Genomic DNA, 72089 nt, shown 5'->3' with positions numbered 1-72089 from the left:
ATCCAAATTAATATCACCATTGAGTAGCAGATGGGCATCCAACATGTACCTCCAGAAGTGATGTCCTCAGAGGAATACTGCATTTCTTCTGTTCCAACCTGGAATGTGTATATTGATTTTAATCATCAGGAAGCGTCAACCATCCTGAAATGAGGAACATTGTATTAAAAGGAAGGAAGTGATACTGAATTCTTGAAAAATGCCAATGTTATAAAAATATAATAAAAGCTGTGAAAATTCTTCCCAATTGAAGTAGGTTAAAGAAATAACAATTAGATGCAATACCTAATCCTAAATGAGATCCTTAAACAGAAAAAATGAGTAAAAAACATTATTGAAGCACGTAACAAAATTGAAATATGGGCATTAGATTAGATAAAATTATTGTGTCAATGTTAATTTTATTAAAACTGATAACAGTATCAAAGAGAGAGGATGATGATAAATATTGAAGCAAATGACATAACACATTAACAATAGGTAAATCTGGTTAAGGGATATATTGGCATTATATATACACTATTTATTTCTATTGTTGTAATTTTTTTCCGAATAAAATGTTTTAAAAATTAAAAATCAAAATTAAATCTGTAACAGTTGTCCTTACAACTTAATTAAAATTAATGAAGGGACTCCATATTCCAAAAATTTGTTAAATATTCTTTTATTTAATCCTAAGAATGGCATTTTCCAAATAACTGAGTAGGCTTAGGAAAATCTGTTCTTGGTTCTATTTTTCTAAAAATTTTATTAAATCGGCCTGGTGCAGTGGTTCATGCCTGTAATCCCAGCACTTTGGGAGGCTGAGGCGGGCAGATCACCTGAGGTCAGGAGTTTGAGACCAGTCTGGCCAACATGGCAAAACCCCGTCTCTACTAAAAATAGAAAAACTAGCTGGGTGTGGTAGCGTGCACCTGTAATCCCAGCTACTCAGGGTACTGAGGTAGGAGAATCACGTGAACCTGGGAGGCGGAAGTTGCAGTGAGCCATGCCACTGCACTCGAGCCTGGACAGAGCAAGACTCCATCTCACAAAAAAAAAAATATTAGATCTCTTGTTTAAGTAAATATAAAGAACACTGATCAAAATTCTTTGCATAAAAAATGTACCAAAAACACATACTCACACACACAAGGGCTTGCATGTATAGAAAAACTTATATAAGTTTATTCAAGTAATAAGTAGTTAAAAACAAATAAAATTTAGTGACTTTTTCATGGCATAATTCTAGAAGGGATGTATAACTCATTTTATAATTATCCTGATATTCTATAATGCTCAAACTAAAGACTTTAAGATACAATTTAACTTATATATACATAAAATCCTATATTTTGGTTGAATAACCAGTTTCATGTTTAGGATAGGAGAACCAAATTTGAAATTAGGCCTTATAAAAAATCTTAAAAGTCAAGTTGGCTACAAGCTTATTAGGTACTAATGTTTATTAAACGAACATATCTGTCACAAAATGCTATGAGAAAGTCTTAGATGGCATTTATAAAGTGTAGCCACTAGATCAAGAAAAGTAAAAATTTCCACTGTCATACACCAGAGTTGTTGATTTAGGGGAGCCACATATTAGAAAAGACAATGACAAGCTCTGGAGTAACTACAGAATTAAAGGTCTAGGATCTAGAGCAATCTTTTTCTTTTTTTCTTTTTTTTCTTTTTTTTTCTTTTTTTTTTTTGCAATTATCAAGCATCTACAATGTGCATTGTCTAAGAATATTTACAGTGAGGTGAACCCGTAGCTCATGCCTTCAAGGAATACTGCAGTTTTCTGGCATACTCCTCAACCACACTGCCCCCCTCCAGGCTCTGCCCCCTCAAGTCCTAACAGCAGGCTCCATCTCACTCCAGGTTCTGCTCTTACCCTCTTTATACTTAGGCAAAGCTCAAAGAGTCTAGATGAGGATCAAGTCAACCCACCTGGTGCTGTGGCTATAACTACTCCCCAGGAATTAGGCTACCTCTAGGTACAGTGATTAAGGCCCTAGAGTTCTTGCCTGTATGCAATTTCTCTAAGGCTTATGTCTGGCTGTGAATATTTCTGTATTTTGAGAGAATGATTGCTATTCCTAAATTCTAACTCTGCCACTGGGCTGTTGTTACAAATCCCCTTGATAATGACCATCTGCTTGGCTCACTGTTATTACCAGCACAGATTTAGTGTCCTGGAAATCCACCTACCTATCAGGATACCTCTTAGACTTCCTTGGCACTGGCAGTTTCTCTAGACCATTGCCTACCTAAAACTACACTCTTGAGTTTGTCCCTGGAAGCCCAGGTACATGTATAAGCCTCTAAGTCTCAGTGCCTTCTGTATCAGATCTTTTCTTTGATTTAAAAAAAATGCATCATTATACTAATAATTGCAGGACACTAAGAGAGAAGGAGAAACGGCAAATTTTGATAATGGTTCTAAGGGGTAAAAACTAAGTACTGCACAATTCTAAAGTGGCTTTCAACTGATTAAGGATTCAAAAAGTCATTTTAAAAGGAAGTGATACTTGATCTTGGTTTTCCATAGCCCACAAACACAATAAAGCAACTACACAATTGAGTCTACAAAACAACCAGCTAACAACATGATGACAGGATCAAAAACTCACATACCAATACTAACCCTGAATGTAAATCCTCTACTTAAAAGAAATAGAGGGGAAAGCTGAATAAAAAGACAAGATCCAACTGTCTGCTATCATTAAGAGACCTATCTCACATGTAATGATACTCACAGGCTCAAAGTAAAAAGATGAAGAAAGATCTACCACGCAAGCAGGCAACAAAAGAGAGCAGGAGTCACAATTCTTATAGTAGATAAAACAGACTTTAAACCAATAACAATCAAGTAGGACACAGAAAGACATTATATAATGATAAAGATTTCAATTCAACATGAAGACTTAACTATCCTAAATATATACATATCGAACACTGGAGCACCCAGATTCATAAAAACAAGTTTGTCTTGACCTATGAAAACACTTAAGACAGTCACACAATAATAATGAGAGACTTCAACACCCCACTGACAGTGTTAGACAGATTATTGAGGCAGAAAATTAACAAAGAAATTCTGGACTAAAATTCAACACTAGACCAACTGGACCTAATAGACATCTACACCCAACAACCACAGGATATACATTCTTCTCATCTGCACACAGAATATAGTCTAAGGTTGACCACATTCTCAATTATAAAGCAAGTCTCAATAAATTCAAAACAACTGAAATCACCCAAAGCACATTCTTGGACCACAGTGAATAAAAGTAGAAGTCAATGCCAAGAAGATCTCTCAAAACTACACAAATACTTGGAAATTAAACAACTTGCTTCTGAGGAACTCTTTGATGAACAATGAAATTGAGGCAGAAATTAAAAAAAACTTTGCAATTAATAAAAATAGAGACACAACTTACCAAAGTCTTTGGGATGCAGCTAAAACAGTGTTAAGAGGAAAGTTTATAGTACTAAACACATTCATCAAGAAATTAGAAAGATCTCAAATCAACAATCTCACATTATACCTAGAGGAACTAGAGAAAAAGAACAAATCAACTCCAAAGCTAACAGAACAAAAGAAATAACTAAAATTAGGAAAGACTGAATGAAACTGAGATGCAAAAATCCATTCACAAGATCCATGAGCCAAGCACAGTGGCTCACACCTATAATCCCAGCACTTTGGGAGGCCAAGGTGGGTGGATCAGTTGAGGTCAGGGGTTCAAGACCAGCCTCGCCAACATGGCAAAACCCTGTCTCTACTAAAAAGACAAATAAAATCAGCTAGGCATAGTAGTGTGTGCCTGTAATCTCAGCTACTCAGAAGGCTGAGGCAGGAGAATTGCTTGAACCTGGGAGGCAGAGGTTGCAGTGAGCCGAGATTACACCACTGCAGTTTAGCCTGGGCAACAGAGTGAGACCCCATCTCAAAAAAAAAAGAAAGAAAAGAAAAAATATTCATGAAACCAAGAGCCAAGAGTTGGTTTCTTGAAAGAATAAACGAGATTGATAGACTGCTAGCTAGATTAACAAAATAAAAAAAAAGATCCAAATGAACACAATCAGAAATGACAAAGATGACATTGCAACTGATCCCACAGAAATACAGAAGATCCTCAGAGACTGTTATGAACACCTCTATGCATAAAAATTAGGATATATAGAGGAAATGGATAAATTCCTGTCAACACACACCCTCCCAGTATTGAACCAAGAAGAAAGTGAAAACCTGAACAGACCAATAATAAATTCCAAAATTTAAGCAGTAATAAAAAACCTACCAACGGGGGAGGAGCCAAGATGGCCGAATAGGAACAGCTCCAGTCTACAGCTTCCAGCGTGAGCGACGCAGAAGACGGTGATTTCTGCATTTCCATCTGAGGTACCGGGTTCATCTCTCTAGGGAGTGCCAGACAGTGGGCGCAGGTCAGTGGGTGCACGCACCGTGCGCGAGCCGAAGCAGGGCGAGGCATTGCCTCACTCAGGAAGCTCAAGGGGTCAGGGAGTTCCCTTTCCGAGTCAAAGAAAGGGGTGACGGACGGCACCTGGAAAATCAGGTCACTCCCACCCGAACACTGCGCTTTTCCGACGGGCTTAAAAAACGGCGCACCACCAGATTATACCCCGCACCTGGCTTGGAGGGTCCTACGCCCACGGAGTCTCGCTGATTGCTAGCACAGCAGTCTGAGATCAAACTGCAAGGCGGCAGCGAGGCTGGGGGAGGGGCGCCCGCCATTGCCCAGGCTTGATTAGGTAAACAAAGCAGCCGGGAAGCTCCAACTGGGCAGAGCCCATCACAGCTCAAGGAGGCCTGCCTGCCTCTGTAGGCTCCACCTCTGGGGGCAGGGCACAGACAAACAAAAAGACAGTGGTAACCTCTGCAGACTTAAATGTCCCTGTCTGACAGCTTTGAAGAGAGCAGTGGTTCTCCCAGCACACAGCTGGAGATCTGAGAACGGGCAGACTGCCTCCTCAAGTGGGTCCCTGACCCCTGACCCCTGAGCAGCCTAACTGGGAGGCACCCCCCAGCAGGGGCACACTGACACCTCACATGTCAGGGTATCCCAACAGACCTGCAGCTGAGGGTCCTGTCTGTTAGAAGGAAAACTAACAAACAGAAAGGACATCCACACCAAAAACCCACCTGTACATCACCATCATCAAAGACCAAAAGTAGATAAAACCACAAAGATGGGGAAAAAACAGAACAGAAAAACTGGAAACGCTAAAAAGCAGAGTGCCTCTCCTCCTCCAAAGGAACGCAGTTCCTCACCAGCAACGGAACAAAGCTGGATGGAGAATGACTTTGACGAGCTGAGAGAACAAGGCTTCAGAAGATCAAATTACTCTGAGCTACGGGAGGACATTCAAATGAAAGGCAAAGAAGTTGAAAACTTTGAAAAAAAATTAGAAGAATGTATAAATAGAATAACCAATACAGACAAGTGCTTAAAGGAGCTGATGGAGCTGAAAACCAAGGCTCAAGAACTACGTGAAGAATGCAGAAGCCTCAGGAGCCGATGCGATCAACTGGAAGAAAGGGTATCAGTGATGGAAGATGAAATGAATGAAATGAAGCGAGAAGGGAAGTTTAGAGAAAAAAGAATAAAAAGAAATGAGCAAAGCCTCTAAGAAATATGGGACTATGTGAAAAGACCAAATCTACGTCTGATTGGTATACCTGAAAGTGATGGGGAGAATGGAACCAAGTTGGAAAACACTCTTCAGGATATTATCCAGGGGAACTTCCCCAATCTAGCAAGGCAGGCCAACGTTCAGATTCAGGAAATACAGAGAATGCCACAAAGATACTCCTCGAGAAGAGCAACTCCAAGTCACATAATTGTCAGATTCGCCAAAGTTGAAATGAAGGAAAAAATGTTAAGGGCAGCCAGACAGAAAGGTCGGGTTACCCTCAAAGGGAAGCCCATCAGACTAACAGCTGATCTCTCGGCAGAAACCCTACAAGCCAGAAGAGAGTGGGGGCCAATATTCAACATTCATAAAGAAAAGAATTTTCAACCCAGAATTTCATATCCAGCCAAACTAAGCTTCATAAGCGAAGGAGAAATAAAATACTTTACAGACAAGCAAATGCTGAGAGATTTTGTCACCACCAGACCTGCCCTAAAAGAGCTCCTGAAGGAAGCGCTAAACATGGAAAGGAACAACCAGTACCAGCGGCTGCAAAATCATGCCAAAATGTAAAGACCATCGACACTAGGAAGAAACTGCATCAACTAACGAGCAAAATAACCAGCTAACATCATAATGACAGGATCAAATTCACACATAACAATATTAACTTTAAATGTAAATGGACTAAATGCTCCAATGAAAAGACACAGACTGGCAAATTGGATAAAGAGTCAAGACCCATCAGTGTGCTGTATTCAGGAAACCCATCTCACATGCAGAGACACACATAGGCTCAAAATAAAAGGATGGAGGAAGATCTACCAAGCAAATGGAAAACAAAAAAAGGCACGGGTTGCAATCCTAGTCTCTGATAAAACAGACTTTAAACCAACAAAGATCAAAAGAGACAAAGAAGGCCATTACATAATGGTAAAGGGATCAATTCAACAAGAAGAGCTAACTATCCTAAATATATATGCACCCAATACAGGAGCACCAAGATTCATAAAGCAAGTCCTGAGTGACATACAAAGAGATTTAGACTCCCACACATTAATAATGGGAGACTTTAACACCCCACTGTCAACATTAGACAGATCAACAAGATAGAAAGTCAACAAGGATACCCAGGAATTGAACTCAGCTCTGCACCCAGCAGACCTAATAGACATCTACAGAACTCTCCACCCCAAATCAACAGAATATACATTTTTTTCAGCACCACACCACACCTATTCCAAAATTGACCACATAGTTGGAAGTAAAGCTCTCCTCAGCAAATGTAAAAGAACAGAAATTATAACAAACTATCTCTCAGACCACAGTGAAATCAGGATTAAGAATCTCACTCAAAACCGCTCAACTACATGGAAACTGAACAACCTGCTCCTGAATGTCTACTGGGGACATAACGAAATGAAGGCAGAAATAAAGATGTTCTTTGAAACCAATGAGAACAAAGACACAACATACCAGAATCTCTGGGACGCATTCAAAGCAGTGTGTAGAGGGAAATTTGTAGCACTAAATGCCCACAAGAGAAAGCAGGAAAGATCCAAAATTGACACCCTACCATCACAATTAAAAGAACTAGAAAAGCAAGAGCAAACACATTCAAAAGCTAGCAGAAGGCAAGAAATAACTAAGATCAGAGCAGAACTGAAGGAAATAGACACACAAAAAACCCTTCAAAAAATTAATGTATCCAGGAGCTTGTTTTTTGAAAGGATCAACAAAATTGATAGACCACTAGCAAGACTAATAAAGAAAAAAAGCGAGAAGAATCTAATAGATGCAATAAAAAATGATAAAGGGGATATCACCACTGATCCCACAGAAATACAAACTACCATCAGAGAATACTACAAACACCTCTATGCAAATAAACTAGAAAATCTAGAAGAAATGGATAAATTCCTCGACACATACACTCTCCCAAGACTAAACCAGGAAGAAGTTGAATCTCTGAATAGATCAATAACAGGAGCTGAAATTGTGGCAATAATCAATAGCTTACCAACCAAAAAGAGTCCAGGAGCAGATGGATTCACAGCTGAATTCTACCAGAGGTACAAGGAGGAACTGGTACCATTCCTTCTGAAACTATTCCAATCAATAGAAAAAGAGGGAATCCTCCCTAACTCATTTTATGAGGCCAGCATCATTCTGATACCAAAGCCAGGCAGAGACACAACAAAAAAAGAGAATTTTAGACCAATATCCTTGATGAACATTGATGCAAAAATCCTCAATAAAATACTGGCAAAACGAATCCAGCAGCACATCAAAAAGCTTATCCACCATGATCAAGTGGGCTTCATCCCTGGGATGCAAGGCTGGTTCAATATACACAAATCAATAAACGTAATCCAGCATATAAACAGAGCCAGAGACAAAAACCACATGATTATCTCAATAGATGCAGAAAAAGCCTTTGACAAAATTCAACAAGCCTTCATGCTAAAAACTCTCAATAAATTAGGTATTGATGGGACGTATTTCAAAATAATAAGAGCTATCTATGACAAACCCACAGCCAATATCATACTGAATGGGCAAAAACTGGAAGCATTCCCTTTGAAAACTGGCACAAGACAGGGATGCCCTCTCTCACCACTCCTATTCAACATAGTGTTGGAAGTTCTGGCCAGGGCAATTAGGCAGGAGAAGGAGATAAAGGGTATTCAATTGGGAAAAGAGGAAGTCAAATTGTCCCTGTTTGCAGATGACACGATTGTATATCTAGAAAACCCCATTGTCTCAGCCCAAAATCTCCTTAAGCTGATAAGCAACTTCAGCAAAGTCTCAGGATACAAAATCAATGTACAAAAATCACAAGCATTCTTATACACCAACAACGAACAAACAGAGAGTCAAATCATGAGTGAACTCCCATTCACAATTGCTTCAAAGAGAATAAAATACCTAGGAATCCAACTTACAAGGGATGTGAAGGACCTCTTCAAGGAGAACTACAAACCACTGCTCAAGGAAATAAAAGAGGATACGAACAAATGGAAGAACATTCCTTGCTCATGGGTAGGAAGAATCAATATCGTGAAAATGGCCATACTACCCAAGGTAATTTATAGATTCGATGCCATCCCCATCAAGCTACCAATGCTTTTCTTCACAGAATTGGAAAAAAATTACTTTAAAGTTCATATGGAACCAAAAAAGAGCCCGCATCGCCAAGTCAATCCTAAGCCAAAAGAACAAAGCTGGAGGCATCACCCTACCTGACTTCAAACTATACTACAAGGCTACAGTAACCAAAACAGCATGGTACTGGTACCAAAACAGAGATATAGATCAATGGAACAGAACAGAGCCCTCAGAAATAATGCCGCATATCTACAACTATCTGATCTTTGACAAACCTGAGAAAAACAAGCAATGGGGAAAGGATTCCCTATTTAATAAATGGTGCTGGGAAAACTGGCTAGCCATATGTAGAAAGCTGAAACTGGATCCCTTCCTTACACCTTATACAAAAATCAATTCAAGATGGATTAAAGACTTAAACGTTAGACCTAAAACCATAAAAACCCTAGAAGAAAACCTAGGCATTACCATTCAGGACATAGGCATGGGCAAGGACTTCATGTCTAAAACACCAAAAGCAATGGCAACAAAAGCCAAAGTTGACAAATGGGATCTAATTAAACGAAAGAGCTTCTGCACAGCAAAAGAAACTACCATCAGAGTGAACAGGCAACCTACAAAATGGGAGAAAATATTCACAACCTACTCATCTGACAAAGGGCTAATATCCAGAATCTACAATGAACTCAAACAAATTTACAACAAAAAAACAAACAACCCCATCAAAAAGTGGGCAAAGGACATGAACAGACACTTCTCAAAAGAAGTCATTTATGCAACCAAAAAACACATGAAAAAATGCTCATCATCACTGGCCATCAGAGAAATGCACATCAAAACCACAATGAGATACCATCTCACACCAGTTAGAATGGCAATCATTAAAAAGTCAGGAAACAACAGGTGCTGGAGAGGATGTGGAGAAATAGGAACACTTTTACACTGTTGGTGGGACTGTAAACTAGTTCAACCATTGTGGAAGTCAGTGTGGCAATTCCTCAGGGATCTAGAACTGGAAATACCATTTGACCCAGCCATCCCATTACTGGGTATATACCCAAAGGACTATAAATCATGCTGCTATAAAGACACACGCACACGTATGTTTATTGCGGCATTATTCACAATAGCAAAGACTTGGAACCAACCCAAATGTCCAACAATGATAGACTGGATTAAGAAAATGTGGCACATATACACCATGGAATACTATGCAGCCATAAAAAATGATGAGTTCATGTCCTTTGTAGGGACATGGATGAAACTGGAAACCATCATTCTCAGTAAACTATCGCAAGAACAAAAAACCAAACACCACATATTCTCACTCATAGGTGGGAATTGAACAATGAGATCACATGGACACAGGAAGGGGAATATCACACTCTGGGGACTGTTATGGGGTGGGGGGAGGGGGAGGGATAGCATTGGGAGATATACCTAATGCTAGATGACGAGTTAGTGGGTGCAGTGCACTAGCATGGCACATGTATACATATGTAACTAACCTGCACAATGTGCACATGTACCCTAAAACTTAAAAAAAAAAAAAAACCTACCAACCAAAAAAAAGAGCCCTGGACCAAATGAATTCACAGCTGAATTCTGCCAGACATATAATTCTTTTTGGAAACTATTTCAAAATATCAAGGAAGGGGCTCCTCCTCCCTGACTCGTCCTACAGAGCTAGCATTAGCCTGATACCAAAATCTGCCAGGGACACACAGAAAAGAAGAAAAAATCAGGCCAATATGCCTGATGAACACAGACAAAAATATCAACAAAATACAAGTGAACTGAATCTAGCAGCACATCAAAAAGTTAATTTGCCACAATTAAGTAGGCTTTATTCTTGAGATTCAAGGTTGGTTCAACACACACAAATCAATAAGCATGATTCACTCCATAAACAGAATTAAAAACAAAAACCATATGATCATCTCAATAGATGCAGAAAAAGTTTTCAATAAATCCAACATCCTGTCATGAATAAAAAAAAAAATACCATCAACACTCTAGGCATCAAAGGAACATACCTCAAAATAATAAGAGCAATCTATGACAAACCCACAGCCAACATCATACTAAACGAGCAAAAGTTGGAACCATTCCCCTTGAGAACTGGATCAAGGCAAGGATGCCCACTTTCACCACTTCTATTCAACATAATATTGGAAGTGCTTGCCAGAGCAATCAGGCGAGAGAAAGATATAAAAGGCATCCAAATAGAAAAAGAAGTCAAACTCTCTTTGTGGATGATAGGATTCTATACATAGAAAACCCTAACGGCTCTGCCAAAAGTCTCCTAGAACTGATAAGCAACTTCAGTAAAGTTTCAGGATACAATATCAAATACAAAAATGAGTCACATTTCTATACACCAATAATATGCTAGCTGAGAGCCAAATCAAGAACATCAATCCCATCTACAATAGCCACAAAAAAAGAAGTACTTAGGACTACAACTAACCAAGGGGATAAAAGATCTCTATAAGGAGAGCTACAAAACACTTCTCAAAGAAATCATAGGCAACACAAATAAATGGAAAAACATTCCATGCTCATGGATTAGAAGAACCAATATCATTAAATTGGACAGTATTTTTAATTCTGTGAAAAATGACATTAGAAGTTTGATAGACATAGAAATGTGGAAAAGCAACATTATTACAGAATAGAAACTTACAAACAGAAAAATATTCACTATTCATCAAGTAATGATTATTTATGAAATAATTATTAAATATTAAATATAATTACTTAATGAGAATGAAAAAGTCACAAATGCACTTTACAAAGCTGAGAAGTACCACAAATACCACAAAATCCAGAAAAATAACATAATATTTATATTAATTTATTATCTGACATACCTGTAAAATACAGTTTTCCTGCTAAAAACTCTTTAATTACTTATTTATATAATTGATTTTGTAATATTTTTCTAGAGAGAATAGAAAGATATTTTAATCTTGACATATGGTTGATCAAAACGTGTTTTTCATTATTTTTAGTATAAAACGTTTCCTTTGATTTCACAACTCATTACACTTAATATCACATAAATTTTTAGGACAGTTGTAAAATTGGAGAAATACCTGTCCAAGTTACTTTCTCATAAAAGATCTATTCACTGCCTGTAGCACTGCTACACGTTTGTCCTAAAAACACAGAAAATCTTATAAATTCTATGTTGTGTAAGTCCATCAAAAAAGGAAAAACGTATATGTTGTAACAATTTTACATACCATATTATGAAGTATATATCTGATAACAGAGAGCTTCTGTTTTAACCAAGTGTCATTAAAAACAAAATCATTTACTACAACTGAATAGGAACGATTGAAAGAACTTTCCACAGACCAACTTCTGGCTCTGGGATCCATAGGACATTGTTATATCAAAGTACAGCCTCAGACCCTGCCATTATGTTTTAATGCTGGTAAGTAGGCCCAGAGAAAAGCAGAAAGATTCCAGGAACTTATTCCTGCACTAAGCGAGCTTGAAATAACTATACATAAATGACTACAAACCACATAATTATCCCACTGAATTCAAACTAAATATATTCCCAACTCAGCTCCATCCTTAGCTCAATTCCAAAAATGTCTACAGCTATTCCCAACATGGGGAAGAAAGCAAAGGTTAAGACAGAGTAGTAAAGTACAGTAAAGTATCTTGTTTTTGTAAAATTGTTTTACAAAATCTCATTTTTTAAAAACAATCATATAACCATGTAAACACATTATTAAAGCCCACCCAGGGCCTTAAAGGGGCCCATGCCAGAGAGGACCTTGAAGCTAGAGCTTCATTAGCTTCACAGTAAATATACCCTGGCATCATGGCATCTCCAGGCAGAGGAAATTGGCAGTTTCATCCTGAACTTTTGGAGTCTACTGCCCCGTCTAGTAAACTATCAGCTTTATCTAATAGCTTGTCACACTAATAGAAGTGTAAATGTAAAACAAGGAGGACTCATAGTCCCATTATATTCTTAAGACCAATTCTGAGAATCAAACTTTAGAAAGCCATTTGTTAAAACAGGAGGATGTCCGGGGCACAGTAACTAGGAAGGTGTGAAGAGGCAAAACAAGAATAGTTATTAGAACTTGGATATTTAACATGTCAAAGAGAGGACTTAGTGAGCAAATAAGACCTTTTGCAAAATGTGAAAGAGACTGCCATGCAAATGAGAAATTAGATTTGTTCTGGATTCATTGGGGCAGGAGAAGAAGCAGGATGTGGTTTGAAAGCTTAATACAAAATATATATATATTATATCATTAATAATGTGTATTTGATTATATGTTGAAATGGTCATATTTTGCATAGTTTGGGTTAAATAGCATATGAATTTCATGGTTTTTTACGGTTTTAATTTGGCTTCTAGAAATTTTAAAAATACATATATAGCTTGCATTTATGGCTTGCATTACATTGCTATTGGACAGCACTAGTGTAAGGTTTCAGCCTCACTAAGATAACTCCTAAGTCCTCAAAGCCATTGCAATTTTACCAAAAGCTGAGGCAGCAAAGCTATTTTATATTTAGGCAGCTTTTACTTGAAATTCTCTTCTCTTAATTTTAATGCTTTTACTGTACCTGTTTCATTGGTGTCGCTTGGTTTTTTCTTCAATAAGGAAAATGAGCTTCTATAGTGTTCAAAGAATAGCCCCATAAAGATCCATTACTGTCTCTTTACTCAATAGCAGTAGATGGGTCATAATGGTATGTCTGACATTAGCAGGTTTATACAGTGATTTTTTTTTTCTTATCAGCTACTTAATAAAATGAATTTCTATCACAGCATCTTTAAAATGTTAATACTCTTACAGCTGTCTTCAAAGACCTATTTTGAACTAAATATGTTATCAATCAAAATACTCATTAATATTCGATGCAAGCTTACATGAAGAGAGAGATTAAATCGTTGAGGCATCTGGGCCTCTTATTCCACTAATGTGACCTCATTATATCGTAATTTGTTATTATAGAAATTTAATTTTCTGATGCCATAGAATTACGAAGGGTCTTCACATTTCCTAGGTTTTCATCCACCCTAATTGCAAACTTTTTGATCATTTACTGGTTGGGTTCTTTGATATTTTCTGGTCTTGGCTTTATATTTCTGGCAGACTACAATGTGTAACCTAAGAAAGAAGTACTCCCTGATGCTGGAGATGATTTTAATCTCTAAAGGAGCTTGGAGACGGAGTTCTTTAATAAGATGAGGAAATATTTTGAATTGGCATTTCCCTTAGCCACCATTAATATATATGTGGATCTTGACTTTGACATCTTCACACTCTCTATCACTTAATGGAATTCCCTTCCATAGATCTGTGAGGAAGTCAGAAACACAGAGAAGATTGCTTAGATTTCTCTGCCTACCTCACAGACAGTTGTGAGGATCAAAGAAAGTAACATGTCTGGCCAAAGTAGTATCAAATAAATCTTCATTCCCTCCCTTTCTTCCCTCCCCACTGCCTTAATCTAGTCATTTAACCCAACATGGTACTTTACTTTTTTCTGCCATTTCAGTAGAGACCAAGAAAAGCCAAAAGGAGAGACAGGACATTCTGAGTGCTAGGAATCAGAAACCTGGTATGTAATAACATTAGTCTATTTTTCAAATGAAGACAATTACCAAAATATCTCAATTTAGAAGAAAACTCAGAATTGCATCTGAAAAACTTGCCACATTTAACTTATATACCTCTATCCAACACTGCTCTCAATTACAGCTAAATGGTCAGTCCTCTCATCTCTGGTATTTTTCCTCCTGGTTAATTTCTCTTTCAAAAATAATTGCCAATCCAGTTGACATGGCAAGGCCAAATTCCAAACAAATCCCGGAATCACAGAGGCAGGAGCACTCCTATTGACAGTGTGGTGGACCATTAATCAAGTGGTGTATTTAGTAGTGATCACACAGGGAAAAACTCAGAAAGAACATGAGCTGCCTGTGAGGTCAACAGCCCCCTAGCCTCCAGTTACTGTAACATTTCTCTTTTATAACAGATGTTGGCTGTTATAAAAGAGAAGGAACCAGTGATTCCATTTTCTGACTCCCTGGTTAGATCTGCCATCTCTTCTCTTTCTCTCCTCCTTGTGCCACCCACATTGGCCTTCTCGTTCAGCTTCTGCAGTCAGCTACCCACCCCAGCAGGGTCTTTGCACATTCTGTTCCCCAAGGTTGGAATGCTCTTCCTCCAGATTCCCACAGGGCTTACTCCCTCACACTCTTCAAGCTGTTGCTCAATGATGACCTTTTCAGTAAGCTTTTCCCGTGACCCAGATGGAAACTAAAACTCCCTGCGCAGTCCTCCCCATCCATTTCCCTGCTTCTCTTCCTGGATGATACCATTCGTCATCTGACAAGCTCCATACTTCACTTGTTTGTTTGTTACTGTCAGTCTCTCTGGCTTGAATGTGAGGTTTCCGAAGTAGGGACTTTGAGCAGCACTTTTGCTGTCATGTCTCAAGCACCCTCCAAAGTGTGCAGGGTAATGATTAAGTGAATGAAGACAGCATATATTAATGAGGTTTTAGCATTTCGTTGAAGTAATTCAAATAAGAGTTAGCCACACAAAGAACATTTTAAAGTCCATGAAGTACATAGTTTGGGTGATTTGATTTATATGTACATGCCTATTTGTAAATATGAACACACTGCGGTCTAAATTTGTTGGAGTGGTTGTTGTGCACATTCCTTAGTCCCAGAAAAAACAAATGGCTCTGAATTCACATTGCCTTCAGCACCACTCTGTGAGTAACAGATGACAGACTACTTTCCCGTTGTTTTATGTGAAAGAAAGAAAAAGAAATACATAGAAACAAAAGCCATCTTAGAGTGAAAAGAAATTCCTGAGCTGGCTTGGCATAGCCGCCATCCACGGCAGCAGGACCACAGGAAAGGGGAGGAATTTCAGACTGCGGTGTGATGAACAGCTGCCAGTCCCACCCCAGTGACAACACCCAGCTCCGGCCCCGCAAAACTTCAGTTTTTGAAGATTCTATAACCAGCAGAGGAGGGTACTATATAAAGAAAATTAAATCCCTCAAAGCAAAATCATGACACTTTTTCTCAGTACCCTCTGGTTTGTCTTTTATTATTATTTGAGATCAAGCCTCAGTGCAAAAAGCAAAAAAGTAGACAATTCTTTGCAGATAACTTGCTGTTCAATAATCTGATAATTATTCATTTCAGCTTAAAGCATGCTTGTAAATATCATTTCAAATGAAGCACTGACTTGATTTTTAATCAATGAAACTGACATTTGTTGAAAAGCCTTTTTGAATAATTACCTTGCATTCTTTATTACTAAAGCGGATTTAACAGAAAATCAAAACAAACGATATTAATTACATCGTATCCTCATTATATATTAATAGGTTCAGAAACCAAACATTGAGTGTCTTATAGAGCTGGTGTAATATTTATATGAAGCTTTGTGATGGAAGCCAGCTTAATTCTAATGCATTCATTTTAGTGCTTTGACCTTCTGCTCTCTGAAACCATGAGTTTGTCTCAGGTAGGAGCACAGGTATCTGGCATTAATGTTTTGGGATCACATCTGAGAACCCTGAATATCACAAGAAGTTGACTTTCTTATCTCAAGGGACATGCGTTGGCTAACTGATTAGTCACCACCTACCTTTAATTCACAGTTGTAACAAAAACCATTCCCTTTCTCTTGATGAATTTACGGCATTAAGCAAAGGAATTCCACCATGTGACTGTGAACTGAGATTTGCTATTGTCTATATGTCTGCTAATAATTGGGCAGGTATAATCAGGAGCATGAAAATTATGACAGCATCATAGGAAAAGGGACCCCTTTGGGTCTTCATCTCCTGGCCTGACCATCCCTTTTTGTTTTTTTTTGTTGTTGTTGTTGTTTTGAGATGGTGTCTCGCTCTGTCGCCCAGCTGGAGTGCAATGGTACCATCTCGGCTCACTGCAACCTCCGCCTCCCAGGTGCAAGCAATTCTCCTGCCTCAGCCTTCCTAGTAGCTGAGATTACAGGCATCTGCCACCACGCCCAGCTAATTTTTGTATGTTTAGTAGAGACGGGATTTCACCATATTGGCCAGGCTAGTCTCGAACTCTTGACCTCAGGTGATCCATCTGCCTTGGCCTCCCCAAGTGCTCATGTTACAGGCATGTGTTACTCCTTAGCTCTGGCACCTTAGCTGTAATGAGAAACCAGCAGGTGGCTTCCTAGCTGCAGTACATTTCTAAGTTGCACAACACCTCTGAGCATCAATTTTCTCATCTACAAATTGGAAATAAAAACCATAGTTAGTTGTTGTAAAGATTAAATAATACAGGGTTGTTAGAAAGATTAAATGAAATAATTTATATAAAGTGCTAAGCAGAGTTCCTACTACGTACTAGGTGCTAAATAAATACCAGTTATTAATAGAATTATTATGATAAAAGGCCCTTTCCATGGCGATGTAAATGCAATATAGGGACCCCATTGTGAAAGTCTAATCAGAGTTACCTGTTTAACCTCTTCCTACAGTCCACAATATCCTGCTTACCTCTGGCTTACTGCAAAACACCAGCAGAAGCAGAATGGACAAGTACAGAAAATTGATTAAGTCTGGACATAGAAGGTCTCCATACTGAAATACAGAAGAAAAACAAGGCAATGAGAATTTATCAAGGTAGTTAGAATCCAGGAAGTATGGGCATCCTTGAAGATGGCATTTGCAACATCTAAATCATCCAGTCTGCAGAAGTTGAATGTCCATGTGCCAAGATCTGTTCTGGGCACCGAAGACTCAGCAGTGAACAAAGAGTCAAGTTCCTCTTAACAAGCTTTTGTCCTAGTTGGGAGAGAAAAATTAGGTGGAGTTGAAGAAAGTACAGAACTGATGCCGTGCCCTCCCTCCCAGGATGCCTCAGAGCCTTCCCTGACTCCTCAGTGACCCAGTTGTGCATATCAGTCAGCATCAAAGTGGCATTTATTTGATTTTCTTATATAAATTCCCAATCTCTTCCTCCTCCAATCCCACTGACACTACCCTCAGCCAGGTCTTCACCCTCACTTGCTTTGGTTACTAGACTAGCTCCTTAACTGGTCTACCTGCCACTGGTCTCAACAACCACTGAAATGCCCCTTTCTACTTCATCTGAAAAACTTGTACTCAACCTTCAAAACCCCAATTCACCTGCTCCATGAAGTCACGCTTAGAAACCTCCTCGCCTCACATTCCAACACTGGTAAAACTAATTATACTCACTTCATAATTTATTTGTGTTTCGCTTTATTGTTTTTAGTGTTTTATTTTATTTTGTTTTGTTTCAGAAGTGAGGTCATCTCAATATATTGCCCAGGCTGAACACTCAAATTTCTGAATTCAAGCCATCCTCCCACCTAGCCTCCCACATAGCTGAGACTACAGGCACACACCAGCATGTCAGGCCACATAATTTATTAATTTGGTTAAGCTTCCAGAATATCACTGCTACACTGTGACAGAATCCACTTATTCATTTGATAAATTGTTATTAAAATTTGTACCCTGGACAAGGTGCTGTGGTAGGCACTGGAGATGAAAGAGTGAATGAGACAGACTAAGCCCCAGTCTCAGGGACCCAGCAATTCTACCTCCTCGTCTTGAAGATGGAGGTCATGTCTTGTAACCTGAGTGCTCCTGGCACGTGGCCTGTGTTTGGGGTTTATTGAATGTCAGCTACATCACCATAATTTGATCCAGAGAGAAGAGGAAAAGCTGACTTTGGCCAGGCCCAGCCCACCAGGTTCAGTAACAGTATTAGGCAAATTGTTTGTCTACATCACCCAGTGCATTTCTCTAAAATGGAGAGGAGATAAATATACATCCTTAGTGTTTACCCCTTTATCCCACTGTTTTTAATTATGTATGGGAAAAAACATCCAGTTCCCTTCATGGCAAGGGAACTTTTTTTTAATCTTCATTTTAATCTTTGTTTTAAGGTAAAATCAGTCATTTTCTATCACCCACAAATATTTTCTTTAACTGTTATGCAAAAAAAAAAAACTTAGTAATTTGAATAAAACAATTCCTAAATTTTCCCCTCAGGAGAATTGTTATCATCAGAGCAGATTGAATAAGCATACAGATTGAGAGAAGATGCCAAGATCACAGGACTCTACAAGGTTTAAAATTGTTGCTCCTTCAACATAATGGCTTCCAGATAATCAGCATGGCCATCAGATACGAGAAAGAATGGGTGGTGCTGGTAGGGGAGGAGCTACTTTGAGGGATATTATTATTAATGAAATGATTATTATTACTAAAATAAGGTGTAATAAGGCTATCTGAGTCAGCTTGGGCTGCCCTAACAAAATACTGTAGATGGGGTGGTTTAAACAACAGAAATGTATTTCACATGGTTCTAGAGGTTGGAAGCCCAAGATCAAGGCTGCAGCAGATCCAGTGTCTGGTGAGGGCCCTCTTCCTGGTATGCAGATGGCTGTCTTTCTCCTTGCATCTTTCCTGGTGGAGAGAGATAATTGTTCATGCCTCTTCTGATAAGGGTACTAATCCCATTCATGAGAGCTCCATCCTCATAATCTAATTACCTACTAAAGGCCCCACCTCTTAATACCACCAATTGGAGTTTTAGGCTTCAACAAATGAATTTCGGTGGGACACAAACAGTCAGTCCACAGCAAGAATTATTAAATAAGCATAAGAAAGTATAAAAGAACCATATAAAGTAAGAGGGTCAGCCTAAATAAAACTTCAAAGCAGTAGAATTATAACGTCTTACATTTCCACATGTGTCATTTTCTGCCAGGCCATCAGCTAAATGAGTACCTGAACAGCTATATGCCTTACCAGAACTGTGCTTTTGGCATGATGGAAATATTGAGGGAACTTATCAGAACTAGGTCTTTATTTTGCCTCTTCTATTTATTTTAGGATTAACTCATTCATTTCGTGCGTTTTTTCAACATTGTTAATATACATCATGTGCCAGCCATTGTATCCTAGGCTTTGAGGATACAGAATAAAAAAAAGTCATCCCTCCCTGTTAGGAGCTCATAGTTTGGAGTGAAGACAGACAAGCAAACCCTCATAATCCAGGGTCACATAAGCTGTGCCAGAGTTAAGTGTTGAAGACTAGGATCTCTCAAGACAAGCACAGAGTTTGATGAGGGGAACAGGAAAGGATTCCTGGAAGAGGTGTGAGCAGCACTAAGGGAAATCCAGAGAGGAAGTATCAAGACAGCGAAGGTACAGAGTCCTAAGAAAACCTAAAGCACTTCAAGGGTGACACATTGTTGATACGGGTGTCAAGGGGGAAGAAGTGTTAGATGGAAGTAAGGGCTGCAGTGCCTGCATCACAGGGTTCCCCTTTACCAGGAGCCTTTGGAGAAGGTCAGTCTTGATGTCAGGTAATCATAGGCCTCTCCTGGGCCATTCTGGGAACATGACCAAGCCTGCACACCCTCCTTGGTCAACAGTGCGGAGCGGTATTGGTATGCTCTACTCAGTTATGTCTTAGAACAAAGCAAGCATTCAATAAATTTCAGCTGAATGAAATTTTAAGATAAACATTTGGGATATTGGCCCTGGTTTCATCTACTTTTTCAGCATTATGTTTTTATCTGATGTTAGTGTTTTTATCTCTAAAAATCTTTGAAGGAAAGTGGATTATAAATAAGTTAGGTAAGTGCATTTTTTAAAATACATCTTGCTTTATCTTCACGACTCCGTTGGTAAGTAAAAAACAATACTAAAGTGCCATTTTAAAAATAAGAAAATTAAAGACTTGTCATTCTGGCCAAGAAAGAGTAGCAAAGACTGGTTTTACCTGAAAGGCTTCCTGGCCAGAACAACAAAAATACTGGAGGAAATGTATGAAACAACAGTTTTGAAGACACTGGATATCGAGTCATAAAGGCTAGGAATCCCTGAAGGGCAGAAAGCAAATAAAAAACCCATCACTGTTCAAGATTCTTCCTCGAGAGAGGCTTCCAGGTATGGAGAAGAGAAAGGGAGTCAGGCAGAACCCAGTGTCTCTCTGAGGTAAACAGATGAAGGTGAGAGTCAAGGGAATAAGTTTGAAGTTTGAAGAACAGAGTACTGGAGAGGAGAGAGTTATACAGAGAGAGAACTCTAGTGATCTGCAGAGAGGCTCCCCTGAGTATTCAGCAAAGCACTGATCAGCTCATGTATGTGAGGAAAGTATGCTAGGCCAGAGATAGAACCATCTGAGAGGATTAGAGGGAAAATTACCCAGAGCTTACACAGGGTCAAGAATGGTGCCTTCCCACCCACCCTACCCCCACTTCCCCCAGTCAGACTGGAAATCCTCATGATTCACAGGGCATTAGATAAAGTACCCTGAAGGGTCTTGCCTCACAAACAGGGTGAAATTAATGCTAGATTAATTGCAGCTCTAGACTCGCCTAACAAACCTTAAAAGCAATACTTGAAAGGATCCCACCCAGTTTTAAATAACTTAAAGGCATCCCAGAACAAAGCTCAAGAAGATCTGTGGGACGAAAAACCTACTCAGGACCCAATAAGATAAAATTCACACCCTGTCAAAAATTATCAGGCATGAAAAAAAGCTAGAAAATACAATTGATAATGAGGAGAAAAATCAACAAATCAAAGAGACCAAGAACTGACATATGTTAGAGAATTAGTAGACAAGGACATGAAATCAGTTATTATAACTCTATTCCATATGTTCCAAAAGCTAGAGGAATAAAGGCATGGAAGAGGTACAAAAAAAACCCCATATCCAACACCTGGAGGTGAAAACTACAATGTCTGAGATGAAAAATATACTTGATGAGATTAAGAGCAGATTTGAACGAATATGAGTAGAGCACCAGTGAGGTCTGGAACACCTTCAGATGGCCCACTGGAGGGGTGGGATAGGCCTAATGAAATTGGAGTTCTCAAAGGAGAGGAAAGAGAGTAGGGGACAGAGGAAATACTTAGTTGCAATGAAACCAGCAAGAAACAGGGAGAAAACACCAAGGGATATCTTAAATTACTAACAACAATGAAACAAAAACTCGGCATATCCCTAACATCCTCTTCATTATATAAAAAGTGGGTCCATTCACAATGGTCAGACTTTATTTATATTTAAAGAGGTTATAGAAATGGATTGGCAAGTTATGGACTGGGAGTGAAAGAAGGAGGAGAAAAAACTATCCAGGCATGAAGGCAGAGATGCAACCATGGAATCTTTAATAAAATTTTCTAACACTTCATGCACCTGACCAGTGTCACAAAGACCGTGCTTCCGAGGGCAGTGAGGACGCCCAACGTCACAGAGCATGGAGCCAGCACTTTCGTTCAGGTCACTGTCTTACCTACTTTCTTTAGTCTGCCTTCTTCCTCTCAGGCCTTAATTTTTGACTTCTTGGAATTATTGCCTTGGTCAGTGTTTTTCTTCTTATTCTTTTTCAGTCACTGGATTTTCTCTTGCTCTGGAAAAAAAAATGCCGTGGGGGAGGGTGGGATATGTGTCATTTCCAAAGCTTATAAGACAAAGACAATTATCAATTATATTTCCTTTTGCTCATTTTGTATTTGTAAAGTAGAAATTCCAGCTACTGTTTCATCACTTATCACTCATACACTGGAAAATGCTCATTTATTCATTATTTACATGATGAGTATCCTTGTTCATTTGTTTTTTCTTAAGGAATCTTTTCATTTCTTAGCTTGATTTTGCATCTGTGATTTCTTACATTTCCATCTTAAATAAAAATAAAAAGAACTATGGGCAGAAATCTAGAATGATATTTATTATCAAGTTAAGTATACTTTTAGGAGTTTCCCTGCCTGCCCTCCCTCTCCACTCCACATACACCTAAATATTGTTTTCACTGAAGTTGAAATTCTTAAAATATAATCAAGATTTTACTTAACTAAAAATTATTCTATACCCTATTATACACAAACATCAAGCAAGACCTACCGGAGGATATAAAAACAAGTAACATTGACACTTCCCATGGAGAGTCCACAATCTAGAAGCAGATTTAGGCAAGAAAAAACTAAACAAAATTCAAGCCAAACCATTCTAAGTACTTCCTTATTAATGGGTATTTTTCTGAATAGTTTGTTCAGATACCAAAACAAAACAAAACAAAAACACTTCAGGTTACAAAATTCTTGTTCTTTGTTCAAAATCAATTCAACATTAGTTGAGGCAGTATTCAGGCCTGGACTCATGAAATCCAACATGAATGTATGATTTTAAATAGTGCTCTTAAAGTTTTAGTCTTAACTAGTATTATTGTATGTAAACATACACCAAAAATACATAAAAATTATTAGGGCTATATTAAGCTTATGAAACTTAGAAACATGCTACAAGTGAGTGGGCCAAGAAAAATGAGCATCTTATAGTCTAGAAGTTTTGACATCTGGAAACAAACCTTGCTTTAAGCAATACAGGCACTACTTGTATATCTGCTTATCTTCTTCTACTTACAAAATAATTGCTAGAAATGGTTGTGTCTAACAAATATTATTATACTTGTTCATAATACATTATTCATAGTGATGTATAGTCTTGACATAATTGTAACTATGAAAGGCAGACCATGCAGTGAAATATACAATAGTTTGCCTTACAACTCTTTCTTGACCTCCTCACTTTCCCAAAAATTGCAAAGGGGAAGTAAATAGCTATAGTGCTGCACTAACTGAATATAGAAAAAGAGAAAGATGCCAAGGAGAACTATTAAATTTATTTTATAATTATTTTTTCTTTCCAATTCTCTGGACCAGCCACAGCCAGATCCATCATGCAGAAATCAGAAACTGTGGTTCAGATGACCGAGCAATCAGGGTGGCAGGGCTGCCCGTCCATTTGTCAGACTCAGCCAGACAAGGACAGAGCCTAAAGGAGCTAAGTGGAAGAGTGAGCACGCATTATGTTCTCTGGCCTTGGCAATGGAGGTAGAATGTCAATGGGCAAATGGATGTCTGGGAGCAATGGGAAAAGAGAAGCACCTGAGTCTGGGAAAGGAGCCATGAACAGTGGGCTAAGTGAAAAGTGCCTGGGGACATTTGTGTGTTATTTCTGGAAGAAAAAATAAAAAGCTACTTGCAGCAAAATTGCTTTATTTCCATTTCTGAACTGTTTTATAGGTGATTTCCATAGAAAGACTTTTCCCCTCTAAACAATCCAGCATACATACTCTGAGGATTTTCTCTTTTCTATCCTAACAGCAGTGTTCATATCCTAACACTCTTGCAGTTAAAAGTGCTCTACTCTGCTTCATCATCTACGCCTCCTGTCTTTCCTTTGTTATAAATGGTCTGCCTAGCAAGACAAAAGATTCTTTCTAGAAATAGCAAAGAGATGAAAGTGGAGGAATGAGGGAAGGAAGGAGTTTGGGAGGGGAGGAAAGAGGAGAAGGAGAATGAAGGGATACAGGAGGAGGATAAAGCAGGAAGGCGTGGCCTATGGCATCTTTGTTGGTCTATTGTTGCCTTTCTTTCTCTGGGCTGGCCTTGCTGATAGCTGCAGCCTAGGTAGGTGACTGCTGCTGCTGCTGCTGCTGCTGCTGCTTCAGGTGCTCTTCACCATTGTGATGCATTAATGAAGTGGCGCTGCCCCGTCAGACCTCATCAGCAGTCCTGTGCAGGCAGAATGAAATCACTCCTATTGACCCCCTGGCATATTTATAGGCTCTCTCTTTCTGCTGAGACTGGTAGTTTTCACCTTCCCTTCCCTGTGTTGTGTTTATTCAGCAGCACGCTAAATCACACCCGGGCACAAGTGGAGCATTCATCAGGAACCACGAGTCCCTCTTTCAGTCTGCCAAACCTATCCAATTACTGGGGCTGGAAGAGCCTGCACAAACCCTTCTGCCAGGCAAGTTCTCTTGTTTGCACCCTCTAAAAATAATACCTTCTGAGCTCCGCACGCTTCCCCATCCAATCTTCACATTGACTTTGAACTGGCAGAGCACTCATTTATCCTTCATTGGCTTTGTCTCCGAGATCCCCCTTTTCTTCTTAAACAATGAGAAAGAGATGCTGCATTTCTTTCTGGAGGGGATGGGAGAGGATGGGGGTAGATCCACTTCCCATTCTTTTCTCTATTTTCTTGGCTACCTCTTCAGATGTGCAAGTTGTACAGTCAGGTTCTTCTGAAGGACAGCTGCACTCTGGTCCCATGCTGCCCTCTGTCTTTCTGTTTCTTGCTAAAGACGTTACAGATTTCTTTAACAAGTAAGCTGGGAGAAACTGTTAAAATTACTGGAAAAATTGTGTCACTTCGATTGAAAGTCATAAGAGCTAGATCAAGGCATTCCTTTAAAAGTTGACAGATGATAGTAAATTGTTTGAACGTATGTCTCTCTTAACATATATATATTAATTTGTTAGGAGTTTTGGTTTTTTACCAATATTTTTACATTTTCTACTTTTCTTAATGTATCCTAGTTTTTAGATTAGAAAAAAAGCAAAGATTAATAGTATTAGAGCTAAATCTGTAGCTTGCAATGCTTTCTGAAGCTATTACAATGGAATATTTATGATTTAGGATTTTTAAAAAATTATTAGAGAGTTGTATAACAGCAACAAAACCTACCTGGGACTCAGAAAACCCGGATTCTTGTCCCAGCATCTTTCCCTGTAACTAGAATTGTGACCTTGTACGTCATTAATCACTCTGGGCTTTAGCTCCCTTATCTATGGTTCTGTCTAGAGCTAACACATCCATACTTACAAGCATAGGACCGAACAAAGGAAGCCAGACCAAATGATCATTTGATTAATAACCAAGCTATTTATGAGACCTGGGACAAAGGTTTATTACTTCCCTTATCCCCAGAGACTAATGCATAATAGCTGGTAAAGCCACAGGAGTAACACACAAAGCATGCGGAAGACACCTAGATCAAGCATCAATCAACCTTACAGGGTGTGCTGGTACATACTTAACGAGTTCTAAAAAAAAAAAAATTAAACTTATTTGTAGCCTTTGCCAATTTCTGTGCTGTAAATATCCTCCACCGTGGTAAATTTCAGCTACCATCTTGATTTCACTGATGGAAGAGCTAGAAAAAAATGCTAAATAAATTCTTAAGAGCTCATACAAGGGCACACCCCACCTCCTTCCAGAGATCAATTGGGCTTTGAGTGGGAAATGATAGAATTTCATTGACAGCCAGAGATATAAGATGAAGACAATAAAGAAAAGGAGCTTATCTTAATAGAGTTGTTTCGAATACGTCTCAAAAATGTCATAGCAATATCCCTAAAAACATTGAAAAAGGAGTGGGAAGTATTTTGATGCCTCCAATCTGTCTGGATATGTAATCCAAAGACAACTTAGAAGAAAAGTTATTTAAAATTTCAACGTAAATTTAAAATGTAAACTTTGCATTCTATTTTGGGGATATCTGGGATGATTTTAATACAAAAATCATATAAAAATAATAAAATCATATAAACATTTTTTGCAAATTGGAAAAAAAAGCTTTCATATACTCCTAGCATACCAACATGTAATTTCAATAAAAGACTCTAAACTCAAACCACAACTTGAAGGATTTAGAATGGTTTTTCCCATAAAGGAAAGAAGAGTGGAAGGAAAGGAGAGAAGGAAGGGAGGAAAGAAGAGAGATGGGAAGGGAGGGAGGCAGGCAAAACAAACTATATAAAAACAGTATCACATGGAAGGAGAGATGATTAGAAAGGTAGATGCCATAATTGGGAAATTCTTGTTATCACTAAGCTCACCATCACCCTCCATGGCAAAAGGGTTCCAAATTTCTGAGCTCACTGGCTCACTCATGAACAGTTTTTCATTTAAGTTATTGCCTATTTAGGCAAAATTTGAAGAACAACAGAGGAGGTATTATAAAAGCCACCAAAATGACTGTGTTAACAGGAGTAAGTTGAGAGACCACAATGATAGTGGGAATCAAAAACAGACATAATGAATTATGAGGAGATAAGAGCTTTAGTTTAGAAGAAATTAATACCCTAATGGCATGAATATGCTTAGAGAGGGAAAATGAGCACTAAGCTAGAGGCCTTGCTGCCTCAATTGGAAAGGGAATATTTTAAATAATTTGGACGAATGGATCAAAATTTTTCTGAATTGATGTTGGACCATTCACTTTAATCTCATAAATATTCATGTCACATCTGTGAGTACAAAATCCCAAGTGGAACAGAAATTGATGTAAGAAAAGGGGCAGGCACAGGAAGTGTGGTCAAAAATAAAGATAAGATCATCACCCTAAAGAAGCTAAGGATATAACAAGGGTTGATAAGCTGCTATCTAAAGTACAAGGACGAATGACAGCTATGATAAAAGGTAAAAATACAGTGCTTGAGTAATAAAATCCAGTGGAGAATTAGGAAATGCACTGTGACCTGATTCTATTTCTATTCATAAATTCCTTTTTTTTTTTTTGTAAGTAGTGTATTTTGCTTACGCAGGAGAAAGGTAGGCATTTTTATTTCAACTAGATACATTCAGCTTCACCACATTTTTTCTTTTCTCAAGTATCATTTAGCCATGAAAAAAGAACTTTCTGTCTTACCAGCTAAGTCAAAAGGAGTTTACAAATTGCCTACCCTTCTGAAGACCTTGCATACCAATTCTTAGCGATGAGCTCACAGAGTTGTGTGGTCCGAAAACAGTTTCATATACTTCCCAATGCTGAAGTGAAGACTTGGCTTTCAGGTTCCTGACATGAGTCTACAAATATATATGTTGAAAACATATTTTTTTCCACTGAGGGACATAATCCAGAAATTTACCTTAAAAAAACTGTTAATGTCCTATTGAAATTTTCTGTAATTTTAAATTTTAATAATGCAACTCCAGTGCTTATTACTCAAAAATAGAGGAGCATATGGATGCTGCCAAAAAGCAAAAATAAAAAATAGTCACCACCTGGTCCACAAGTTGGTTTACCTTTATGTCACTCAATGCCTTACACCTCATAGAAATCTAATAAATTTGATTAGTTAGTCAGGTGTATAGCTAAACATCCAAATATGTTAAAATTTCAGGCAATGAAATTTTTAGCTTTCTTATAACATTTTCTTGGCTCCACAGCTAAGGGCCCCATTCCAACCCACCTCAAGATGTAAAGCCAAGGATAGACAGTTTATCACCCCTCTCAAAACTTCCCCTAAGGTGAGGTTGTGATGGTTAACAAGTAAAATTCTGTAATACACTGAAACCATCCTTAAGCACTATATAAGTATGACCTTTTATTATAGCCCTGTTCCAATCTGCAACTCCATAGCTTTCTTTTCCCCTAGTTGTATGTTTCCTCAAAAATGGACATTGCTCTAGTTAGGCTACTAATGAAAGATTTATTTACATTTGCAGGCCTTGCAAAATTCTAAAGAACAAAGTCCAACCATCCAAGCAATATTTTAAAGAATGAGATCTGTGTTAACACTTAAAGACATTTTCCACGTTGACCTCATGAACCCCAAAAGAAGGATGAAAGAAGTCTGGAATTAATGAATTTAGGGAACCTGTAAAACTCCAAAAATGTTTAATGCAAAAATGTGATATTTTTGGTAGGAAATTTCCATTGCTTTCAACAGATTTGGGAAGGGACCCAAAAGATGACTAAAAGCATCTGCATTTTAACCAAAATATCATTGATCTTACAATTCAAATGGAGCTTAATTTGGGTATTTTCTAATTTTTTTTTCCTGAAACTTACCCCTAGTCTTTATGTGGTTGCCAATACTTTATGTTGTATGGAAATTATTATATTTATACATCTTAAATTTTAACTTTTAGTTAAAACATACAAACTATTATCAAACCCTATGCTAAATTTCAATTTTATTTATACTATTTTGGACTTAATACTTACTGCCATTTAGAATTTTTGTGATTCCCCTCTATACTTCAAATTTTTCTTTCTTTCTTTCTTTTTTTTTTTTGAGACATAGTCTCACTCTGTCACCCAGGCTGGAGTGCAGTGGCATGATCTCAGCTCACTGCAACCTCCACCTCCAGAGTTCAAGCAATTCTCTGCCTCAGTCTCATGAATAGCTGGGATTACAGGCACCCGCCACCATGCCCAGCTAATTTTTGCATTATGACGTAACACATCAAATGCATGACCTGCTGACACAGTGGAAATGCAAAGCTGATTTTCTTCCCTTCGCCTTCCCTTTTATGCTCTCTATCCCATAAGAAATATTATTATGTTGAAAATAGCACTAAGTCAAAATCAATGTAATCACCTCTGGTTTTATTCACTATATTCAGAAGCATAATTTCCACGGAGGAAGAATAACTGGTAAAAGTAAATAAATAGTCAGCTTTTGATGTTTCTCTTAAATGCAGTAATTTGTTCTATAATGAATTCGTGTTCATAAAAAAATTTAAACCCTACATAGAGATACAGTTAGAAATTGTTAGTGTCATATTACTGAAAATGACCATATTCTCAGACAATTATTTTATTTGTGTGCCCTAAGTGAAAATTTTTACACTTTTATTTGAAAAGCTTTTTACATAAATTCATTTCTTTCTCATTGATGCTCTTTTTTTAGAAATACATTTTTTTACAAAAACACTTTCAAAAATATTTCTAACATTGCAGTGTTGGATAATACACATGGAAAAGAATGCTAGTGATGCAAAGGCTTCATTTGTTGTTTTAAATTCAACTCTTACCTCCTCAGAAACAAACTTTTAAAGTTGCCTCATGGCTTATATCTAAAAAGAAAAACTCATTATTTAAAAATTAGAAACTATCAACAGCAGTCTCTTCAATAAGACAAGGAATAAAACCTGGTTTCTAATGACTGCAATGATACAGATTTTGAGTTAGCCCAAAGGTAAAGTTCGGATCTCTGGTTTCGGATTACACAGACATTAGATTTATTGATGTTATGAAATAGTTGCCTGTGTCATTTACATTTGGGGACCTAGTAATAGCATTTTATTGCTACCTAAGACAAGACCTGCACGTGCATGTTTTTCCAATCTCACAATGAATGAGGATCTGAGTTAAAGCACCTGGGGAGCAAACGAAAGGATAATAAAGCATCTTATGGGGGTCCTCAAGGGACTAATAACTCCAGGTGGTCTTAGAAATCATGGAGAATATCCCATCAGGAGCTCTTGGGAGGAAGCCAGGGATATGCAGCTGGTACAGCGTTCAAGTCCTCTTCACAAGCTGCCTCAATACACACCCTTGTCACTCCTCGGGGCAGCCCTGCAGTGAGCAATAATTACATCACATTGTATAGATTATCTCTCTCCAAGTAATTTCTCAAATGTTCCCGTTAAGTTATATTTTGAAAGTCACTGACAACCAGCTAGGGAAAGACAATGAGAAGTGCAACTGGTAAGCACAGGGACTAAAATTAATCAGAGGCCATTGAGAACCCCTCACCCATCCCGCCCCATCCTTCTCTTTCCTTTCTCTGGCCTTCAGGGACAAAAGGCTTTGGAGGCTTTTAGAAACTGGAGAACGCAGAAGAACCAAGCAGGAGTTCTCCTCAACTCCTATGTTCACACACTGAATTCTGGTTTTGCCCCTTAACAACTGTGTGTCCATTAGATTGTGTTTCTTTAGGTCTCAGTTTAACCTCCAAGGAAACAAGGAAAAGACCCACTTTACAGACTCATAACTGTTGATATGACTCAATGAAATAAAGCACAGAAGGTGCCTGGGCCAAATGCCTGCACATGGTATGCAACCAAGAAATTATCGTGTGAATAGTTAGAAGTAATTGAGTAGCTTATCCCTGCCAGGCACTGTGTCAACTTTTTCAACCATCGTACAGGGAGCATCACGGGGCTTGTAGTTGTGTCCAAAATTCAGCCTTCAGAATCCAAAACATTAAAATGCCTGCCAGTTCCGCCTTACACTTACTCTTTGACTAGACAATTGTTGAGCACTTTTTATCTGTCAAGCTGCACATTTGAGACTGGAGATACAAAAACTTAACAAAATTACCTTCATATTTCACAATTGAATGAGAGACATATGTATATTAACTTTAAACACTAACTGCAAAAAGCAATCATGAATAGAGAAAAGATTATTAAAGATGAACCTTATAAAAATTTTCTCAAATGTGAATGTTTTTGTTTTTAAATGAATTTACTCCCATGTTTACTATTCTATTCTTTAACACATAATTCTGTTAAGGGGCTGCATTTTGCCACCTCTACAAATGGTGTTTACATTGGAACAAAGTGAAAAATGACAGACCCAAGCAGTATCAATCAGTCCTAGATGCTGTGATGCATCATTTCCAGCATTTCATAAGTTTGATAAGGTCCCTCAATTTTTATGGTAGGCTAAGGATATGGAACTGTTAATAGGGCAACAACAAGAAGAAAAACATTCCCCCCACCCCCGTTGCCACCGAACCCTGCCAATACTAGCTTTTGAAGACAGTCACTGCTGAAGCCTCACAGTACTGACTCAGGTACCTGTGAAAACAGAAGTAGAAAAAACAAAAATTGAAGGTGGTGTAGCTTTAGAAAAATGTAGGAGAGGATTGGGAGAGAGAAACTGCTCCAGCCTTATCCCAGGCCGAGGTAAGTCACTACCTCCATGCCTGCAGAAGGTTGCCTGGGCTTCCACTACAGCTTCCCCCAGCTCTGCACAAAGGGAAGCTAAGGGCTTAGTCCAGAAGTTCAGCTCAAGCTCAACTCTGAATATGCATCTCAGCATGAGTTACATATCTAATGAGGTACATATCTAATAAGTAGCCAGCATTTAAAATCAGAAACAGCTTCGTTAAATGCTTATGATTGTGTGATATAAATGTTTACTCAGCACACAGCATCGAATTTATCCTCAGAGCAAGGCAATGACCTGCCAGGAATGACACGATTTAAACTGTTTCTTAGGCCCAAGTAGTGTTTGCAAACGCTTTAGAGACTTCCTTATAAATGTAAGGTGGAAAGCCAAGCTAAGCCTTTGTTTATAGCATCTGAAATCTTAGAAAATATTCTAGCCTGGGAATTATGAATTAGCAAGATTTCATTATTTTTCCTGAAGGAAATGGGAGGCACTGGCCCTGCCGAAAACCCAAACAAGTCCTTAGAACTATGGCATTAAAAAGCCTCTCAGTATTTACAGGGCTATATGTGGGGAAAGGTCAAGGCCTTAAAGAAGCACATCATTTAAAAGAAAAAAGCAGAGAGAACATCAGCATTTTCCTCTGAAAAGTCTACACTTTTCCCCTGGAAAAGGAGCAATTATCTGAGCCACACAAGATGTAGCAATGTTCTACTTGCCCTTCTAGATACAGAAAATACATGTATTTCAATGTGAGATCTATCTTCAGTAACCTTTCCCTGCCCTGTTTAGCACCTTCGGCCATCTCTTGGAACCCCCTGAGTCTCTAGTACTATTTTCATGCCTTAAAATCAGACCTTTTCCCTCACCCCCTTCCCGTCCACACTTTCTTTTGTCCAGTTTGCTATTTCAAATGAGTTCATAATAAAGAGGAGAAATCCCTGGACTTGAGATCAGAGGTCCTGACTTTGAGTGGTTTGAATTCATGGAAGGAGTCTAAGCATCAGTATTTTTAAAAACTTCCCAAGCATTCTGATGTGAAGTTAGAATTGAGAAGTAACTTGCTGTTAACTGATGATATTAATACTCAACTAGAACGCCTCCTAGTAACCAAGTGGATAAACTCCTGTTTTTCATTAATATAAATTTATTGCGATACCCAATATAAAAAAGAATTGTCTAAGGATGAATGTTTGGGCTCTCTGGCAAGCTAGTGAGAAAGCAATCTTGTGTGTCAGTGAGTCTTCTCAAATCTCCAACTCTGCCTACCCAGAAACTGGTCCTAACTCAGACAATACTTGTTCTTCCTTTTGCTGCCAGTAAGGGATACTAAGGGACAGCACAAGATAATCAAAATGCCACAGGGTTCGTTCATTTAATTGTACTCATGGTTGAACTCAAGCATGATCTCATAAGTGTAGACCTTTTCCAATTTCCTAGGAAACAGAGTCTGGTAAACTGTATTTTTCCCTGAAAGAAGGACATTTTTGTTTTTCAGAGGTGAAAAATATAACCCAACATGCAAAACAATATGCTTAAATAAAAAGGTAAACCTACTCATATCTCCTATGTAAAGCCCAAAGAACTGTTTGAGGGGAGATCAGGAAACATGTAAGTTTGCTGATATCATATCTTATCAATAAAAATCAATCCAGGCAAATATATTACCAAACCACTTCTGGAAAGCAGCTGTCTTCTCCCCAAATTAAGAGTAAGCTTCCAGCCAGTCATTTGGATAACATTCATTACAAAAGCATACTCTCACCTTCACTTCCAGATGAACCTTCTTGCTGTGATTCATAAACATGGATGTACTTCTAAATAGACTGGGACTTCCTTTTGGTATGTTAACAATATTTACTAAATAATATTTTAGGGTGGCTCCTGGGAATTCATATTATTGAAAAATTTCTTGTATAAAGATGGATTATTCAATAAATAGGGTTGGGATAACTAGAAGTTCTGATCCAAAAAAATAAGTTGGATCTGTCCCTCACACATTAAAACAGGATAAAGTTTAAATGGATCACAAACTAAAAATAAATAAGTAAAACGATAAATGAACAAGAAAGAAACTATGATAAAAAAATTTTTGTCACCTCTGAATAAAAACAGCTAGAACACATGACAGAAAAGATAAATTCAGCAATGTAAAAACTATATATTAAAAATAATAACTAATTATATATTTATATATGTTACAAATACATAAATGTATAAGTATATCGTGTATTTGTGTGTGTGTGCGCGTGTGTGTATATATATATATATAAAATAAGTAAAGTCAAAAGTTAAACACCAAACTGGAAAAAAGCATAACTTATATGACACTTAAAATGCTGATTTTCTGGCTGGGCATGGTGGCTCACGCCTGTAAGCCCAGCACTTTGGGAGGCCGAGGCAGGCAGATCACAAGATCAGGAGTTCGAGACCAGCCTGGCCAATATGGTGAAACCTCATTTCTACTAAAAATACAAAAATTAGCCAGGCATGGTGGCAGGCACCTGTAGTCCCAGGTACTCTGGAGGCTGAGCAGGAGAATCACTTGAACCCTGGAGGTGGAAGTTCCAGTGAGCCAAGATCATGCCACTACACTCCAGCCTGGGCGACAAAGCGAGACTCTGCCTCAAACAAAAACAAAAACAAAAAACTGATTTTCTTAATGTAAAGGATTCCAACAAATCAATATGGAGAATTCTTGGAGAGAAAGAGAAAGACATGTTGGAGAGGGTAGGCAGGACAATTTAACATTACCCATGTCACTCCTTACCCAACTCCAGGCAGCACAGCATGGAGAGAGGTACCATCCACTTACGGAAGAGAGAGGAAAGTAAAGTGTAGGACTTTGCACCAGCCTCAAATACTGTCTCACCATAGTAAAACTCAGTACTACGAGATCCCCACAGCCCCTGACTCCAAGCTGGTACACATGGACTGAGTCTCTAGACTTGCTCTGGCACCAGAGGGGAACCCATAGTACCTACAAAATAAACTTAAGTTCCAGCTCGCATCAATGCCAGCCAACTTCAGTGACCTTGGGCTCCAAATAACTAACCCACGGTGACAGGCAGAACTCGGCAGCTGGGGGCTTGGCTTCCAGACCAGTGCTATGCCAGCTTCAGTGGCCAGGGAATTCCAGTCGAGCAATGCAACCAGCCATAATGGTCCTGGACTTAGGATACCCTCTAAAGCTGAAATTGCTCCAGCAGGCACAGGCTCAGTCACCGCAACAAATGACCTGCCTAGAATTTCTGGACAGGTTTACTGTTGAAGGATATTCCCAAGCAAAGCCAGACTGCGAAGACTGGAGTAAGTACCTACTTCTTCAATGTGCATTCATTAACCTACAACAAGGATCAAGAACATTCAAGGAAGCATGACATCATCAATTGGGCAAAATAAGATGTCATCATAAAGAGGTGGAGATATATGAACTATCTAACAAAGAATTCAAAATAGCTGTTTTAAGGAAGCTCAAAGAACTTCAGTAATATAGAGAAACAATTCAGAAATTCATCAGATACTGAAACAATTTTAAAAATCAAATTATCGAGTTAAAATAATATAATGAATAAAATTAAAAATGAAATAGCATCAACTGCAGAGTTGATCAAGCAAAAGAATATGTAAACTCAGAGGGGCTATGTGAAAATATATGGTCAAAAGAGAAAAGAGTGAAAAGAAATGAAGAAAGCTTACAGGATTTATGGGGCAGCATCAAAAGTCATTGGTGTTTGAGAAGGAGGAGAGAAAGATAAAATGGTAGGAAGCTTAATTGAAGAAATAATAGCAGAAAACTTTCCAGATCCAGAAAAAGACATTGATATCAATGTACAGGAAGGTCAAAGGTCACCAATCAGATTCAATCCAAATAACATTACCCTATGACATATTATTCATCAAACTATCAAAGATCAAAGACAAAAAGATGATCCTGAAAGTAGCAAGAGAAAAAAAAACACATATAAGGAAGTTCTTATAAGGCTACAGAGGATTTCTCAGCAGAGACCTTACAGGGCAAGAGAAAGTGGGATATTTTAGAGTGCCAAAGGAACAAATTGCCAACCAAAAATACTGTATCTAGCAGAGCTGTTCTTCAGAGATAAAGACTTTCCCAGCCAGACAAAAACTGAAGAAGTTCATCACCACTAGACATGTCTTACAAGAAATGATACAGGAAGTACTTCAAGCTGAAGAAAGGGCACCAATGAGTAACATGAAAGCATCTGAAAGTAGAAAACTCACTGATGAAAGTAAATGCAGTCAGTCTTATGTATTTGTGGGTTCCCCCTTCACAAATTCAACCAACTGTTGATCAAAATATAGTGTTCATGTAATACAGAATCCACCAATACAGAGGGACAATGTTTTGCATCCGTGGGTTCTGCATCCCACGTGACTCCAGGACTTGAGCATCCCTGGATTTTGTTATCCATGGGGGGCTTATGGAACCAATTTACCGCAGATACTAAAGGTTGACTGTATGCAGTCAAATTCAGAATACTTTAATAATGTAATGGTGTTATGTAAATCATTTGTATCTTTAGTACAAAAGTTAAAAGACAAAACTATTAAAAACAATAATTATTGATAATTTGCTAAGGGATATGGAATATAAAAAGATGTAAATTGTGATATTAAAAATACAAAATGTGAGGAAAAGTGGAGTTGAAGTGTAGAATCCTTTTGGAAACAAAGTTAAGTTGTTATCTTAGTTTTGTGTTGCTATAACAGAATAACTGTGATGGGTCTTTTATAAAGAAAAAAGCTTTATTTAGCTCATAGTTCAGCAGGCTGTGGAGCTCAAGGTTATGGCCTTGGCTTCTGGTGAGGGCTTTTGTGCTGCATCATAACATGGTGGAGAAAGTCAAAGGGGATGTGGACATGTGCAATGAGAAGCATCTTGGCTTTTTAACAACCAACTCTCGCAATAACTAATCCATTTCCACTGGAACTAATCCAGTCTTGCCAGAGCAATAACTCACTATGGTGAGAATGGCACTGTGCTGTTCATGAGGGATCTATCCCAATGACTAAAACACCTCCTGCTAGACCTAGTGGGCCCACCTGTCAACATGGCCACATTGGGCATTAAACTTCAACAGGAGTTTGGGTGGGAAAAAAACTCAAACCATATCCAAACCATAGCAGTTGTTATCAGCTTAAAAATAGCCTATTATAACTATAGGATGTTTTTGTAAGCCTCATGGTAAGCACAAAGCAAAAACCTGTAATGTACACAGTAAAAATAAAAAGCAGAGAATCCAAATATACTACTAGAAAAAAAATCACTGAACCACAAAAGAAAAAGAGTAAGAGAAGAAGAAAGGAAAAACAATGATCTCTAAAACAAATAGAAAACAAGTAAGAAAATGGCAATAGTAAGTCATTTCCTATCAATAATTACCTTGACTGTAAATGCATTAAATTCTGCAATTAAATTAGATAGAGTTGCTAAGTGAATTTTTTTTTAAATCCCAACTATATACTGTCTAAAAGATACTCAATTCACTTATAAGGACACACACGGACTGAACATGAATGAATAGAAAAAAATATTTCATGCAGATGAAGACCAAAAGAGAACAGGGATAGCTATACTTATACTAGATAAAATGGATTTTAAGTCCAAATCTATAAAAAGAAAAATTAATAATAAAAAAAGCCAATAACCCAATAAAAAATGAGCAAAGAATTAGAATAGACAGTTCACAGGACAAGAATAGCAAATGGTTTGTAAACATATGAAAGGATACATTTTTCATAACAAAAAAGTAAATTAAAATAACACTGAAATATCTTTTCACAGTTCAGATGGTACAAATTCCAAAGTTTGGCAACACACTTTTGTTGAAAAAGGTATGGGGGAAACAGATACCTTTTGTGTGGAGGGCAAATTAAATATCTGTGGTAGACAATTTAGCAGTTGCTGTCAAAATTACAAATGGAATGTCATTCAACCTGATAGCTTCTCTTCTTAGACAAACTTTCACACATATGAAAATATAAATGTACAAAGGTATTCATTCAACATTCTTTATAATAGTAAAATATTTGAAATAATCCAAATGTTTATCAAACAGAGTCCATTTTATTAAGTTATGGCTGAATTACACATTGGAGTACCTGGATGCTATAAAAGAAGATTGGGAAGTTTCTTTATGTACTAACATGTAATGATCTCTAAGGTAACAAATCAAAGGGCAATGCAGCCTATACATCATTGGATTATTTGTGTTTTGAAGAAAGCAGAGAGAAAGAGTCACTGATTTTCCTTGTTACCTAAATTTTCAGTCTCAGAAGAGTCACTATAATGACTGCCAAAATTTTTTATTCAAAATTCCCTGTCCAAATTGATAAACTGCTAAAATGAATCCACATGCAAGCAGCAACAAATGTTATGCATGATTCCAGGCAAGACCAGAGCGAGCTTCAATCATTTCTCAGGTGTTTTCCAGGAGGCATTGAGTCTCTGTTGATGTCTAATCAAGTTCTACATTATTGTCATCATCTTCTCCATATCCCAGGTAAAAATACCCTCTAAAAGCAGAAAAGAAAATATGTAAGCCTAAAAGATATAGAAATGTTTATACATATGGAGAAAAGTTTGAAGTGATAAAGCATATTGAGAGAGGTGAGTTCATAAAAAGAAAGTATAATTTATAACTGCCCCTGTAGAGTAGTGCTTCTCTAACTTTAATGTGCCTACAAAGCAGCAGGGGATCTCAGCAAAATGCAGATTCTGATTGAGTAGGTTTGAATTTGGGTCCGAGATTCTGCATTTTCTGAGAAGCTCTCGGGTGATTTCAATGCTTCTGATCTACAGAACACATTTTGAAGCACAAACTTTGTTGTCACTGTGTACTGCACGTAATGAACGTAATGAACTCATGATGAGTTCACTAAGTGTTGAATATTTAGGTTCTTCATGCAGCTATCCTTGATATACAACAATTGGACAAACGAGCTGTAGTTTTTGATTGCCTGGGAATATATTATTTTTACTTGAAAAATAATATAACCTCCAACTATCCAAAAACTTGCAATCCAACAGGTTTTCAGAAATGTATGTGTGTCTGTGTGTGTGTGTGTGTGTGTGTATTAACTTCTGTATACATAAAATAACTCTGGAAAGCTTTGTAAAAATAACAAGAAATTTAATATTGAATAGATGGGAACCATGAATAGTAGGCATATTTCTCTGTATTTCCTTTTGTACCTTTTGAATTTAAGTCATGTGACTATATTATTTTTAAGCCATTTAAAATCCTCCCTTCTGAAACTGATGACTTGTTGAAGTAGGACAAAAAGGAAGAAGGATTAATGCAGGTCTGAATCTACAGAAAGCTTTGCCAGGAAAAACATGGTGCTGAACTGACCCTGGCCAGGTTGCAATAATTTATATCTACACACAGAAGCTAATAAGCATACAATGGCCATATACTTATTAAATGAGAATTTTTTATTTTTTCAACAATGTTGTGAAAAATGTTTACTAAAACTATACGTAAACAGGATTTTTAAATCACCTCATATGGAAGAACTTACACTGAAAAGAAACAGTAGCCTATCTATCAACCTCTGTTTAGGATAGATCCACAAAGGAAGCCATTTTTAATATTTTCTTCCCATGATTATGTCTATGCTGACAAGTCTATAACTAGGCTTATGCACCTAGTTATAGATTTCGGAATTTATACATTAATCATATACTCTCTGCTATGATGGATGAAGATTTAGCTCACACCATTCCTCACCTCCTCCCACCATCCACTTAAAATAGTTATATCAGTATTCATTTTAGGTTTTCCATTTGTTACATTTATAATGGTGAACAATATGTTTTCATTGTTATTTTTTAATCCCATCAATTGACGCATTATCTCTTGACTCCCCACTCTGTATGATGAGAATGTTCTTGCTCTGCCCTTCCTTGTAGCTCACTCTCCACCTTTTGTCCTCCAAATATTGTCATCTGTATTTTACATTGACAAGTGTATGACATTTACATTCTGTTCTCAGTCATAAATATGCAGCCCACATTTCACCCTAAAAGGTTTATCTTAAAAGTTGAACATTGATATGATTTGGCTGTGTCCCCACCCAAATCTCATCTTGAATTGTAGCTCCCATAATTCTCACATGTTGTGGGAGGGGCCCAGTGAGAGATAATTGAATCATGGGGGAAATTCCTCCATACTGTTCTCCTGGTAGTGCATAAATCTCATGATGGCTTTTAAAAGGAAACCCCTTTTGCTTGGCTCTCCTTCCATTTTTGCCTACCACCATGTAAGATATGCCTTTCACCTTCCACCATGATTGTGAGGCCTCTTCAGCCACATGGAACTGAGTCCATTAAACCTTTTTTTCTTTATAAATTACCCAGTCTCAGGTATATCTTTATCAGCAGTGTGAAAACTGACTAATACAAACATTTAAGGCAGTGTTACATAACTATGACCATAAAATTATTGTTCACTATAGCCAAATAGTATATGATTATATTTTATTTCTTATGCAGCTTTTTGTTTTTCCTGAAGTTCCTAATTAATTTCTCGTCTTTCTTCCATTAACCATTTAGTAATTTTAAGAACTCAGAATTTCCCCCAATACTCTTGTTTTTCTTCTAATATATCATCATATTTTTCCAGTCTCTCCCTTCCCAGACTCTTCTATTTTCTGCTGCAATCTGTACCACTGCCTGCTAACATAATTATTTTCTTCAACTTTTCTTTGCTGCTGTCCTGGGTTGTATCCCTGCCACCTGGTGGGTCTTTTGACTAGAGGGAAAGCTCTTGGCCAGTGCATCCCTCTGGCTACTGCAAGAAGACATTGCTCAGTCTAACAAGGGGTTGAGCTTCTTGAAGAAAAGAATATAAAAAGCCAAAATACCATATTCTGTGCTCTTCTTTGCATGCCTCTAGAGTAGCAATCTGTCTTTTTGAGGAGTTCTCTATAATGATGATTCAAATAAGGCAATTTGGAACTTGATCTTAATTTAGTTATTTAACTCATGCCAGTTGTGATTCATTCTGTTTCATATTGAAATCTTATACTTTATTTTTATTTCTGGTATTATTTGGCAGACATGAAATAGAACCACTTTTTTATAATAAAGAATGCTTCATTGTCAAAGAAGTTAAATATCATGCATAGACTAATGATTAAGGTTTTACAATATTTTACTAATGTACTCTGATTCTATTTCCTTTATAATGATCTATTATTTTAGAGTCTACTTCTTGAGACGCTGTTAGATGAGGTAGGGAAGAAGATATATGATTACTCACCAACCAGATTAACTTTTCACTTTTTGACAAAGTATTATGTCATGGTTATATACAGCCCTGATTCCACTTAAATATCTGTGTGACAAATATTCTGCAGAGAAAAAAAAAAACAGGACTTGAGTAATGTGACTAATTCAGCATACATAATTTGTTAATGCAGTTAGTTCTGATTCAGAACTATGAAATTTTTAGAATTAATGGAATGCATAAAGATGGACAATCTAAGTTTTACTTTCTTGGTAATGGTTCAATTTACACCAAACCCTAACCTTTTTATGAAGAGATCAGTATCTTGAAGACATTTAATGTACAAATGGCTTATTTTGTTCATTTCCATTTTAAAACCAGACCTAGAAAACTTAATTTGTTTTCAGAGCTCACCATCCCATCTTTTGCTTCTGCTTAGTGAATGTTTACTGAGTGTGTAGTGTTTATGGCTTCCTCCAACTTACCAAGCACAGTGCTAGATTCTCAGACAAATCAAAATAATTGAAATATACACCTCACTCCAAGTATCTAGTAGTATAAATAGAGATGTAAGAAATGTACAGATGAAACAAAAAAAAATATTTAAAACAGTTCATTGTCAGAAGTACCTTGTATGGCACTTAGAGAAAGATAAAGAAAGAAAAAAGAGAAACAAGGGCTGGAATGCCCATAGAAGCCTTCATGAAGAGATATGTGATGATAGAGTTAACCTGCAGGTGATTTTGATGCAAACATTTCAAACCAATTTATTGACTATGAAAGACAAGATTTTTCCACTTCATCTGGAGCATTATTTAACTTCTTGGGTATGTTTTCTTTCTCCCTATGTGATGGGCATAAGATAAAAAGATTAATGCTTGCTTTTGAAAGTTGGCTCTAAATGTCAACATTTTTGTGTATGTGTATGATATTGAGTAGTGCCTATTATTATAACTAAAAATCATACAAGAAAAAAATCTTTATTCTTTGCAAGTAACTTGAGCTCAGAAGACATGAACACTTTAGAACATGCATGGAAAGTACCTGACGACCAGCCTAAATGCAATGGAGCAGTCATCCCCCACGACTATCTGGATAAGCTGACTTTCAACACCAGACCCGTAGCCAAGAATTTATGATGTAGAAATATTTCACTTAAAAATAAATATTTCCTGAAAAACCTAAAAACTATGAAAAGCAAAAGTATTAAGTTGAACCATATTGAACTGCTAGTTCTGTAGGTCAAAGTATCAGCAATTTTCTATGGTGCAATAGAAGATAAGACTGTTTTCCAACATGATTTTCCTGGTAGCCGTTAACTATAGATCAGTCTTGGCAAAATAAATAAATAAACCTATAAAGGCTACTTTTACTAAATTTAAGGTTAACAATAGATACATCATCTTTAAAGCAATCAAAATGGGCAACCAAACTTTTCTAAATTCTATGAAGTTTCTTGAAGAAGAAACATCCTGAAGATGAAATCTCGTTGAGGAAGATTCCTTTGTGGATCTCTTGCATTGATTGAGAATCACTAGCTTAATAAAATGTGTATTTGCTTTTCTGTAGATTGATTTAATAGATAGTGCTTATACTAGACCCTTTTAGATTTTCATATAGGAAATAAGGCTAAGAAGACAGAGGGAAAATGTTTGTCAGCCTTGACCCAGAGTTCTCAGGACAAAGAAGAATAACATACTGAGATCTATTCAGCCTTGGCTTCTCACAGATCGTTACAACCAAGATGCCAATTAACACTGAATGTGACAGTGGCTTTTGTGATGTGGACAGCTGGCCACTCAAGGATACACAAGGACCACCTGCTCGTATAACATAGGCCACCAAACAGGCACCAGATGGTAACAACATTTGAATGTTATTACTACAGTCACTTTCATCTCGGCTCCATTTGAACTGGACATTAAGAGAAAGAGCTGTGAAATTCACATTTGATTTTTGGAACAATATGGTTCTCTATAAATCTCACATGTATGACTTACTTGAAGCCAAAGAATCATTGCTGGGCATTGGTGGCCCAACAGAAGTTCTACGTCATGTGGCAATTACAAACAATTGGCTTTAACAAGATATACTATACCTGCTGAGATACCCGTATGGAAAGCTTAGAGAGAAAAAATGTAGAAAAATTAACTACAGGGAAAGACTTGAGTGAGGTGATGGATTTGGGGGTAAATAGGAAAGTAAAAAATGTTTTCCAGAAGAGGCAAGTGTCAAAGCAGGAAAGGAGCCAAGATATGCATATTTTTGGCACTATATCCCAAGTCCTTGAAATTTGATCCTGGCTATATAGATTGATAAGAAAGAACATTCTAGAAATTTTTAGACATGCTTATTGCCCGCAAAAACAATGGTGTACTTTTTCAATCAATATGCAATCTCTTCCCAAGATTGAACAAAATGTTCTGTTAAAGTGGTTGATGCCCAAAGCAATACAGAATAGTTATAAAGTAAAACTTATTCAGCAATTCTTGATACATAGTTTGTACTTTGGATGACGAGGAATCCATGATTGTATTTCACAGGGAGGAAAAGACTTGATATATCATATCCGAATCCTTAGAAAAGAAAATAACATTTCTAAAAGCCAGGGATGATGTGTGGAAAACATCAATAAATTATATAATAATCAAAAGCCCATAGAGATTTCACTAACATAATTTATTCTGCATTATAGACTGATGTGGTCTCTACCCATCTATGAAAAAAAAAATCAGATTCCCATTTCCCTAACAATGTAGGTGAATCTTGTTGAGAACAGCAGCCAGATGTCCAATATGATTTCCTGAATTTCATAATGCAACTAACTTAGCAGGTGACCCTAAGTCTCTAAATCAAATTGTTAGGGCTTTGGAGGTCTCCTAGCTAGGAGGCAAAAAAGGGGTCAGTATGAAAACAATTCTGAAAAAAGCTAGAAACGGCAAAAGGAAAGAGCAGGAAAAAATATTGGTGAAATTTGACAAATGCATTTCTCAGCATTATGTCAAACATGTTTACTGAGCTGCACAATTAATAAAAAATATTCTGTACTAGAGTCCCTAATTATTATTCTACACAGGACAGAACACCTCTTCATTATCCCTTTTTGAATTGATTGTGTACATCAAACAGTCGAGATATAAATAAAATATGCCTGCATGCATAATACCCTCACATTAAAGCTGGAGGCAATTAACCTATGATTTTTCATTAATTAAATTAAAATAACCTTCTAAAAAATGTCTAAAACCATAACAGGTTTTTTAGTGTCTATTTTCCTCCCAATGATGCAGAGAGGCTGTTTACCAGATTTATCACAAATGCTGTTTTTGATTTTATCCCCGGCTTGCCTCTAATTTTCTCCTGAGGTTCCAGTCTCATTTAGCTAAACCCAATTACAATGTCAGAGGTTTGGGGGTTTTTTTTCTATCTTTAAAAAATACCTGTTCTCATCAAGATTTTATTATTATTATTAAACTGTCCAAGCATCTTCTCCTTGAGCTGTATTTCTATTATGTAAGTGGAGAGCTGCAAATTATTTGGTGAATTTGCTGAATATAGGCAGTTGAGCCACATAAATGGGATATCAGAAGGAAAGAATAGGTCTGAACATGGGGTTCCCTCAGCTAAGCTGGAAAGCTCTCCCTACCTCCTGCTTGGGCTCCTTCCAATTCCTCCTTGACTTTTCTGATTTCCAGTCATCACAAGTTGTTCATTCTTCCAGTATTCTCCCCTTTAAAAAGTGTTTTTATTTTAAAATAGGCATAAAAGGTTATATATATATATATTCCAAGGAACATAACCTTAATGCTGGAATTACTTTGTTTTGCTTTTCTCTAAACCCCTTCTCAGACCCACTGAAATCCCACTATATTAAGGGACCACATATTCCCAGATTTCTCCCACCTAAAGTCAACTTTTCTTGGTAGACAATTAGGTGTTCAAATTTTTCCTACACATCATGTATTGGTTGGCTTGTCTTTTCCATATATATTTACTCTTTTTCTCCTATGCAGAGAATCTCTCCCTAAAATATTGTATTGCTTCCTTTTTCTTGATTCCCATCACCATGACCTAATATGGACACTCATAACTTTGCCCTTATACCTAAGTTCTCCCTCTAATTTGACTCATTGCCTCTAAGTTATCCTTCTACAATGTGCACTACCTGTACAACACATCTTCCTACAGCCTTATTTTCCCCTGGACCCCCTCATCACACATCTACATCAGCGTGATAGCAAACATTATCCATTACACATCCGACAAACCTTGTCAGCTTTCCCATCTATTTCCTGCTAGGAGAGTTCTGAATTTTGTATTCTAGTGTATTATAGAATCTAGAAGAGATTATAATCTTACCCCAAAAAAATGGCCACTCCTCCATTCTATGATGGTCTACACCAGTCAATGGCTTAGGAGTAGGCACTTGACCCAGTTCTGGCCAATGAACTTTACAGGAAAGTCAGTGTGGGACTTCCATCCCTGAATAAAATGATAGCATCTCATAAGGAGAAAAGATCATACTCCTACACCTTTCTCACAGCTTGGAATACTGGTATAAGAATGTGATGGCTAGTGCTATGCCAATGATAAGAATAGATCAAAAAGACAGAAGATCAAACAACTTTGAGTCCTTCATGACACCAAGCTGCTGAACTAATACTTCAAGGCTTTTTATTAAAGAAGAATAAGAAATGTAAAGTTAATATATTGAATTTAATTGAAAAAGATCAAAAAATTATTTTACTGTACAAAATGAATCTGCAAAAAGACTACGTAAAGTATTGTTGTTCACCGTACCAGGTTTGGAAACTCACTGGCACAGAAGACCATGAATATACCCAAGACTATGTCATGATAAATTACCATAGGAAATTGATAACATATTACACAGGACGTAATGTCAGGGTACACACTATTTCCAATCTGACAAAGACATCGGAGAAATTTACTAAGCACATATTTGAACAATCGGAATCTGTCATGTGCATTCTCAGAAGTCCCTGGAGAAGTACATGCCTGACAGGGTACAAGGGCATTGGAGAAGCTATTATAGTCAATTCTGTGAATCAGATACCCTGATTCTCCAAGGCAGTTTTTACAAGAGCAGGTCAATGTCTTTTGATTAAAGCTTTATTTTAAAGTGATAAAAGGAATTTGAGGAAGGGTTTCCTTTTGGCTATAATATCTTTTAAAACTACATTAAGATAAGTGCTCTTTATACAAAGGTATCTTTTGACAAAAGAGGATTTTATAACAAATAAATCTTGAAATGATGCATTAATTTAATTTTTACTTCAGATCATCAATAGACCACAATATACTATGCACAAAAAATTATAATGCACAAAGAGATATAAAATATTAATGTGACTGAATTTTACAAATCTGTACATAAGATTTTTAGGTACTTCAAAGCAGTCAACTTGTAAGGTCATGTCCTTATTGTGATATGCTCTAATATACTCTGCATATGCATCCTTGACAGTGGCAAATCCTCAACCTTTAAGAATGGAATTTTGTTTTTAAAAATTGGCGTTACATTTAATGAAATTAATCTCACTTTGCCAAAAGTCTTGTTCTCCTCAAAGCCCAGGAGAACTTAAGTCTCCCTCATACCCTGTGTCCTACAAGTCAGGCCATACCAATGTCACGTGGGTCACAGGACCCAGATTCCTTGCCAAGACTCTTGCACATCAAAGGCCTTATTCCTTCAAGTGAGGACTCTGGAACTCTCAGAGTCCAAGGATCCAACCTTTCACCATGCATAAATTGAAGAGCGTTCCTGTGATGTAATGTAACTCATGGTCTTAAATCCCCAAATTCATGAGATCAACTCAGTTCTCTTGACTTCATTTCCAAAGGCTCACCTAATCTAATCTATCTGGTACATCTTGACCTACCACTATTACTCCAGTGCTTTTACACCATGGTATGCAGGGCTCATGCCTATACTTCACCAGTGTGCCTGAGAACTCAGGTCTCAGTATCCTCCATATATTATTTTCACACATTCTTCTCTTTAGTGTGGCAGGCTTATCAGCTTCTGTTGATGCCCTTTCAGTACCTTGTTTATAGGGACCATGTCAGAAAGTAAGCTGAATATTGCATCAGCCTTTGTAGTCATTCCACCTTTCTTTATCTCAAACCCCATAACTTCCTCCAGCAATGACTCTCAGAAATCATTCCTATTCTTATTCATGCCATTCATTACATACCATCAACCAAAACTCCTATAGATACTCCTTAAAAGGTACAAAAGTTTGGAAATAAAGTACATATGATGGTTCTCATCATTCTCTGACACTAAACTGTAAGGTCAACATGTTAGCCCTTTGTTTCCAAACTTGCATTATATGAATAAATCTAGATAAACATTTTTATTTAGGATTGGTATCCCCCATCTCTCCAAATTCTCATTACTCACTATCTAAAAATTCAGTATAAAAGATTCAGATGAAGTCATCTGACCTCACTGTCTGAGCTCTTGCCATTCGAATCCAGTACCAAATATTAATAGATTAGGGGATGTCGAGGGATATTTACTGGGCCAAAATTATAGAGCCATATGGAACACAATGACTCACAAGTCCTTCAAGACTTCATTAAAATCAGACTTAATATATTCATATTTTTAATAAATAATGTGCATATGAAAGGAGGATTTGTCAGCCATGAAAAAGCACAGATATGGGACAGACAAAGAGTAGACCTGCCCCAACTTGTGCCCCAAACATATTTCAACATGCTCCTCCTAAAAGAGCGGACACTTTAGCCAAAGCTTTAAGTATTTCTGGTCTATTTCAGTAAAACAAGTTAAAACAATTGTTTTGAAATGGAACACTATGTGGATCTGTATATAGCACGTCCTTCTAGGATATCAGAGTCTAGCCATTCATTTTCTTCAAGCTATTTTACAACTCTCTCTAAGTTGATAAGTGCATAAATTATGTCTTGTCCAGCAGAGTTTTCATTGGTTTCCTTTCTCTGCTGTAGAAAAACTAGTTTTGCCTCCACTTGCAGTTCAATTCCTTTATTCCAAATACATTTGTGCTTTTTTACTTTTCATTTCAACCAGTTATAACATTGGCCATGTTACTTCATTGAATGAGTAAAATAAATTCTGTAACATGTTCATTTTTAAATATTTATATCTGTACGAGTCAGGATTACAACTTTTTCCTGAAAATTATCTTTCTTAACAACCTTAAGGCTATCTTAACGTGGTCCGAATGAATATTTACCTTAACTAATTTCTCTTGTAACAATTTGATGTTCAACAAGTATTTATTTGATTTTAATTGGCATTCCATGTTGATCTTTCTTTTGGAAGAGCATGCAAATATAAATGTTTCAGTTCAGTGGCAGTTATATATTTTATTATAAACATCAAATAACTCCACTCAAATGTAAATGATGAGCACACAAAACAGTTTTGAATAAAGATGAAATATGGGCAAATATAGTGGAAGAGCATGTGCTTCAGAATCAGACCTGGAATTAACTTCTAGCTGTGCCAGTTTATAAGCTGTATGACCTTGGGCAAGTCACTTGATCTCTCAGAATCTGAGTTCGTACATCAGCAAATATGGATACTAATACAGGATTGCTGGGGAAATTTGTAGTGCCATATTTCTAATCTAATTGTCAGCAGAGATCATCTTTTCCTTTTCATGCTGCAACCTCTGGAAAGTTCAGTCCCATAGGCTCTATTGAGTCCCACTTCCATGGTCATCTCTTCTTCTAAATTACTATTTCTACTAAATCTTCGATCTCTTTCACATCCTGCCTCTTGTGTCTTCCTCTTTTCTCTAACTGTGCCACCCCACAGGAAGCACAGCCCCTTTTTTGTCTGATTTCCCCAAAGCACCACCACTCACTCAAGCCTTTATGCCTAGTAGACAGTAACAGAATATTAACAGACTTTGAAGTAAATATTCAAAACATTGAGGGCTGTTGCCTGCTCCCAACCAACTTTCCTGCTAAAATGGCTTCCTCTCATACCAAAACATGGCAGAGACACAACAAAAAAAGAGAATTTTAGAACAATATCCCTGATGAACATCGATGCAAAAATCCTCAATAAAGTACTGGCAAACCAAATCCAGCAGCACATCAAAAAGTATATCCACCATGATTAAGTGGGCTTCATCCCTGGGATGCAAGGCTGGTTCAACATACGCAAACCAATAAATGTAATCCAGCATATAAACAGAAACAAAGACAAAAACCACATGATTATCTCGATAGATGCAGAAAAGGCCTTTGACAAAATTCAACAGCCCTTCATGCTAAAAACTCTCAATAAATTAGGTATTGATAGGACGTATCTCAAAATAATAAGAGCTATTTATGACAAACCCACAGCCAATATCATACTGAATGGGCAAAAACTGGAAGCATTCCCTTTGAAAACTGGCACAAGACAGGGATGCCCTCTCTCACCACTCCTATTCAACATAGTGTTGGAAGTTCTGGCCAGGGCAATTAGGCAGGAGAAGGAGATAAAGGGTATTCAATTGGGAAAAGAGGAAGTCAAATTGTCCCTGTTTGCAGATGACACGATTGTATATCTAGAAAACCCCATCGTCTCAGCCCAAAATCTCCTTAAGCTGATAAGCAACTTCAGCAAAGTCTCAGGATACAAAATCAATGTACAAAAATCACAAGCATTCTTATACACCAACAACGAACAAACAGAGAGTCAAATCATGAGTGAACTCCCATTCACAATTGCTTCAAAGAGAATAAAATACCTAGGAATCCAACTTACAAGGGATGTGAAGGACCTCTTCAAGGAGAACTACAAACCACTGCTCAACGGAATAAAAGAGGATACAAAGAAATGGAAGAACATTCCATGCTCATGGATAGGAAGAATGAATATCGTGAAAATGGCCATACTGCCCAAGGTAATTTATAGATTCAATGTCATCCCCATCAAGCTACCAATGACTTTCTTCACAGAATTGGAAAAAACTACTTTAAAGTTCATATGGAACCAAAAAGGAGCCCGCAGCGCCAAGTCAATCCTAAGCTAAAAGAACAAACCTGGAGGCATCATGCTACCTGACTTCAAATTATACTACAAGGACATAGTAACAAAAACAGCATGGTAGTGGTAACAAAACAGAGATATAGACCAATGGAACAGAACAGAGCCCTCAGAAATAATACCACACATCTACAACCATCTGATCTTTGACAAACCTGATAAAAACAAGAAATGGGGAAACGATTCCCTATTTAATAAAAGGTGCTGGGAAAACTGGCTAGCCATATGTGGAAAGCTGAAACTGGATCCCTTCCTTACACCTTGTACAAAAGTTAATTCAAGATGGATTAAAGACTTAAATGTTAGACCTAAAACCATAAAAATCCTAGAAGAAAACCTAGGCAATACCATTCAGGACATAGACATGGGCAAGGACTTCATGTCTAAAACACCAAAAGCAATGGCAACAAAAGCCAAAATTGACAAATGGGATCTAATTAAACTAAAGAGCTTCTGCACAGCAAAAGAAACTACCATCAGAGTGAACAGGCAACCTACAGAATGGGAGAAAATTTTTGCAATCTACTCATCCGACAAAGGGCTAATATCCAGAATCTACAAAGAACTCAAACAAATTAACAAGAAAAAGACAAACAACCCCATCAAAAAGTGGGCAAAGGATATGAACAGACACTTCTCAAAAGTAGACATTTATGCAGCCAACAGACACATGAAAAAATGCTCATGATCACTGGCCATCAGAGAAATGCAAATCAAAACCACAATGAGATACCATCTCACACCAGTTAGAATGGTGATCATTAAAAAGTCAGGAAACAACAGGTGCTGGGGAGGATGTGGAGAAATAGGAGTGCTTTTACACTGTTGGTGGGTCTGTAAACTAGTTCAACCATTGTGGAAGACAGTGTGTCAATTCCTCAAGGATCTAGAACTAGAAATACCATTTGACCCAGCCATCTCATTACTGGGTATATACCAAAAGGATTATAAATCATGCTGCTATAAAGGCACATGCACACGTATGTTTATTGCAGCACTATTCATAATAGCAAAGACTTGGAACCAACCCAAATGTCCATCAATCATAGACTGGATTAAGAAAATGTGGCACATATACACTATGGAACACCATGCAGCCGTAAAAAATGATGAGTTCATGTCCTTTGTAGGGACATGAATGAAGCTGGAAACCATCATTCTCAGAAAACTATCACAAGAACAAAAAACCAAACACCGCATGTTCTCACTCATAGGTGGGAATTGAACAAAGAGAACACTTGGACAAAGGAAGGGGAACATCACACACGGGGGCCTGTCATGGGGTGGGGGGAGGGGGGAGGGAAAACATTAGGAGATATACCTAATGTAAATGACGAGTTAATGGGTGCAGCACACCAACATGGCACATGTATACATATGTAACAAACCTGCACATTGTGCACATGTACCCTAAAACTTAAAGTATCATAATAATAGAAATAAATAAATAAATAAAATGGCTTCCTCTCATACCCAACATTTTCCTCATATCTCCCCCTCTGCTCCCAAACACCAAAATTTTTGTTGTATTTTTTTCAAAAATCAGTTTAATTACCTCTTATTTTCACTCACAAGGACATTCTTGTGCCCATAGAGACTGTTTCTGAGAAGAATTTGGTGGTCAGCATTTAAAGTAACGTTATTTTCTCTTAGCTACATTCCTAAAACTCCTGGAAGAGCAGACATTCAATTAGTGGTAGTTATTATCATTATGTGTGTAGATCCCCAAGGTAATGACCTTGAAATGCTATTCTCACTTGAATATATAAATTCTTTCATGTCTGTTAAAAAGCCATTTCCATTATTTTATGGTTATCCCATACAAATTACCATTCCAGAGACCATGGAGAATAATTCAATGCTTTTGTTTTTTAGAGTGCTGAAAAATAACTCACTATCATTACATTTTTAACTATATCCCAACAAATGGACAGTTTTTTCTTTGTTTTGCTCCTACAATTACTTCTTTTCTTGTGTAAAACATATTCTGCTTTGGATTTGGGAAAACCACCCATCTGTGCCTCCTCGTAGGCTGCTGACACCATGGCCAGGGTCTACAATGTGACCTAGGACTAGAAACACCACGTTCTACTTGCGGACCTCAAGTATTGGTCAGAAATGGACACATTACCAAAATCCATTGAATCATACCAAATCGGACTTAATTCTAGGATATTAGCAGACATTTTTAGGAAGGTGGACCATCCAAACTGGAGCTCTTATAGACATCTTATTATTGTCATATAAGGGGATAATTTGTCTGAGAATAAAACCAATGCAGCAGAATACTGCACTGAAAGCTTGAGAGAAATCTGATCCTTGTGACATTTGCATGAACCATTCGTCAGGCAATATTTGAGGCCAGGCCTATCCCTAAATTTCTGCTGTTGTTATATAACAGAATAAGCTCTCCTTTTTTTTAAGCCACCTTGGATTGAATTTTCTATCCCTTGTAACAGAGAATCCTGTGTGACTGACTCATTTCATACAAATGGATTTAAATAAATTCAAAGAAATACACACAACCATACATATAAAAGTAAACAGAGGCATGGAGGCATACAATTAATAAATGAAAGAAATTTAGACAAAATTATGTGTAAACCAACTGTGCAAAACTGCATGTAATTAGTTTCCAAAGGAGAGGTCCAAATTCAGGACATTCCTAATGGCTAATTAATTAATAGTTGTGAATTGCATAATATCCATGAAATTAAATAAAATCAATTGAATAGAAGGGCCCCAGTGTCCTGGTTCAAGAGGGAAAATCTTTAATAGATCTTCATAGAGGGATATTGTATGCATCATGGAAGGCAAGGTCCTCAGTGATAGACTTACCAAGAATGGAATAGTGAGCTTCATTTAACTGTTTCTTGTAATGAAGCTCAACAAAAAGCCAAAGTAATGACACCAAGACACAATTTTGTAAGAGCAGTTACATGAAAGACTGAAAGACTGTGGTCTTATTACACAGCTCTCTGACAGCTAAGAGCCCAGAATTAGACTGTCTTTAGGTCAATGGTTCTCAAACTTTTTAGCAGTAGACATTTTTATCCGTATGAAACTGTGTGTGGAGCTGATCTGTTTGACTCCTGACTGGGGAGTCCGGAGAACCCACTCATCAACAGACCTGTCACACCACTTACCCTCTGTCTACCATGGCAGTCCCTGTAGAACACCAGGCCTCTGACAGTTTTTTTAAAGAAAAGAATATATTCTGCACCATAAGACAGGGTGAAAAACAATTTTACATAAAAAGAATATATTAATGTCAATTCAGAAATAGTCCATAAATTGTATTTTTCCACATTTGAGCTATCCGAATTTCAAAGCAGAAAACTCAATTTCAAATTATCTAACATTGATGAAGGGCAGGACCTATATGCGTTAGTGATCAACTAAGTGAACAATAGGATTTCATCCTTCAATCCTTTCATACCCCAGGAAAATAAATGAATTCCATCAAGATATGTTCCTAAATATCAGACTATCTCTGAACAGAGATGCATAAAGGTAGTACCTGAGAGGGTAAGCCACAGCTTCCTAAGGAAACAGTTCTGGTTTTATCCTGAGGCAAAGACAAGTAGGCAATAAGGATCCAAGAATTCTGTGTCATAGAGCCTATCTTAAATCACAGTATCTTATAAACATTTCAGACAATATAGAACCTCTCATAGCCTTCACAGTGTCCAACTTTGAACAATGTAATTTCTTAGAGAACTCTTAAAAATACATTGGCTGAAAATACATCTTCATGAAAATGAACAATTTGAGAAAACATAATTGAATATAAGCCAATTAAATGTTGGAAGGTATTTACCAAAAATGATCATTTGGGATCTAGAATAGTGAAATGATGTACATTCATCTTTTAAGACAGCTTGATAGCAAAATCAATTATAACTTGAGACAGAAAACTCATGTTATTGATGTAAAGAAAAATATTTATCTTTCGATTCTGAATAGCATGAATCTATTTACTCCAGAAGCAGTTTCAAGTCATTATGATATCAGGAGAACAAAGAAGAAAATATATGCCTATTGTGCACTAGCATATTTTCAATGAGCCTATTCTCAAACCAGTGGTAGGCACCAAGTATCTCATTTTGTCGGGAGGTTTTAGAATGCAGTTTCTTTGTGAATCTCAGTAATGAGGAGTTTATATCACTTTTATATGGCTTAGTCTAGAAGCTGAAAAACGACAGTCCACAGGCCAGATGTCTAAATAAAGATTTTTTGAAACACAACCACGCCCATTTGTTTATGTGTTATCCATGCTGCTTTTGTGTTCCAATGTACGATCTGAGTGGCTGCAATAGAGACCTTATGACAGTGAGACTGAAATATTTATTCTATACTCCTTTAAGAAAAACTTTGTCCACTTTGGACTTGGTTAATACCTGCAAACTGCCCCTGGATCAAAGGCCAATAAAATATCAAAAAATGTTAAGTACTTTTTTATTCACAAAGTTACGATGTAAAGTCATGGGTGAATATTGTCAATATTAGATGAGTAAAACTTAAAGCCCAGATGTTCATCATGTAGAATATTGGCCCAAGAAGCACACATTTAAAATCAGTTTGGAAGGAAACTAATAGCGTTCAGAAGACATGCCTGGTTAACCAATGGACCTATAATGCAGGGCAAGGTAGAATAATTTTAAAAACTGAAGAGTTTTTAAAAACTTTTAAAAACTGAAGAGTTTTTAAAAACTTTTAAAAACTGAAGAGTTTTTAAAAACTTTTAAAAACTGAAGAGTTTTTAAAAACTTTTAAAAACTGAAGAGTTTTTAAAAACTTTTAAAAACTGAAGAGTTTTTAAAAACTTTTAAAAACTGAACAGATTAATCAATGGACTTATCTGGTGAAATAGAGAATACCTTGCTAAGGATTGAATAATGAGCCTATGACATAGAATGAAGCAGATCACTTTTATAAAACTATTAATAACCTACTGATTATTCTATGAGCCCATCCAGATGGAAAAAATACAGAGCCCGTAGTTTGCAAACAAACCATTTAAAAATCCAGAGAGCTAGAAGTCTTCAAGAGGAATTTTACTTAATTTGAGCTCTTCAATCAGCTATTCCAAGCGAACAACCACTGTTTACATTATTAAAATCTGAAAAACATTTGGAGACTACAAAGTTCAAGCAGTTCTCCTCAAATCAAATTAACCTCCTTTGTTGTACTTTAATGAAGGTTTACCTAATCCATGTGTTTTCCTCAGAGACATGAGAGCTATCATTCCCAGGAAAACTCAGGACTTGGTGTGGGTAAGAGAAATAAAAGAGAAAGTATCTATAGAAGGGCCAAAAAAAGAATAAATGAAAAAGAAAAATAAATGTGCTCCAAATAAGAGGAACAAAACATTTCTTAGCATAAATATTACAGACCACAGTAAAGCCTCTCTCATTTAAACCTGGAGAGAGCAGAGTTACCTGCCTGCCATCTGTGCTTGCCAAGCCAGAAACAAAGCTTGCCAATTGGCATGCCTTAACCAGATTCACAAAGCTCAAAACCAACTTTCCATTTGGAGCAGACCCCCATTGAGGAAAAAGATCTGCATAATGGCAGAAGAAATCAACATCAATTACCTATAATAATCAACCTAGACCCTTATAAGTAATTCTAAAATGAATTAATAAGAAGCTGCTCAGCATTTGAGAAGTATCAACAATGTGAAAGAAAACTGAAAAGATAAGAAGAATGAATAATTTTGAGTAAAACAAGATTATTTGGGGGAATGGAAGACAACTTTTTTTAAAAATCTAAATGCAATAAATTGATTAATTAATGACAATTATGATACCCAGAAAACCAGACTGCCATCTATAAAACAAAAATTATATCAATAAAAGAACACAAAAAAGATTTTATAAAGTAAAAATATGATTGGAAAAAAATCAATAGAAATGTTGGATAAATAGTTATGGTACTCTCCTAATCTTTTAGCAAAAAAGACAAAAAGATTTTAAAAAATAGAGAAATGTCTTATAAGATGAGTTAAAACAGAAGAAACTACAGGAAAAAAAAATAGGAGGGAAGTAATAATCAAAGATGTAGTCGAAGAAAATATTTTAGAGCTGAAGAAAATTACTAGAATAAATGGTATCAGAAAGATAATTGAAAAAGCCTTATACCTAGACACATTCTAGTAAAATATAAAAACAAGGATACAGAGAAAATTCTAGAAGCATCCAGAAAGAGAAAACAAAAATAACAAATAATCATATTGCTATTACATATTTCATTCAAAATAGTGCATGTTGAAAAGCAATGGAGCAATGTCTTCAAAGTTCCAAGGGGGAGAAATCAATATGACTCTAGAACTCTTCACGTAACTAAATTACTAATAACATGTGAGCACAAAATAAATGCATTTTAGACATGCAAAAACTTTGAAACTTTTTCACAGATATATTTTATGTAAAAAAAAGTCACTACAGGAGATAATTGAACAGTGTTCAAGTCAGTGACTCAAAAACACTGACAGCTGAATGTATCATACACACAAAAAAGGGAACCTAGTAGGAAAATGACAAAATGTTGAAGCCACAGGAACACATTTCCTTTTCCATGGGTGATATCTTACTGCTTGATTGTTCACTAAATAATAGGTCCTCAGAGTTTAAAAGTAACCTAAAGACAAAATAGGATTCTTAACTGTATTTATAATATTGAATAAAAACATTAAAGCACTTGAAAATTTGTAAATAAAAATATTGAAATTTTTCTCACTTTACATAGACAAAACCAAAAGATAATTATCTGAAGTTAATTAAGAAATGGATTTAAGTATAATATTTAAAGTTATAAATGTACAAGAATAAAGAGTAGTATAATTAGTAAAAATTATGAGTAGGGAGAAAGGTATAAGGGTGACAGGATTAAGTTAATGTTTTCTTTTTGTACTGGGGTGTAAACAGATGTTTAAAGTTGCTAAATACAGAAAGAGACATAAGATTTAAACAAGAAGAATTAACAGAAACTGAAAAGTGGTTATATCTAAAAAGTGGGACTACAGTTGAGTAATATCATAGGAGATTTTTCATTTCATACTTTTTTGCACTGTTTCAAATTTTTCCATGGGCATATATTACTATAACAACATTAGCAATAATAAAGATAATTATGGGAAATGCTAACCAGCATATGGGTTTCCAGCACCTCACTCACCATATTCACCTATAAGAAACACAACCCCAGAATCTACAGTTATTCTAGCACCTCATTCACCATATTCATCTATAAGAAACACAACCCCAGGATGTACATTTACTCCCAGTTCTGAGCATCAAACACAAGTCTTACCTCAAGCTTTTATTTGATATTTTTAGAAGAAACAATACTCTTAAAATTTAAATATGATAAGAACTCAGGTGGGAACTCCTGAGTTCCCTCTTTCTTGTTGCACCAGTAATTTTAGCAATGTAGTTTTTCACTTACCATCATTCTTTATCAAGTCAAAAATTAGAATTTGTGAAGTGGAAAAAAGTTCCTCTCTTGAGACATTCAGTAGATCCTGGGACACCAAATAATTATCATAAAAATTCAAAAATCTCTCCAACCATTTTGTTCTTCTTAACCCTTTTATCCAATCAGGAGTACAAATAGGCCACAGGTTGAGGATAATATGAGAGGAAATTGATCACTTTCTGCCTAGTCCAAAGACTCCTTCCTAAGTATGGCAGTAAGCAGAGAAGAGATAATTATAGTTGTTTCTCAGATCACCCCTAAGGCTTCATTATGTGCTTTCATTCAGCAGGATCTGTTTCTTCTAGTGAAGAATTATTCATTCAGATTAATTCAACTTACAAAGGAGAAGAGTTCCAGAGACACAATCCTCTCCTCTGCAATGTGTCCCAGGAGTGGTCCGTGGAGCACGCCCCAATCCGGTCATTTCAATGTCCAGAGATAATTACCTCCACTATGGAGAACCCACAATAAATAACAGTTCAGATTATTGGTATCAAGCCAGACATCCAGTAGCCTATGTAAAACAAGTGCAACTTCTCCAGGAAAGGCTTTTGGATTTTCCTATGAGACCAAACACCAAGAAGTCCTGAGAATAAACAGGATGGCAGTGGTTCGCTTACCTTTGTTTACCTTTGTTATTTTGCCCTTAAAACAAAAGGTTTGAAATCATGGGGATAAAAATATTGCTATTAACATTGAGATAATATTAAAACCTATCAGGAAAGCTAATTCATCTAGATCTTTATTTTTGAAACCCCAATGAACCACATTTTTAAAAGGAATCTTAAGAAGTGGCAATTTTCAAAAAATCTAATCATAAGAATACAGTTTTTCTTCTTAAAATTTGGTGGCTCAAACACTGCAGCTGTTGTTGAGTGATCTGGCCCAAATAAAAAGGCTCCCCAAACTCATCAAACCCCACATGGGATAATCTATTGACTTTTTATGTCATAGTACCCAAACTGGAGTGTCTCATGGTGATTTGTACAGACTCCAGAAGAAAAATCTTCACGCAGGAAAAAAGGAGTCAAGAAATGAATGGAATTCAGGTAACAGTTACGCACAATAAATATAATTAGTATATGTATCTAATTGTACTCTAAAGAACTGTGCATTTATGTATACATATGTAACAAACCTGCACGTTGTGCACATGTACCCTAAAACTTAAAGTATAATAATAATAAAATAAAAAAATAAAAATAAAAAAAAGAACTGTGCATTCACTGTATGTAAAGTTTACCTCAATTTAAGAAAAAAAGAAAGAAAATGAGTTACCCTGAAGTTCTAATCCTCTGAGAAGGTGAAGGTATAGAAAGTATCGCTTTATTTGCAGGCTGTTCTTACTTTGCACAGTTCCAATATGCATGAATTTCAATTATCACAGGTTAGTTAAATAACAACAGTTTCCCAACAACACAGTTTAAATTTCACTTACCACAATCACAGTCTATTAACAGAACAATTGCATAAAGCAGAAACTGCTGCTAACTTGTCAGTTCACAAATCACTATGTAAATAACAGATGCACTGATGATCGGTGAACAATCACATCATTTGCTTCAAAATCTGTTGGTGACAGGCCAGTGGTATCTGAGGTTCAGTTCACACAGTGTGTAGTTGTGTTGCCTCCTGGTCGGTTGGAAATAAACCGATGTCACATTTCATGAAAATAGATACTCAAAAGAAAGAATTGGCCAACAAAGATGAAAGTGCAATGAAGAAACTAAAAGCGATAACAATATAAGTAAAATTTAAATCAAACATGCACAGCACAGAAGACATAGCTGACTGGGAATATTGACACTGCAGCCATTCAAGAGAGTCTAGATATGCAGCCAGTGGAATTTAGCTAAGGTGAACAACTTACCAATATAAATAAGCAAAGCATTTGTGACAGAAAAGAAAAGAGGAAGATGTCATAGAGGAAGTGATGCCAGGAAAAATCTTCACATTAAAGGACATCTCAGAAATATTTCACATTAAAAGCACAAAAGATAAACTGCTGGAAGCTAATCCAAACTTTGGAAAGAGTGTGACAATTCACCACGCAATAGAAAAGATATTCATTCTACATTTTAAGTTATATGAGAAGGCAAGCATGTTCAAATTATTTTTGATACTTTTTGTTTTACAAATAAATAATGGAATTCAATTCTCAATGTTTCTAATGTTTTAAATTATGGTGCTATAAGTAAATATTAATTTAGCCAGTTTTTTTTTTTTCATTTTGCTATATATTTCCAACCTACAGTAACAGAGTTTTAGTGTTTTAACATTTTTAAGAATTGAGGACAATTATAATTTTTCTCATTAGTTATTAAGATTGCTTTGCATAGATTCAGTTTGCATGGTCTTTTTATTATTATTATTATTTTTGTCCCACACACTATGCAAAGACTGTCTCCTAAGACTGGATTTTTAGTGAACACTGAAAAGCCATTTTAGAGGGGAACAGGTTTCATTGAGAAAAGAACCTCTTGATCATTTGAACCCTCTAAATGAATCATGTGGGAGTCTAGTAGAAACGTTTATGAAGCTGGGAGAAGCTATACTACGGCCTTCAGTCTGAATCAGATTACCTTTCACATTGCCTAATCTTTCCTTTGGAAAACAGTACGAAGTATTAAAGAAGCCCAGTCTCAGCTGCCTCCCTTGGCCCCAAGAGCTTTCTCAGTGAGTAGCAGAGCACTGGCTCAAAGGGCAAAAGGATATTGTCTCTTTTCAGTTAGTACCGTCCCTTCTCCCATCAATAACTATTAATGCCTTCTTTTTGTATTCTCATGGTAGCAGTTCTAACATCTATCCCAGGCCTTATCTCCTTCTAATCTTCATCTCCAGTGAGACAGAGGGTTCCATCTGAATAAGAAAGATTACTATCTACCAATGGGAGTCAACTAGGTTTTATTTCCCGTAATCTAGAACTTGTTTTTAAGATGGCTCTTACAGCAGCACCTATAGATTTTCCCCCAAGAATGCCTCAGGAAGCTCAACATTGCTTAAGGACATATTTGGCCAAAACAATATTAGGAGGGTCTTTCCTCACATATCATCTCCTTTTGCCCTTCCACTCTTGTCATTCATACAATTTGGATTCTACTTAACCCAAGTCCAAATGTTTAATTCAAGTGGACACAGATCTGCTTTTTAAAATGTCTTTAAATTTACTGGATCTCTTTTACAAGCCCTATCGGTTGAGAAATGTATGTGATGCAGGGGTAGGGGGACAGTCAATAACTTAAAACTTCCTTCGGGTAAGTGCTCACTCTTCCCGTGTAAAGCTAAAAGATTTCTGTTTCCCTCTTCTGCTCCCCTATAAACCAGTGTTTGAGTGTATGGGGGGACATGGTTTAAATGACCTGGTCTGGGCAGAGTTACAGCGTCTGAAACTGCATTTGGTGTCTTTCTGCTGTCACGTGGGTCCTCACTGTCAATTTCTACTTTGATGCTGTTGAATCAGATGTGTACTGTAGTTCTCTCTGTCTCTCTCTCTCTCTCTCCTTTTTCCTCTCCTTTGTTCCCTTCCTGCTCTTTTCTCTAGCTGTCTAATTTGAAATCTCTCTCTTTTTCTCTCAGGTACTATGATCATCCCTAATTATTTCGTCCACTTCAACTCTCCCCAGCTCTGAAAGTTCCTTAATTCCTGGATGTGACTTCCAATTAATTTTGACCCAGGCAGTATATTCTACAATGCTTGACTTCAGGGCTACGCTTTCCAGAAAGACCTCAAATCAGACTTTCAGCTAACTCCCTTGTGGAGAAGGTAGGTCCCAAACAAAACGCATGAGAACCAAAGTGGCCAAGATCTAATCTCTGAAACTCTGCTATCCAATCAGGATGTCAAGTATGCTCTACTGAAGCCATCCCCTCTGCTCTCCATATTCCCTGGTCTTATCCAGCACATACCTCCCTCAGGGTCTTCAACCCAGAAAAGAGAAACCAGAGCCCTGCCTCCCTTCAACACTGCTGTTTGGCATATCCCTGCACCATGTTGGAAATGCTCTGCTCAGGGCTTCTTCTAGGCTCTAGCGCCTAGAGTCTCACAGGCCCACCCACCTGGGGAATCAGGTCACTTGCCGCTAGCACTGATGTTTTCTACATACATGTGTCAACCCGAACGTTTCTAAACTGTCACTGTCATATCAAGTGTTGGAATTGATTAAAACCCTAGTGCCTGCTCTACTGTCTCCTATCTGACTCCCTTTTACTTCTCTTCATCTCTCAGGTTAGGCTCAGCTTATTCTTCCACGAAAGCATCCATCTGCTAGGAGAGCAGGTTCCTTAGCCTAGAATTGCTGAAGGAAATATTTTCTCTACACTCAGGGTAGAAAATAAATGCTCACTGACTACCAGCTTTAGTTCTTAGTATGCTAATGCAATCTCTACACAGAGCCTAGATTTTAAGGCAGTCTTGTTGCAAATCCTCTTCTAGGTACTAGCTGGTAACTATTAATGTCTTCTCTTTGTATTCTCATGATAGCAGTCCTAAACTCCATCCCAGGCCCTATCTCCTCCTTATCCTCATCTCCAGTAAGATGGAGAGTTCCATCTGAATAAGAAGATTAAGCCATGAAAATGCAAAAGAGAAAGGGATATTAATGTACTTCAAATATTATTCCTCTTAATTAAAATAGGTGAGACAATGAGAAACATCTCCATGCCAGGAGTGCGCAAGAGCTGTCTGCAAAAAGATGTCTGTGGCCCCGGAAAGAGTTGCAGCCCAGTAAATCTCCTGAGAGGATCATGGCTTTTATAACACTATAAAAAAGGAGAATTCCACTGAGGGCAGCAAAAGGGCAGTAAAAAAAAGAGTTCAAGGTGATTGTTATGCTCCCCTTTTAAGGATGTTTATCTCTGCTGCTTCCACTTTGCCTAGCAACTATTACATAAGCAAATCAAGAGAGAGACTACTTAAAATATTTAAAATTTTTGAAATTAAAATTAAAGTGCAAGAGTTACACACATATAAAAAACCAATAGAGGCTAAAAAGTTAATTTAAAACTCAAAAAAAAATCAAAAATTTAAAAGGAGAAAACAGAAATTTGCAGAAATAATTTGTCATGCTGGGCTATATCACCTAAATTCCCCCTTCAAAAACTAAAGACTTTCTCCCCCACCTCCAGTGAAGGTTTTTTGCTGACTTCTCAGGTAATTGTCCCCATGAACAGAGCCAATTCACCCTGAGACAGCTGTATTCACTGTGGGGACATAAATCATTGTGGGAAATAAAGGCCAGACCCTGTTATGCCAACTGGAGAAAGCCCTAATCAACCATTCTAGTTTCAGAGCTCCCAAGAGTATGACGAGTTCTTGATTAGATGCATGAGCTTCAGGCAATGTGATATTCAGGGATCCTTTAATACAATTTGTAGGAGTACAGTGGTCTATGACATTTTGGAAAATGCCCATTAAGAAAATAACAAATTATCACATCCCACGCTGTCCACCACAAAGAAAGCACTATGCAAGGTAAAACTATCTATGTTCTAGAGGCAACATATTGCACCTGAGAATACTGCTCCCAATACCAGGTAGCACAGAAGGCTACCAGCTTTGAGAGAGACCTAGAGCAGGGGAGGATTCTATTTTGAGCAGGTTTTAGGATCAAGTGCTAGCAGCCCTGATGTGTGAGCCATACAATGCATCCATAGCAGCCATATCTTATGATGCTAGAGGTATCCATTTTGGGGAAGGATACTGTGTGGAGTTTATGACAAGCTTCAACGGGAGAATTACAGCACAGACCTCCAGGGATCTGGAGCAAGGCCATTCCATCTTCAGCAGAGAATGATGGATTACAGCAATCCATTGTAAAATGCAAGTGGTATAACGGAGATTAAGCATAAGCAGAAGTGAAGAGACAAAGCAGGCTGAACGAGCAGGTAACCTGGACCCCCATGTGTCCCATTGTTGCACCTGTGCCCCTTCCCTTACTAATACATATGGTTACATTTGTGGAGAGAAACAAAAATCAAGAAGAAAAAATAAAAAGTGCCGTTCATGAATAGGTCAGCTAGGTATTTGGGTTTGTTAAAGTGAACTAAAAATGGCCTGAGAAGGACTCCGTACTTCTATATTTGAGTCCTTGTGGATGAACTGTAACCTAACTTAATAGGTAGACAAGATTGAAAACCTAACTTAGGAGTATATGCCTGTAATAATAGTCAGTCTTGGCCAATTCCAGTAGCCATGTTTCAACTACTCATACACTGTTGAGTGTTCAAACTGTATTCAAATAAGGCAAATGTCAACCTGCAACCAACACAGTTGTTTCTCTATCTCACTTCCAATTTCTGCACACCATGTCTCTTTTTTTGTTTATAAATTTGTTCTGACCACCAGGCATCCCTGGAATCTTTATGAATCTGCTGATTCTGAGGGCTCCCTGATTCACAAATGATTCATTGCTCAATTAAACTCCTTTAAATTTAATTCAGCTAAAGTTTTTCTTTTAACAGAAGATTGTTTGGAAAGCTAAGTCTTCCCTCTGTCATTGAGTAAATGTTTTCCTTTTTCAACAATTTTCAGTCATCATTTTGGCTAAATGAATGACTTATGATTACCTGGAATTCTACTTCATAATATCAAGTGTTTTAAACTTTTAATAGATTTGATAGGCTTCCCAAATCCAATTTCAGCTTCCAAATTATCTTTTCCTTTTTTTCATCTCTTTATAGAAAACATAATTTATATGAAAGGGCTTTACAAATGAGTACATTTTTTATAATCTTTTTTTATTTTGATAGGCTTTTGTTGAATAGGTGGTGTTTGGTTACAGGAATAAGTTCTTTAGTGTAATTTCTGAGATTGAGGGGCACCCATCACCTGAGCAGTGTACGCTGTACCCAATATATAGTATTTTATCCCTCACCCCATTCCACCCTTTCCCTTGAGTCCCCAAAGTCCATTGTATCATCCTTATGCCTTTGCATCCTCATAGCTTAGTTCCCACTTATGAGTGAAAACATACGATGTTTGGTTTTCCATTCCTGAGTTACTTCACTTAGAATAATGGTCTCCAATTCCATTGAGGTTGCTGCAAATGTCATTATTTTGTTCCTTTGTATGGCTGAGTAGTATTCAATGGTATATATATATATATATATATATATATATATATATATGAACACATTTTTTTATCCACAAGTTGATTGATAGGCATTTGGGCTGGTTTCATATTTTTGCAATTGCAAATTGTGCTACTATAACGAATGTGCAAGTATCTTTTTCGTATAACGACTTCTTTTCCTCTGGATAAATACTCAGGAGTGGGATTGCTGGATCAAATGGTAGAGCTACTTTTAGTTCTTTAAGGAATTTCCATACTGTCTTCAACAGTGTTTGTACTAGTTTACATTCCCACCGACAGTGTAAAAGTGTTCCCTTTTCACCACATCCAGGCCAACACCAATTATATTTTTTATTTTTTGATAATGGCCATTCGTGAGAAGTAAGGTGGTACTGTATTGTGGTTTTGATTTGCATTTCCCTACTAATTAGTGATGTTCAGCATTTTTCCATATGCTTCTTGGCCATTTATGTATCTTCTTTTGAGAATTGTCTATTCATGTCCTTAGCCTACTTTTTGATGGAATTTTTTTTTTTTTTGCTAATTTGTTTGAATTCCTTGCAGATTCTGAACATTTGTCCTTTGTCAGATGTATAGATTGCAAACGTTTTCTCCCACTTTATGGTTTGTCTGTTTACTGATTGTTGTCTGTCTGTCGATTATTTGTTTTGCTGTGCAGAAGCTTTTTAATTTAATTAAGTCCCATCTATTTATCTTTGTTTAGTTGCATTTGCTTTTGGGTTCTTGGTCATGAAGTCTTTGCCTAAGCCATTGTCTAAAAGGGTTCTTCCAATGTTGTCTTCTAGAATTCTTATGGTTTCAGTTCTTAAATTTAAGCCTTTGATCCATCTTGTTGATTTTTGTATAAGGTGAGAGATGAGAATCCAGTTTCATTCTTCTACATGTGGCTTGCCAATTATCCCAGCACCATTTATTGAATATGGTATTCTTTCCCCACTTTACATTTTTGTTTGGTTTGTCAAAGATCAGTTGACCATAAGTACTTGGCTTTATTTCCGGGTTCTCTATTCTTGTTCCATTGGTCTATATGCCTATTTTCATACCAGTACCATGCTGTCTTGGTGGCTAGAGAAAGTGACCAAAAAGGAGGAATTGCTAAAGTGAACTAAAAATGGCCTGAGAAGGACTCCATATTTCTTTATTTGAGTCCTTGTGGATGAACTGTAATCTAACTTAATAGGTAGACAAGCTAAAAAACCTGACTTAGGAGCAAGCCCCTCTAACAAAAACAGAGTCTTTGCCAATCCCAGCGGCCATACCTCAACCACTCATACATTGCTGAGTGTTCAAACTGTGTTCAAATAAGGCAAACACCAACCTGTAACCAATACAGCTGTTTCTGTACCTCACTTCCAATTTTCTGTGTGCCACTTCCCTTTTCCTGTTTATAAATTTGCTCTGACCATGAGGTATCCCTGGAGTCTCTCTGAATCTGCTGTGATTCTGAGGGCTGCCCAATTCGTGAATCGTTCATTACTCAATTAAACTCCTTTAAATTTAATTCAACTGAAGTTTTTCCTTTAACAGGTTCAAGCTGAAAATGGACAGCAGCTGTCCTATATGCCTACTTGAACTTTAAAGTGCCCCTGAAGGACAGTGCTGAGAAGGAATCCTCCAACTAGGCCTATTTTCAGGTGGTGCATTTGGTCAACTACTTTGAGTGGAAGGAAAAGTGGCCTGAAGTTAGCTCAGCATTTCTAAGAATGTATGGGCAGTTGCAAATGCCTCAACTGATTGGTCAGGTGCCTAGAAATAAGTCTATCAGAATATCATGGACTAGGAAAACTATAGTAGAGGTATGTGATGAACCAAACAGGAGACATAAAGTGGGAAGATCTAAATATTACATGTTAACATCCCCTAGAGAATATCCTCCATAAAAGAGCCACCAAAAAGCCAACTGGACACAAAGACTCAGCAAATTGACATCAGTCAGCCTCTGACACAAGGGGTGTATGAATGGAGCAGCTGTAGAGGCAGAGATGGATGCTATTAATAGGCCCAAGATCATGGGCTCCCACTTATCAAGGCTAATCTAGATTTTGCAGCTGCTGCATGTCTAGCCTGCCAGTAATAGATGCCGAGGCAGAGGCCCAACCACACATTGAAAAGAACAACTAGTCACAGGGTATCAAGTTGACTCTATTGGAGCCCTTCTGTCCTGGAAGGTATTTTATCGGGAATTGCCATATATTCTGGATATGGCTCAGTCTTTCTTTCCTGCAGAGCCTCAACTGAGGGCTTTGAGAGTGTTTGTTTCATCAACACAGCATCTCATATAACATCACATCAGAGCAAGGAACCCACGTGTCATCAAAGGACACATGACATGGTATCCCCTGTACCTATCCCATGCTACCCCTCCTAGAAACTAGCTGCTGGACTAGTAGAGCAATGAAATAGCCCATTAAAGACTCAGCTGAGGCACCAACAGATATGATATCCAGTAAGGACAGTGTCATCCTCCAGGACACATTATAGACACTAAAACAATAACCATTATGTGGTGCTCTATCTCTATTAAGAATATATGGGTCTTGGAAGCAAGGGGTAGAAGCAGGAGTGATCATGCTTACCATCACTCCCAGTGGCCATTCAGGGAATTTGTGCTTCCTTTCATCTTAACCCTGAGCTCCATGCATTTAGAGCTTCTGGTTCCCAAAGAGATACACCTCCATGAGGAACACAGGAAGAGAATTTTAAGCTGCTGCTGCCATCTCATTTCAGTCCCCTTGAGTCAAGGGGACAGCAAGCAAGAAGACTTGCCATCTTGGCAGAAGCAGTTGACTCCACAGGCATAGTAACCAGGTACTAGCATCCCTCAGAGAAAGAGTCTGTGCCCTTCATGAGGTCAACCAATAAACCACCCATCATAAAAGTGGAAGGTTAGCAAAATCTAGATCTAGATCAGTTCATAAAGGAAGGAAATAAGTATCGGCTGTGGACTCAAGACCACATGTCTCAACAGGGCCACTACCTTTTCTTCCAAGTTTTTTATAGTTTCTCCCAAGAAAAGAGACTATTAAACTCCCAGAGGAGCTGCTTTGAGAATGTAAATGAGTCTAGTAGATACAACAGTACTGGGGTATACAACCTTGAGTACTGTGTTATGAGCCAATCAGATCCCGCACTGAGGACTAGAGGGCTTGTTCCCCTAGCTTTGGGAATGCTTGTTGATGAACAGCTCCTAGCTGTCAGCCTTCTAGAAGGTACTGCCCCAGTTGAAGAGAGACACAGGCCCAAGGGCTTCCCAGGGTAGCCTGAATTCCATAACTCATTGACATGGAATCTATAAAGACGCAGCCACACCCACCTTGTGGCAACTCCAAAGAGTAATCCCAAATACTCTTCTAATCTCCTTTTTGGTGATTGGTACCCAGACATAAACCTGCAAGCTATCTTCTAGGCCTTCCTCTCCCAACCCCCAATAGTCAATGAGTGATTTCCATGCCCCAAACCCTACACCAAGTGCTTTGCCCTCATAGCCTCCTTTACGCTTCCCCACTGCCCTCTGAGACAGTGACTGATATTATTTCCACTTTATAGATAAGGGCAACCCAATTTGGAGATATGGAGTAAGTTTTCAAAGTCACACAGCTAGTAAGTGAAGAAAACATTAACTTCTTTTTTTACTTTTATTATACTTTAAGCTCTGGGGTACATGTGCAGAATGTGGAGATTTGTTACATAGGCATACATGTGCCATGGTGGTTTGCTGCACCCATCAACCCGTCATCTACATTAGGTATTTCTCCTAATGCTATCCCTCCCCTAGACTCCCAAACCCTGACAGGCCCCAGGTGTGATGTTCCCCTCCCTGTGTCCATGTGTTCTTGTTGTTCACCTCTCACTTATGAGTGAGAACATGCAGTGTTTGGTTTTCTGTTCTTGTGGTAGTTTGCTAAGAATGATGGTTTCCAGCTTCATCCATGTCCCTGCAAAGGACATGAACTCATCCTTTTTTATGGCTGCATAGTATTCCTTAGTGCATATGTGCCACATTTTCTTTATCCAGTCTATCATTGATGGGCATTTGGGTTGGAAACAAGTCTCTGCAATTGTGAACAGTGCTGCAGTAAACATACATGTGCATGTGTCTTTATAGTAGCATGATTTATAATCCTGTGGGTATATACCCAATAATGGGACAGCTGGGTCAAATTGTATTTCTGGTTCTAGATCCTTGAGGAATTGCCACACTGTCTTCCACAATGGTTGAACTAATTTACACTCCCACCAACAGTGTAGAAGCATTCCTATTTCTCCACATCCTCTCCAGCATCTGTTGTTTCCTGACTTTTTAATGATTGCCATTCTAACCAGCATGAGATGGAATGTCATTGAGATTTTGATTTGCATTTCTTTAATGACCAGTGATGATGAGCATTTTTTAATATGTTTTTGGCTGCATAAATGTCTTCTTTTGAGAAGTGTCTGTTTATATCCTTTGTCCACTTTTTGATGGGGTTGTTTGTTTTTTTCTACCAAATTTGTTTAATTTGAATAAATTTTCTCCCATTCTGTAGGTTGCCTGTTCACTCTGATGATAGTTTCTTTTGCTGTGCAGAAGCTCTTTAGTTTAATTAGATCCCATTTGTCAATTTTGGCTTTTGTTGTCACTGCTTATGGTGTTTTAGTCAGGAAGTCTTTGCTCATGCCTATGTCCTGAATGGTATTGCCTAGGTCTTTGTCTAGGGTTTTTATGGTTTTAGGTCTTATGTTTAAGTCTTTAATCCATCTTGAGTTAATTTTTGTATAAGGTATAAGGAAGGGATCCAGTTTCAGCTTTCTTCATATGGCTAGCCAGTTTTCCCAACACAATTTATTAAATAGAGAGTGCTTTCCCCATTGCTTGTTTTTGTCAGGTTTGTCAAAGATCAGATGGTTGTAGATGTGTGGTGTTATTTCTGAGACCTCTATTCTGCTCCATGGGTCTATATATCTGTTTTGGTACCAGTACCATGCTGTTTTGGTTACTGTAGCCTTGTAGTATAGTTTGAAGTCAGGTAGCATGATGCCTCCAGCTTTGTTCTTTTTGCTTAGGATTGTCTTGGCTATGTGGGCTCTTTTTTGGTTCCATATGAACTTTAAAGTAGTTTTTTCCAATTCTGTGAAGAAAGTCAATTATTGCTTGATGGAAATAGCATTGAATCTATAAATTACTTTAAGCAGTATGGCCATTTTCACAATATTGACTCTTCCTATCCATAAGCATGGAATGTTTTTCCATTTCTTTGTGTCCTCTCTTATTTCGTTGAACTGTGGTTTGTAGTTCTCCTTGAAGAGTTCCTTCACATCCCTTGTAAGTTGGATTCCTAGGTGTTTTATTCTCTTTGTAGCAATAGCGAATGGGAGTTCACTCATGATTTGGCTCTCTGTTTGTCTGTTATTGGTGTATAGGAATGCTTGTGATTTTTGCATGCTGATTTTGTATCCTGAGACTTTGCTGAAGTTGCTTATCAGTTTAAGGAGATTTTGGGCTGAAATGATGGGGTTTTCGAAATATACAATCATGTCATCTGCAAACAGAGAAAATTTGACTTCCTCTTTTCCTAATTAAATACGCTTTATTTCTTCCTCTTGCCTAATTGTTCTGGCCAGAACTTCCAGTACTATGTTGAATAGGAGTGATGAGAGAGGGCATCCCAGTCTCGTGCTGATTTTCAAAGGGAATACTTCCGGTTTTTGCCCATTCAGTATAATATTGGCTGTGGGTTTGTCATAAGTAGCTCTTATTATTTTGAGACACGTTCCATCACTACCTAGTTTATTGAGAGTTTTTAGCATGAAGGGGTGTTGAATTTTGTCGCAGGTCTTTTCTGCATCTATTGAGACAATCACGTGGTTTTTGTCATTGGTTCTGTTTATGTGATGGACTACATTTATTGACTTGTGTATGTTGAACCAGCCTTGCATCCCAGGGATGAAGCCAACTTGATTGTGGTGGATAAGCTTTTTTATGTGCTGCTAGATTCAGTTTGCCAGTATTTTATTCAGGATTTTTGCATTGGTGTTCATCAGGGATATTGGCCTGAAATTTTCTTTTTTTGTTGTGTCTCTGCCAGGTTTCGGTATCAGGATGATGCTGGCTTCCTAAAATGAGTTAGGGAGGATTCCCTCTTTTTCTATTGTTTGGAATAGTTTCAGAAGGAATGGTACCAGCTCCTCTTTGTACCTCTGGTAGAATTCAGCTGTGAATCTGTCTGACTCTGGACTTTTTTTGGTTGATAGGCTATTAATTACTGCCTCAATTTCAGAACTTGTTATTGGTCTATCCAGGGATTCGACTTCTTCCTGGTTTAGTTTTGGGAGGGTGTATGTGTCCAGGAATTTCCATTTCATCTAGATTTTCTAGTTTATTTGCATACAGGTGTTTATAGTATTCTCTCATGGTAGTTTGTATTTCTGTGGGATCAGTGGTGATATTCCCCTTATTATTTTTTATTGCACCTATTTTACTCTTGTCTCTTCTTTATTAGTCTAGCTAGCACTCTATCTATTTTGTTGATCTTTCCAAAAAACCAGCTCCTGGATTCATTGATTTTTTGAAGGGTTTTTCGTGTCTCTATCTCCTTCAGTTCTGCTCTGATCTTAGTTATTTCTTGTCTTCTGCTAGCTGGTTATTCTAGTTAGCAATTCGTCTAACCTTTTGTCAAGGTTCTCAGCTTCCTTGCATTGGGTTAGAACATGCTCCTTTAGCTCAGAGGAGTTTGTTATTACCCACCTTCTGAAGCCTACTTCTGTCCATTCGTCAAACTTATTCCCCATCTAGTTTTGATCCCTTGCTGGTAAGGAGTAGTGATCTTTTGGAGGATAAGAGGCGTTCTTGTTTTTGGAGTTTTCAGCCTTTTTGCGTTGGTTTCTCCCCATCTTTGTGGATTTATCTCCCTTTGGTCTTTGATGTTGGTGACCTTCAAATGGGGTCTCTGAGTGGCATCCTTTTTGTTGATGTTGCTACTATTCCTTTCTGTTTGTCAGGCCCCTATTCTGCAGGTCTGCTGGAGTTTGCTGGAGGTCCACTATAGACCCCGTTTGCCTGGGTATCACCAGCAGAGGCTGCAGAACAGCAAAGATTGCTGCCCATTACTTCCTCTGGAAGTTTTGTCCCAGAGGGGCACCCGCCAGATGCCAGTGAGAGCTCTCCTGTATGAGGTGTCTGTCAGCCCCTCCTGGGAGGTGTCTTCCAGTCAGGATACACGGGGGTCAGGGACCCAACTGAGGAGGTAGCCTGTCCCTTATCAGAGCTTGAACACTGTGCTGGGAGACCCACTGCTCTCTTAAGAGCTGTCCGGCAGGGACATTTAAGTCTGCTGAAGCTGCGCCCACAGCTGCACTCTTCCCTCGGGTGCTCTGTCCCAGGGAGATGGGGGTTTTATCTATAAGTCCCTGACTGGGGCTGCTGTCTTTTTTTCAGAGATGCCCTGCCTAGAGAGGCAGTCTGGCCGCAGTGGCCTTGCTGAGCTGTCGTGGGTTCTACCCAGTTCGAACTTCTCCCCGGCTTTGTTTACACTGGAAGGGTAAGACTGCCTACTTAAGCCTCAGCAATAGCAGACACCCCTCCCCCCACCAAGCTTGAGTGCCCCAGGTCAACCTCAGACTGCTGTGCTAGCAGTGAGAATTTCAAGCCAGTGGATCTCAGCTTGCTGGGCACCATGGGGGTAGGACCTCCAAGCCAGTCACCGGCGGGAATCTTCTGGTCTGCTGGTTGTGAAGACCATGGGAAAAGCACAGTATCTGGGCCAAAGTGTACTGTTCCTCCCGGTACAGTCTCTCACAGCTTTTCTTGGCTAGGAACAGGAAATCTCCCGACCCTCTGTGCTTCCCAGGTGAGGTGACGCCCCACCCTGCTTCAGCTCACCCTCCGTGGGCTGTACCCACCTTCCAACCAGTCCCAGTGAGATGAACTTGGTACCTCAGTTGGAAA

At 37.6% G+C, this 72089-nt stretch overlaps 1 long non-coding RNA gene across 1 annotated transcript; it reads right to left on the bottom strand.

Annotated features, from left to right (window-relative positions):
• Positions 1-36105: 36105 nt before the first annotated feature.
• On the bottom strand, positions 36106-57731 carry LOC117981412 (uncharacterized). The gene is made up of 3 exons (XR_008626403.2): positions 57045-57731; positions 40574-40664; positions 36106-37823 (listed from the first exon to the last, which is right to left on the bottom strand). It is a non-coding gene; the product is annotated as an uncharacterized LOC117981412 (long non-coding RNA).
• Positions 57732-72089: the final 14358 nt, after the last annotated feature.

This window comes from Pan paniscus, chromosome 7, assembly GCF_029289425.2.
Source record: "Pan paniscus chromosome 7, NHGRI_mPanPan1-v2.0_pri, whole genome shotgun sequence".
Taxonomy (NCBI): domain Eukaryota; kingdom Metazoa; phylum Chordata; class Mammalia; order Primates; family Hominidae; genus Pan; species Pan paniscus.
The sequence above is the reverse complement of the archived record's forward strand: the minus strand, read 5'-3'. Positions and strand labels throughout refer to the sequence as shown.